We start from the raw sequence: 72089 nt of genomic DNA, 5'->3' as shown, positions 1-72089 counted from the left end.
CAATTAGGATCAAGTGGCTTACTTGTAGAAATGTACAATAGCCTTATCCAACTTGGGGCTGTTCAAATGCGTTGAATGATACACATATCATCTCAGACCATCCTAGCCTATGGTGAAAGAAACAGCTACCGTAAGTACCTAAAATTAGGTTTTATTGCATGAGGTTTGTAAACCATGTAGGAGGCCAAGAATGAAAAAATTATATTGTCGAAGGCTTTCATGGCTGGAATTACTGGGTTGTTGTAGGTTTTTCGGGCTATGTGGCCATGTTCTACAAGCATTCTTTCCTGATGTTTCGCCTGCATCTATGGCAGGCATCCTCAGAGATTGGGAGGTCACAACCTCTGAGGATGCCTGACATGGATGCAGGCAAAACATCAGGAGAGAATTCTTCTAGAACATGGCCATATAGCCTGAAAAACCTACAACAACCCAATAAAAAACCATCATATGATATCATTGTAAACTCACTGCAAACCAATCTTCAAGTCGAGTAGAAGCAGCTGTTTATGAAGATTGCCAAATCCTGTTTTAGGGCTGTTCGACACATGTGCAACCAATCTTCCAAAGCAATTTCAGTCACGTGGTAATCTAAAGCCATTTCTGCAGCAACTTTGGGGTCAGAGACATGTATTGTGGGCATGTTGTGGATGTTTCTTCTCTCTGTTCCTGTTCCCTGTCCCAAATTAGCTGCCATTGCCAGAGAAGTCTCCTTTCTCCCTGAAGGCGTCCTTTAATTTTTTTAAATCAAGGAACCACACATGGTGGCTACAAGAATCTACTGATATAAATTTCCCCTCTTATTGAAACATTTTCTTTTCTTGCAGAGCAAGACCATTTTTTAGAACTTTCTGCTCATGCATGGTTTTATGTCTCTATAAAAGTTTTAAAATCAAAAGTAAAATTCCCCCTTAAAGAATAAAGACAATAGGAAAAGCCTTTTAATTTCAAAATGTTTGTTTATTTTTAATATTTTAAGTGTTAACATTGATGGTGTTTCAGTTGGAAACACAGAAGTGCGAAGCGCTGAACCTGTGAGATCTTAGAATTCTGCAATTCCTACAGGGGAAAAAACATGAAAGGGAGGGATATGTGCAAAGATGTGGAATGCACAGATTTAGATGCCCTGCAGTTGTAGTTATCTAAATGTGCTTTGAGCTTTCCTAAAGTGTTTTCAATGAAGTTTGGTGCAGTAAAGTGTGTGGCTAGGCAGGCATACTCCAGTCTCAAGCAGTATGGCTTTGTGATGGCAGAACTTTAAGAACCTTATGTGATAAGGTCCACTATCTGTATGCTCCACCAATACGGCTTCATTTCATGTTGCTATCTGCACACCAAGAAGTATAGGTCTGTTGGGTTGGGCCCTGACCTTGGCATGTTTACATGGGCCAAATAATGTGGATTCAACTTTAGCTGCTGCAAGGTCCACATGACACACAGCTGGATTAACAACAAAAGCACTGCATTCAGATGTTAATTTGGCTTGAGAGAAACAGGATTTACTCCAAAGCTTCCAGGAAGCTCCAGAGTGCTTTTAGAGTTTTGGAGGTGTGTACAGCTGGAGTGGATTGAATCAGAAAAAGTTGCCAGCAGTAGCTATAAGGACACTACTTTTGGCCAGTAATGTGGTGGAGACCTCAGCCAGCTGACTGGCACTGCATAGCCAAGGGGTTCTGGGGGTGCTCTTGGAACACATCGAGGTATCCTCAGAGCTGTTTTCCCTGGATTAATTTGGGTATTGTAAAAACAGCCTTAGTCAGGGCAGACAAGTTGAAATCCACAGTCATTACTCAGTTTAAATCCCATTAATTTCAATGGGCATGACTAAGATGGAACCAATCTATTGTTTCTACAGCCCACAGCTTACTATTTAGCTGAGATGTGGATGATTCAGCACTTCTAGAACCAGAAGCATAGATTGAGCTAAAGTTGTAGCATTGGTAACAAATTCTTTGAAAGCCTATTTTTAGAGAGTACTAATGGAATGAGATGGTTCCAGCAAAAAGCAACAAAAGAAGAGGGCATGGAGGAGGCTTTATATCCCCTCAGTGAGGCTTTTGACCTGGTAGAGAACTTTCAAATTGGGAACTATATACTAAATTTAGGCTATAATCCCATGCTGCTTTTCTGGAAATATGTCCCACTTTACAGGATGAGATCTAATTCCAAGTAAATATGCATACAGTGTCAATATTTATTAATTTGTTGCATTTATGTGCTTGCCTTTCTACCAAGTGCTTAGAGCAGTAGTTTTTTTGAAATGTTAATGTCAGAGCAACCCTGTAACAAATGATGATCGGAGAAAATACCCAATGAGTCTACCGACTGAACTGGGTTTTCTAATTGCATTTAGTTTTAAAGAAGAGCCAGCACGGTGAGTGATTTAAGCACTGGACTATAACTGTGGAGACCAGAGTTCAAATCCTCAATTGGCCATGGACACTTACGAAGTGATCTTGGGCATTTTGTACTTTCTGAGCCTCATAGGAAGGCTAGGGCAAACCTCCTCTGAACAAATATTGGGTGATCTTCAAGTCATCAAAATGCAGGTATGACCGGAAGGCCCACAACTAACACAACAGCAACATTTTAAAGCTAAGTTTCTTTTAACTGTTATAAGCTACCTTTGGCCTCAACAGATGGGGCTTTTTAAGCATTGTAGGAAGCTTCCCCACAGCACAGTGAAAGATGGGAATGCTGCCCATCCCAGGATGTGGCTGAATTTCGGACAGAGCCCCCGTCACAAGTATTCCTGGTCAGGGATACTCTAGCTTTAATAAATACATGCTTTGGGAAGTTTCCAGTCAAGTTAGTGCCATGCAATTTGCTTGGCATTCTGCAATGGTGCAAAATGAGGCTGTCAGATTCTTTGGCCACATTTTGCACCATCGCAGAACTGGTTATAATGTTTTGAAATCATACTAAGTACAATGACTATATGCCACTGGATATTATGGCCCCTTCCCCTTTCCTAACAGAGAGGGAAGTCCACCTGCTGGAAGTCCTCCCAAAATAGTGGCAGATCCGTCTGTACTTGGCCCACTCCTGGTGCTGAAAATAAGAGTTTTGGAGGAGTTAAGACAACCAACAGAAACAGTTTCCTTGTCACCTTTTGACATTCCCTGCTATTTCTCCAGCATAGCTGGAAATGACAGCAGTCCAAAAACTGACATGAGCATACAACACATCCCCCTGTGTTATATGTACTGGCCAGCACGAGCCAGCTAGACTTAAAACGTGACATTTTGTCTGCTATGGATATCTCATCAGATCGCCTTTTCTCTAAGTATCATCACAACCATCTTGTTAAGGCTAGCCATGATCTCTCATGGCCGGATCCTGATCTTTCACAGTTAACAAAAGATTTGAAGCTGAGTCTCCTTAGTCCTAGTCCAATTCTTGCAACAGATTTTTAAAAACGCTTGTTTCAAATTCCCTCACTTATAAAAGCTGATCACTTTTGACTGCTCATCTTAACAGGCCTGTGGTGAAAATTAATTAGATTATGAATACAGAGCGCATTAAACTCTAGAAGTGCTAACCTTGTTATTGTCAACAGATGAGTAAGATTGGGCTATTCTTCACTGCTCTTACAGAAAAATAATGATAATAATTATTCTAATGATAACTATAATAAAAAGTGATGCAGTTTTCTGCAGAAAGAAGAGGGTGAGACATAAAGAGCAATAATATGTGCTGTTGTTTGTGCATAGGGCACAGGATAATCTTTGCAAAAAGAAACTAATCTGGAGAAAGGAGCTATCTGCAGTAATAGTGCTAAGGTTATTGACAGGTCTGGCTATAAGTGCAGGTTCCATTTAGATACATCAGATGCAGTGTATTCGCAGTAGATCTCACTGATGATTGCCCACCTGCAGAGACAGTGATAAGGCAAACTATGATTGTGGCAAAATGTAAACAGTTTCAAAAGGAAGAAAGACATCCATAAAGGGGCTTATCCAGATGATCAGTAAAAATGTATTGCTATCACATTTTGAGCCTTAGCCAGTCCAAAGCCAACAGCTAAATAGCCTTGTGATGGGGAGATTATGCTTGCAGCCCTAAAACAACAACAACCACCAATTCTGCGGAGATATACACTTTAGCATGAGAGAGGAGGGCTGAACACCTTTGAAGAAAATCAGATTACTTAAAATGGCAAAGTGGCAATGCTGTTACAGGGGAAGGATTTAACCTTGCTTTTGTTTACCCTATGTCCCTGCTCCCCTGGAAGGACTAGATGAGGGTTTTCACACAGCATGGAATATCTCCAAACTTTAAAATTGATTTTGAAATAAGCCGCACAGAGACAAAACATCGTGTAACACAGATGTTAGTCTGTGGTTAGTATTGACATCATGGATAGAGATCTCAACTATGGGAGGAAGGATGGTACAATTTACAAGGGATTGAGGCTGAGGGGCATCCTGTCCAGGCCACAATATTTTCAAGCTATGAATGGATGAATCTATGGAAATGGAGGGTCAACTGTTGCTATTGTTTAAAACAGTGGTTCTTAACCTGCGGGTCCTCAGGTGTTTTCACCTACAACTCCCAGAAATCCCAGCCAGTTTACCAGCTGTTAGGATTTCTGGGAGTCAAAGGCCAAAACATCTGGGGACCCACAGGCTGAGAACCACTGGTTTAAAACCTGTGAGATTTGCTGGAGGAGACCAGAACCAACATTAGAGCCAAACAAAACACTCTGAACAGCAAGTTAATAGCCCTTTGCTAAAACACTAGGCAAGTTTCTGCAATTAAATACCATAAGTAGCTTGAGAGGAAGAGAGATTTGTGCTATCTTATGGAACATGATTTCTCAAGAACTTCCATTTCCAGAGTTATTTATACATCCACAAGAAGAATAGGAAGCTGGTATGAAAGACAAGAATAACACCAGCCAACACACATTTTGGTGACTCCAACTTTAGACCTGTTTCTGGGTATATTTGACATGTTGACTCCACCAGTTTTCCCTTATCAGCTCTAGGTTTTGAGATACAGAACATATAGCATGTACTAGTCTTCATCTGCTCGCTCATAAAAATCATCCCAACCATATCTAAGAAAGAAGAGCTGATGCAGTCTGTCCAATGTACTTTTCTAAATCAGCACCCCAAACAACCCCAGGAGCAGACCTAAAAACCAAAACACTGACTTTTTTTTGGATTAGTTGTGTAATCAGAGACAAGGATTCAAGGACATTGGGAGCCACTACTAATTGAAGGGTTTAGAGTCCAAAATGTATTTAGGAGGTAAATTAGAATATAAAGGTGGAATGAGTTAGGATGTAAATCATCTTTAGTGTTTACTTTCACATTTCGCTTTCAGTGTTAACCACACACACACACACAATGTTCATTTAACAACTTCAGCCAGGACCCTCTATGACAGTTATGAATATATAACCTCAAGTTATGTGGCTGATATGTTGTCATAGTTTCAACAATGCTCCTTCTTTGAGGGCTATGTAAGAACTGTGAAAGTTCCTCAGTCTGTACCTGCCAGGCAGAAGCAGTTGTGATCTTGACGGGGGTCCTATCTCCTGTTATTCAGTAATTAAGTGACTGAAATTCCCATCCTTCCATGTGTGGTTTCCACTATGAGGGAATTACAATAGCAATACTGAATCTGCTTATTACACTAGTGATTGCTCATGGGGGGTGGGTGGCAGTTAGCTCCTTCCCAAGTATCTGAGGAATGTAGCCTGTTGACTAAAAAAGCTGCTTTCCAGTAATTGGGATTGTGGGTGGGTTGGGCAAGGATTCATTGTGGAGCACTGTAACTATTCTTATGTATATGTAAATATCAGAAAGAATATTGGTCCATTTTTCTTTGGGCAGAAACAAGATTGTTCTTTTCCTGCATGGAAGGGGTGTTATGGAATTTCAGCTACTGCAAGACCTGTGGGTTCAGAGGCCTGGCATGTCTCGCTTTCCAGAAGGCCAAATGAGACATAGACAAATGTAAAGCAAAATCAGAGGTGTATTCTTAACGGCCAGACAAGATGCCAGCAGAAACAGCACTCCAAACAACTAACATACCATAATTGTGAATACAGAGCATATTTATTATATTTCGACAGCTATTTAAGACTAGCTCCTGATTGGTCCAGGAAATACCCAGCTACGATTTGCTCAGTGGTTGGTCCACAATTCATATAATTATAATTTGGGGTCCAATTTCTAGATAACAGGGTTGGACTGGATGGCCCTTGTAGTCCATTTCAACTCTATGATTCTATGACCAATCTGCAGTTAAGCCATTTATCAGAAAGGTCCTACTAAAATTATAAATGAGTTACTACATATATGTACTTGTGTATAAGTCAAAATGCTTATTGACAAAATATCGACACCTAAAAATTGACCTGTTGACTTATCCACAGGTCAGTGCTGGAAATGCTGTATCATTCTATACATTTTGGGTAATTGAAGTGAGACAGAGCATTGGCAGTCATTTTTAAATTGCAGTAAGCTCCTATTGAAAATGTTATGAAATTGCAGTATGCTCCTATTAAAAATGGCTGCCACCATTCTGTTTCATGTCAAGCATATAAAATGACAGACACACTTCATTCTTTGGGCTCCTCCATGTTGCTGCTGATCATTACTCAAGTGTGGAAGCAGGGAGGGTCATCTCCCTGCTTCTCCAGTTTGGACAAGGGAATGTAATGGAGTGGGAGCACGTCTCACCTGTACCTCTTGTCACTGAATTTGTGCTGGGTCACCAATAGAGGTAGGTTACTTTCCTTGTTCTTCTGCCACACTTTTTCAGGCTGCACTCTCATCCCCTTCAGTTATAGTTCTTTTCATATCTGTATTTTTAAAGATGTAAACATTTTAAGATAAGCAATGCAATTTATAAACACATTGTAACTCCTCCAATAAACATTTCCTCTTCTGTTTATTCTGCACAGTACTCGAACACAAAGATTTCAATAATATACTATTGTTATTAGCTTATCTCTATATCTGCCATACAGTACTTCAAATTAGTTAAACTTAGGATCACTATTATTATTTTATATGTACAGAAAACTCATATTGCTTATTCCATTCTTTTTGAATAACATCCGATAGTAGCAAATTATAAACATAAAAATTCCAATGAGATAATTAATTTACAGTGGTTCAACATTCACTGAAAGGGAGCCAGTAATGTTCATTTATATAATCAGGGTGAGTCACCTAATTAGTTAATTGAAACAAGCCCTTTCCCCCCAAGCTTTTCTTTAGACCTGCAACTATGCTGGATGGGAAATAAATACAGATTAATACCAATTAATCCATATGGAAAGGCAAAATCTAGATTCAGTAACTGTGTAATCTTAATAGGGTTGTCAATTGGCCACACACACAAACAGGGGCGGCCCGTCCATTACTCGAAGTAAGCGGTGGCGGAATACTTTTTTTGCCAGGGGGCGCTGTTCTGTCCTTAGGCCACGCCTCCTCCTGCAGGCCCCATGCGCCCTCCACAGCCTTCTTCTAATGGAGAAGCGCAGGCCCCGCCCACTAGGCGAGAGGGAAGTCCTCCCTCCCTCCACGTGCTGCCAGGAGGGAGGCAGCCGGCCAGCCAGCCAGCCAGGCTCTTTCTTTCGCTTTCCCTTCCCTTCCCTGCATCTGAGCCTGGACCCGTCTCAGGGCAGCAAGGAGGCCTGGTCAAAAGGTACTGCAAATGTCATCTTCTGTACATGCCTCCCCCAAACCCCTCTAGTATTTGGTCATGGAAGTCCTATATGCCAAGCTTGGTTCAATTCTATTGTTGGTGGAGCTCAGAATGTTCTTGGGTGCTTGGTAAACTGCAATTCCCAAATGTCAGGGTCTATTTTTCCCAACCCCCTCTCCAGTATTTTCTGTTAGTCATGAAAGTCCTGTATGCCAAGTTTGGTTCAGTTCTATTATTGGTGGAGTTCAGAATGCTCTTTGGTGCTTGGTGAAGCATTCTCACCTGATGTTTCACCCACATCTATGGCAGGCATCCTCAAGAGGCTGTGAGGTCTGTTTGTAACTAGGCAAGTGGGGTTTGTATATCTGTGGAATGTCCAGGGTGGGAAAAAGAACTCATGTCTGCTTGAGGTAAGTGTGAATGTTGCAATTGGTCATGTTGATGAGCATTTAATGGCCTTGCAGCTTCGAAGCCGAGCTAGTTGCTGCCCAGGAATCCTTTGTTGGGAGCGGTTAACTGGCCCTGATTGCTTCATGTCAGGAATTCCCCCCCTTTTTTAGTGTTGCTCTTTATTTATTGTTCTGATTTTAGAGGGTTATTTTAGAGGGTACTGGTAGCCAGATTTTGGGCGAGGGGCGAGCGAGGCATTCTCTCCTGACGTTTTGCCTGCATCTATGGCAAGCAGCATCCTCAGAGGTAGTGAAGTCTATATTTATAAGGGTTTATATTTATGTGGAATAATGACCAGGGTGGGACAAAGGACTCTTGTCTGCTGGAGCGAGGTGTGAATGTTTCAACTGACCACCTTGATTAGCATTTGATGGCCTGGCAGTGCCTGGAGCAATCTTTTGTTGAGAGGTGATTAGATGTCCCTGATTGGGTTGTTGTAGGTTTTTTCAGGCCATATGGCCATGGCCTAGAGGCATTTTCTCCTGACTTTTCGCCTGCATCTATGGCGAGCGAGAGGGGCGAGCGAGGCATTCTCTCCTGACGTTTTGCCTGCATCTATGGCAAGCAGCATCCTCAGAGGTAGTGAAGTCTATATTTATAAGGGTTTATATTTATGTGGAATAATGACCAGGGTGGGACAAAGGACTCTTGTCTGCTGGAGCGAGGTGTGAATGTTTCAACTGACCACCTTGATTAGCATTTGATGGCCTGGCAGTGCCTGGAGCAATCTTTTGTTGAGAGGTGATTAGATGTCCCTGATTGGGTTGTTGTAGGTTTTTTCAGGCCATATGGCCATGGCCTAGAGGCATTTTCTCCTGACTTTTCGCCTGCATCTATGGCGAGCGAGAGGGGCGAGCGAGGCATTCTCTCCTGACGTTTTGCCTGCATCTATGGCAAGCAGCATCCTCAGAGGTAGTGAAGTCTATATTTATAAGGGTTTATATTTATGTGGAATAATGACCAGGGTGGGACAAAGGACTCTTGTCTGCTGGAGCGAGGTGTGAATGTTTCAACTGACCACCTTGATTAGCATTTGATGGCCTGGCAGTGCCTGGAGCAATCTTTTGTTGAGAGGTGATTAGATGTCCCTGATTGGGTTGTTGTAGGTTTTTTCAGGCCATATGGCCATGGCCTAGAGGCATTTTCTCCTGACTTTTCGCCTGCATCTATGGCGAGCGAGAGGGGCGAGCGAGGCATTCTCTCCTGACGTTTTGCCTGCATCTATGGCAAGCAGCATCCTCAGAGGTAGTGAAGTCTATATTTATAAGGGTTTATATTTATGTGGAATAATGACCAGGGTGGGACAAAGGACTCTTGTCTGCTGGAGCGAGGTGTGAATGTTTCAACTGACCACCTTGATTAGCATTTGATGGCCTGGCAGTGCCTGGAGCAATCTTTTGTTGAGAGGTGATTAGATGTCCCTGATTGGGTTGTTGTAGGTTTTTTCAGGCCATATGGCCATGGCCTAGAGGCATTTTCTCCTGACTTTTCGCCTGCATCTATGGCGAGCGAGAGGGGCGAGCGAGGCATTCTCTCCTGACGTTTTGCCTGCATCTATGGCAAGCAGCATCCTCAGAGGTAGTGAAGTCTATATTTATAAGGGTTTATATTTATGTGGAATAATGACCAGGGTGGGACAAAGGACTCTTGTCTGCTGGAGCGAGGTGTGAATGTTTCAACTGACCACCTTGATTAGCATTTGATGGCCTGGCAGTGCCTGGAGCAATCTTTTGTTGAGAGGTGATTAGATGTCCCTGATTGGGTTGTTGTAGGTTTTTTCAGGCCATATGGCCATGGCCTAGAGGCATTTTCTCCTGACTTTTCACCTGCATCTATGGCGAGCGAGAGGGGCGAGCGAGGCATTCTCTCCTGACGTTTTGCCTGCATCTATGGCAAGCAGCATCCTCAGAGGTAGTGAAGTCTATATTTATAAGGGTTTATATTTATGTGGAATAATGACCAGGTAGGACAAAGGACTCTTGTCTGCTGGAGCGAGGTGTGAATGTTTCAACTGACCACCTTGATTAGCATTTGATGGCCTGGCAGTGCCTGGAGCAATCTTTTGTTGAGAGGTGATTAGATGTCCCTGATTGGGTTGTTGTAGGTTTTTTCAGGCCATATGGCCATGGCCTAGAGGCATTTTCTCCTGACTTTTCGCCTGCATCTATGGCGAGCGAGAGGGGCGAGCGAGGCATTCTCTCCTGACGTTTTGCCTGCATCTATGGCAAGCAGCATCCTCAGAGGTAGTGAAGTCTATATTTATAAGGGTTTATATTTATGTGGAATAATGACCAGGGTGGGACAAAGGACTCTTGTCTGCTGGAGCGAGGTGTGAATGTTTCAACTGACCACCTTGATTAGCATTTGATGGCCTGGCAGTGCCTGGAGCAATCTTTTGTTGAGAGGTGATTAGATGTCCCTGATTGGGTTGTTGTAGGTTTTTTCAGGCCATATGGCCATGGCCTAGAGGCATTTTCTCCTGACTTTTCACCTGCATCTATGGCGAGCGAGAGGGGCGAGCGAGGCATTCTCTCCTGACGTTTTGCCTGCATCTATGGCAAGCAGCATCCTCAGAGGTAGTGAAGTCTATATTTATAAGGGTTTATATTTATGTGGAATAATGACCAGGTAGGACAAAGGACTCTTGTCTGCTGGAGCGAGGTGTGAATGTTTCAACTGACCACCTTGATTAGCATTTGATGGCCTGGCAGTGCCTGGAGCAATCTTTTGTTGAGAGGTGATTAGATGTCCCTGATTGGGTTGTTGTAGGTTTTTTCAGGCCATATGGCCATGGCCTAGAGGCATTTTCTCCTGACTTTTCGCCTGCATCTATGGCGAGCGAGAGGGGCGAGCGAGGCATTCTCTCCTGACGTTTTGCCTGCATCTATGGCAAGCAGCATCCTCAGAGGTAGTGAATTCTATATTTATAAGGGTTTATATTTATGTGGAATAATGACCAGGGTGGGACAAAGGACTCTTGTCTGCTGGAGCGAGGTGTGAATGTTTCAACTGACCACCTTGATTAGCATTTGATGGCCTGGCAGTGCCTGGAGCAATCTTTTGTTGAGAGGTGATTAGATGTCCCTGATTGGGTTGTTGTAGGTTTTTTCAGGCCATATGGCCATGGCCTAGAGGCATTTTCTCCTGACTTTTCGCCTGCATCTATGGCGAGCGAGAGGGGCGAGTGAGGCATTCTCTCCTGACGTTTTGCCTGCATCTATGGCAAGCAGCATCCTCAGAGGTAGTGAAGTCTATATTTATAAGGGTTTATATTTATGTGGAATAATGACCAGGTAGGACAAAGGACTCTTGTCTGCTGGAGCGAGGTGTGAATGTTTCAACTGACCACCTTGATTAGCATTTGATGGCCTGGCAGTCCCTGGAGCAATCTTTTGTTGAGAGGTGATTAGATGTCCCTGATTGGGTTGTTGTAGGTTTTTTCAGGCCATATGGCCATGGCCTAGAGGCATTTTCTCCTGACTTTTCGCCTGCATCTATGGCGAGTGAGAGGGGCGAGCGAGCGGCGAGCGAGAGGGGCGAGCGAGCGGCGAGCGAGAGGGGCGAGCGAGGCATTCTCTCCTGACGTTTTGCCTGCATCTATGGCAAGCATCCTCTACTAGTGAGGTCTGTTGGAAGTAGGAAAAAGGGTTTATATATTTATGTGGAATAATGACCAGGGTGGGACAAAGGACTCTTGTCTGCTGGAGCGAGGTGTGAATGTTTCAACTGACCACCTTGATTAGAGGGCCCGCCAGAGTGAGTGCCTGCCTTCCCTCCTTAATAATAATTTTAATTTCTCCTCCCTATTCTACTAAATTAATAATTAAATTTAAAAAATATTGAAAAAATATTGAAAAAAAAGGGCGCCATCTTTACAAAATGTTTTGTAAATATTTACGAAACTTCGTAAATACCGAACTTTTTTTTTTGAAAATTTTGTAATTATTTTAAATATCGAAACAAAAAAAAACCCCAATTACAAAACGATTTTAGAAACAAATTTTTGCGTTGTTACCCAGGCCTAATAGATAGATAGATAGATAGATAGATAGATAGATAGATAGATAGATAGTGATTGTTTTTTTTGGGGGGGGGGGCGCCAAAATACTGTTTGCTTACCATTGAAAATTACCTAGGGCCGCCTCTGCACACAAACACCCAGTCAAGTTGCTATGCTTTGGGGCAAGTTGTCAGAAAAGGGCAATGGCATATTCACTTGCTCGTTTTTGCTGTGTGCTTTCAAGTCGTTCTTAATTTATGGGTTCTCTTCCAAAACTTTGCATAATACGATTTTCACATAATCTAGAACCCTGTTTTTCTTACCTGAAATGAATATTCAGGATTCCAGTTGAAGAATACCAAATAATAACAGAGACATGTTCCCTCTAGACCAGAGCTTTCCAACCATTTCATGTTGTGTCACAGGAATGTGTTATTGCCCCAACCTTATTTTCCATCTTCATCACTATACTTCATCTTGTTGATGGGAAGCTTCCCACTGAAGTGGGAAGGTTAAATCCAGTCTGCTGAGGTTAAATAGCTTGGCATCTATTGGACAGAGGGCAAACTATTTAACCTCAGCAGACTGAAAGCCAAAAACAAGGTCACAACAAGGTCACAACAACGTTATAGAACTCCAATATGCTGATGACAATGTCATCTGTGCGCATTCAAAAGAAGACTACAAGGCACTCTAAACACCTTCACAGAAGCATATGAGAAGCTCAGCCTGTCATTGAACATCGAGAAAACCAAAGTGCTCTTCCAGCAGTCACCAGCCAATCCCTCTCCATTGCCAGAAAGAGGAAAGTGTGTCAAGCCAACCCTGACTGGGACCAATGTCCTCTTTGTGGAAGAACATGTGGATCAAGGCTAGGGGTCCACAGGCACCTACAGACCCACCGCCAAGAAAGATATACACTATACTTGGAGGACCATTATCCTCGAGCTATGAGGGATTGCTTAAGTAGGTAAGTAAGTAATACACTTTTAAGGCATGCATCATTTTGCAACATTGTAATTCAGTTTTACTAGCCAACCAGAGGTTAAACCAACTCATACATTGTATATGCATATGTATGTTTCACATAATCTTTACTGTATAAATGTGGTTTGGATTTTTTTTCTTTACACTTATGTAATTCTTGTGAAGTTTCCTCTATAGTCATCTCATTTGGTTCATCATTGTCAACAGACTTTCCCCCTTAATTAGAAACTTACCCATTTTAGTGGTAATTGCTGTAACTCAATCAACAAATCGTGAAAATTATAAAGTTATAACAGTACCTACACTAACACCAGCACACCACTTCTGTAGTGATTAAATGAGAGCGCAATCCCACATACACTTAGGTGCAGCTGCTCCAATTCAAGATATTGCTCAGATTGAGAGGTTTCTCCTGGTGGTGGGTAGAGGAGGCATGGCTGCACTCAGCAGGTCTTTGTGACTGGAGTGGGGTGGGGGGCACCTTCAGCAGCTAGCCAATGGAACCACCCTACTTTTATTGCTCTGGCAAGCTGGGCGCTGTCTTAATGAGAACAACTACGACTAGTCCCTTGGATTGGCTTGGCAGCTAATCCATGTGGTTGCCAAGTCTATTTAAGGGAGGATACCTGGCTGTTCTCATTAGGATGCCACCTGGTTCAATAGGCAGTGGGCTGGTGAACCCTTTCTTATGCAACACACAGTTTAGAAAGCTCTATTCCAGCTCTCCAGCATGATTCTGTGGTCAACATCTGGCAGAATTTCCAGCGGAGGTTGACCATAGAATTGTGTTGAAGGTCTTGAGAAAACATTTCTCTCAGCATTTTCTATGTCCTTCAGAACATATTCTGCCATATTCAAAGCTCTTTGTGTAGAAATGAAACTACATTCAACAAGCTCACATAGTAAGTCGGCTTACTGTATGTGGTGGTTCTCAACCCTTGATCCTTCAGGTGTTTTGGACTTCAGCGCCCACAATTCCTAACAGCTGGTATGCTGGCCTGGCTTTCTGGAAGTTGAAGTCCAAAACAACTGGATGACCAAAAGCTGAGCATCACTGGTATACCTTATATATCTCCATGTTATTAGCAATGTAATATCTTCCCAATCTAAGGATCCTCCTTTGGTGCAATGGGTTAAAGCCTTGTTCTGGCAGGACTGCAGACTGACAGGTTGGAGGTTCGAATCTAGGAAGAGCGCTGATGAACTCCCTCTGTCAGCTCTAGCTGCTCATGTGGGGACATGAGAGAAGCCTCCCACAAGGATAGTAAAACATCAAAACATCTGGGCATCCCCTGGACAACGTCCTTGCAGGCAGCCAATTCTCTCACACCAAAAGTGATTTACAGTTTCTCAAGTCGCTCCTGGAACACATACAAAAAAAAAAAAAAAATCTCTAACAAAAAGGTGTTTTTCCCCCCATTCATGTGAATAAAGTCTGTGTTTCATGTTAGAATAGTGCCAAATTATTGAATGCCTTTATTTTCGACTACAATTTCTATATTATACAATTCTTAATTTTATTGTATTGTTCATTTGTTATTTGTTGTTTTATTTATATTCCACTTTTCACCCAGAACTGGGTTCCAAGGTCACTTTCAATGCAATTAAAAATAATAACTCATTATAAAACTTTAAAAAAAATACCTTATAATAAGACGGACATTAACTAAAATAGTTTTAATCTAGGACTACATGCAAACTGGAAGCCAGTGTCCATTTAAACACTTTACAAAGTGAATTCCTATAGCCTAACAACTGATAATGAGTGCTATTATTTTGTATGAATTAATCTTGAAAGCAGTTGATCTGAATGGATTGCGACAAAAATCTGTTCCCAGAGTTAATATCTGGTGGAAAAAAATGAAGAAGAAAACAATCAGTTATACTCCTTGGGCTAAATGGGGCAATTATGGATCCAAAGGTGATATTGCACAAGTGGAAGGCAAACAATCTAACCTACACATGGGGCTGAGTACACAAAGGAGTAGGTTTCTGCTGTTACAACCACAAATCCTTTCCCAAATTCATACATGAAGTGAGCAACTCTATAGGGATAACACCACAATGATATGCATAATCCAGAATTCAGATTCCAAATGGCATTCGATTTGAGCAGCAATGACTTTGTTATGTGTGTGTGCATGCCCGCTTGCCCTTACATGCATTCACACCTGACCCGATAATTTTAAGGTGAACCCACCTTTCGACCACAGCCCCCTTTCACTCCCAGAATCACAAAGAACAAAATATTGAAGGGCAGAGGTTATAACAAGATGGCTAATCTTCATTATAACCTTACCCTCAATCTCTCAATTGTGTTCATCTGTACACATCCCTCACCAGAGTCCTTTATTGGCAGCATGACAATAGAAATAATTCCCTTTTCTCCAGTTAATTAATGTTCTACAAGGGATAAGCCATCTTAAGAGAGGATGCTCTGTATGCACCCCATGGTTAGCTCTTCTTTTCCAGGTGCCCAAGGGCACTTGGGAATTTCCCCAGACATATTGTCTTGCATTATCATACAGAAAAATGTTTATTACCTGCAATTTTTGAGGCATTTGAAGGTTTTTCAAAAACACATTAAGTAACCAGTTAAAAAGATGGATGACTGCATGATTTGCACATTTAATTTTTAAAGCCATTAGTATTTCCCAGGTATCTTGCAGTGTATTATGAAAAAGTTGCTTATGTGTGAAGGATCATGTCTAGGCTGACATCACACCACTAGCATTTATTCTGCTGTATTCTGGAAGATGTTTTCTTAAAGAAACAACATTATATATTCAACAGAATTTTGGAATGGCATCCCATGGAAATCCTATTGTTAGGAAACCTACATCCAAAATTGCAGGAGACAGTAGGGGAGAGTTTACCCAAGATTCGACATTGGTTTTACAAATTCACTGCATTCAAGAATGAACTGATGGCTGGAAAGTGGCCAACCTAATGTCATTACTTAAGATAGGATCTGGGAACACTTCAGGAAATTACAGACCATTTAGTTTTGATTCCATTGTAGCAGGGGGGAGAGGTCTTAAAAAGCATTTTAGGAGATTAAATGGAGACATTTAAAAAGGCACAGCTTGATGAAGGATAGCCAATGGAGTCTCAGAAATGAAGGGACATGCTTCACTAACTTCTGGATTCCTTTAAGGGTAAGAATAACAAGGGAAATGAAGTAGATGCCATAGACTTTTAAACGCAACTTTAAAGAGAGCATTACAGGGGCTTACAATATTTGTGCTTTTAAAGACTACTGGTGTTGGGAAGAGACACATAAGGAATTGTATTAAAAAGGAATAATCTGGTACAAAAAGTATGTTCATATGTTCTTAAATAAGAGAATAATCTTATAATACTGAGAAGTAGCATTTGTTTTAAACAGTAGTTGCTGATTTAATAAATTAACTCTGAGGAATTTGAATTGCATAGTGGTTTATAATAGATCCTTTCCATATCCAGTTTTTCAAAGATTTTAGTACAATATACTACCTAACAGACAACATCTTAAGGAGCTGGACATGTGAGTATACTGAAATACCTTGGGTTCTCTGTATCTATGGATTCTGCATCCATGGACTCAACCATCCATGGCTTTTATTTTGCACACTATTTTACTATGTCATTTTATATAATTTTATATAATTGTATTTGAGCATCCATGGATTTGGTGGATTTTGAGGAATCAAACCCCAGAAAAAAACCTAGTATATTTTACCTTCTTTGGGCACATTTACACAGACAATTTAGGGGCCAATTTACCTGCCCCTGTTGTGTCAAAATGACATGTCAGGAGCTTTAGAGAGGGAAGGGGGGAAATCCCATTTTGACATGACAGGAGCTTTCTCCAAGGGGCCTGAAAACCCAGGCAGGCCACTTTGGTAAGTTTAAAGGGGAGACAGGAGGCTGGGGCCTCACAAGTTCAAGTCCAGCAAGCACTCTGACCATTGAACCACACTATTTTCTTATATTCACCCCCCCCCCCCCCGCCGCCAAACTACAACCTGGAAAGATTAACCAGACAGGAAACAGTCTGCCTCATGTAACAGAATTTTCAACTAAAAGGTGTCTTAGGCAAGACCTGAATGTGAATCAAAGAAATGGGGGGTTATGCTTAAAATACAGAATAAACTCTGAGTTTACTGTACATATGATAGCTTTTAAAAACAAAGTGTATGATTGTATATGATTGTACTCTTGGTGAAAGGAAATCTGAGCTTGTACCTCTTTCACTGTTCACCTAATGAAAATTACTGTGCATTATGTAGGAGATATAATTTGTGCAGCAATGAATTCCGATTCTTAAATATCCTTTAACATGTACTATATAGGCACTTAAAACATGGCTTGAGATGGAGGCAGGAGAGGAATAGAAGGAATTTCATGGTATCACAGCAATGCTAAAAATTATGGTTAAATCACTAAAAGACAACAATACTTGTTATAAATAAATATATCTGAAAATATATTATAGTAATTGATTTTAAGATCATAAAAGTAACTTTTAGTTATTTGCCTTTTCTGATGTTCATGGAAGCATTGCCGGCAAGGTCTTTGCATAGAGTTCTAATGCAATAAATGTTCTTTTGTTCCCTCTAAAAATGAAATACCATAATACAAAAAATATGATGGTAAAAATTAAACATAGATTATGCAAAAAAGTTATGTCAGTATAAGAAGTTTTATAGGAGATCCTGAATTGATGTGCCATGCAAGATAGAGCTTATTTCCTTAAATAAATATTACATTTATGCTGCCACACTTTTATGGTTGATATGAAATTTTGCAAATATTTTTAATGTAGTTAAAACTTTTATTCTCTGCTTCAAAATATAAATCCCATTAAAAAAATAAAAGACAGAAAAATCATGGAGTTTCAGAGTAAACAGAGTTTCAGAATAAACATTTGTTTATTTATTTACTGTATTTGTATATCACCTTTCTCAGCCCACACGCGACTCAAGGCAGTTTACAGGGCAATATTCAATGCCTACAATACCATAAATACAATTAAAAACATTAACATATAATAAAAACCATAACAACATCAATAAAAGCATAAGTCATTAGTGTCTCCTTGTTTAAAAAACAGCAGTTGTTTTTTGGCAGCTGACATGCCTTCAATGCTGATTGAGATTATTGTCATGGTTGGTCCTGAAAAGGTCCATTGGTTGGTTTGCTTGTTTGATTGTATGATGCAAGTCACTTCTGGTTGCTTCTGGTGTGAGAAAATCAGCCATCTATGAATATGTTGCACGGGGCTTGCAATCCTGTGGGGAGGCTTCTCTCATGTCCCCCATTCACATAGAAGATGGCTTTGAAAGGCGGTAGATTACAGGAGTTGTCTTCATAGACCTGTCAGCAGCGTATGACACTGTGAAACATCACCTTTTCCTGAGAAAAACTTATAATATCACAAAGGACTACCACCTCACCCTCCTCATAGGAAATCTGCTACAAAACAGGAGCTTTTTTTGTTGAGTTCCAGGGCCAGAGAAGCAGATGGCGGAAACAGAAGAACGGCCTGCCTCAGGGGAGCGTGCTTGCTCCATCAATGTTCAACATTTACACAAATGACCAGCCACTACCAAAAGAGACAGAGAGTTTCATCTATGCTGATGATCATGTCATCACTGCTCAAGCCGGGATCTTTGAGATGATTGAACAGAAGCTCTCTGAAGCTCTAGGTATTCTTACCGCCTATTACAGGGAAAACCAGCTGATTGCTAATCCACCTAAAACACAGACGTATGCTTTTCATTCTTAAGAACAGACAAGCATCTTGAGCTCTGAGGATTGCCTGGGAAGGAATCCCACTGGAGCACTGCAGCACACCAAAATACCTGGGAGTTACCCTAGACTGTTCTCTGATCTACAAGAAGCACTGCCTGAATATCAAGCAAAAAGTGGGCACTAAAACAAGATCATACAAAAGCTAACTGGCACAACCTGAGGATCACAACCAGATACAGTGAAGACATCTGCCCTTGCGCTTTGCTACTCTGCTGCTGAGTATGCATGCACAGGAACAAATCTCACTACGCTAAAACAGTGGATGTGGCTCTTAATGAGACATGCTGCATTATCACAGGGTGTCTACGCTCTACACCACTGGAGAAATTACACTGTTTAGCCAGCATTGCACCACCTGACATCCGCCGGGAAGTAGCAACCAACAGTGAAAGGATCAAGGCAGTGACAATTCTGGCCCATCCCTTGTTTGGATATCAGCCAGCACACCAATGACTTAAATCAAGAAATATTTTTCTAAGATCTACAGAGACACTTGCTGGAACACCTCAGCAAACAAGAGTCCAAAAGTGGCAGGCTAAAACCCAGAACCTTAATCCATGGCTGATACCAAATGAGAGACTCCCTCCTGGGCACACAGAAGACTGGGCAACTTGGAGAGTGCTGAACAGACTGCACTCTGGCACCACGAGATGCAGAGCCAACCTTAAGAAATGGGGCTACAAAGTGGAGTCCACGACATGTGAGTATGGAGAAGAGCAAACCACAGACCACTTATTATAATGCAGTTTGAGCCCTGCCACATGCACAATGGAGGACCTTTCTATAGCAACAGCAGAGGCACTCCAAGTGACCAACTACTGGTCAAAGGACATTTAATATAATGCTAAGTTTTTAAACTTTGTGGTTTTTAAAAATACAATACCCTTGGCTTGCTCCTGAAACGATAAATAAATCAAATAAAGTACACATAGATTATATCAAAAAGCTATGTGTTTAAATGAAGTTTTATGGATGTTCCCTTTCTGTAAAGTTCCAGGAGATGTAATGTTGTTCCTTAAACAATGAACATATCGATTCTACTATACCTAGGCTGAATTTTAAGCACTCTGCACACATGGTACCATTTGTTTAGGATAGATGTTTGAAGGTACCTGGTATTCTATACAGTGAAAGCTATTCATTGGACTCAGTACCGTAATTTTTCCTCCTTCCCTGAAAGGTAGCTGAAGGAATTGCTCATTTTATAATACTAAGGGGGGGGGGGGGGTGTCTGAAAAGTGTAAAGATCATGAAATTGCTCACTTTCATCAGGAAGCCACACATTGAGCAAATACATTTTCTTTCAGCTTTCAAAAACTGCTGCTGGCAACTGTGCTGACTCTAATACCAGAAAAGTAGCAAATGTGAGCCAGAAAGAAGCAATACTCGTGTTAGCTTCAGCAGTCCTTCTGTCATTTGGTAGGCGATCGATTGAGCTGGGTGCAAAACCTTAAAACATCAACACTCTAGGTAATTGAGGTACCTAATACACTGATTGCAAAACACAGAACTGCCCAGTCACCTGCTTGCCCTGGAATGGAGCATGAGATTGGTCTGTGAATTGCTTTGTGCTAGGCAACCTCAACTAATTTTGGCCACAGATAAAAATGGTGAAATCAGAGTGGGAGAAAGTGCTGCCCCTGTTTTTTTCCATTCTTTTCTAGCTTGGCTGTGCACAAGTCCCATGCTAGCTACATGGATGGTATATTAGTATGTGTAGATGAGCGCTGCTGGAGGACTTTTATTCAATAGGGAACTTTCTGCACAAAACACAAAAATCATACTCACTTCATTTGCACTGCAATGCTGACACATGATTTTCTTGACAATTCTCTGGCAATGGGATTTAATGAATTAAAAAACCTTGACTTTTGCTCCTACAGTTTTACAGAAAATCTGGACTTTCTGGCACAAAGCACTGCTTCACTGTGGCATTTGGGGGAAATTTACTAGTGGGCCGAACTGGTTGGTGGGTGGTGAGCATTCACATCAGGGACTGATTTTCCAGATTTTTTTTAAAGGTGCATTTGTGCAGATACCTGTATGTAAGCATGCCTCGGTTAACAGAAAATATTATATGCCATACATGATTTTGGGGGGGGGGGGGGGGAGTGAAATGGCTACTGAAAATAATGCCAAGGATTGGAAATATACTACTACTAATAATAATACGTTATCATAATTATATATTTTATATTACATGTAATATTACTAATAATATTACAATATATTACTAATAAAATTACTAATAATAACAATAATTAATAAATTATTAATATTACTAATAATATTACAGTATAATAGTACAATATAGTTATATATATTACAATATTGTACTATGGTAAAATATAATATATTGTATTTACATATTACTTGTAAGCAGCTGAGTCCCATTCAGAGTGAGAAGGACAGCATATGAATGCCGTAAATAAATAAACAAACAAACAAACAAGGGCTGCCCCCTAACAGCAAGGTGAGTTTGCAGGGGAAAATGTGTGTTGGGTTATGTTGATCCCACCATGACATGTATGATGTGTATGGCATTAGCAGGGTCAATGTGGATTGTGAAAATAATAACAAAAATAATTTTATTTCTTACCCGCCTTTCCCTGAGGTCCCAAACCATATTTTTCAGTACAGATGAGCCCAGAGTCTTTTTGGGTGTGCCCACATGAAGGATACCCTGTCCCAGGTAAGTCACACTTCATTTACTCACTTTTTACCAGAGAATTTCTTGGTCCTTGGCCTTTCTTATCTTTTTTTTAACTAGTGGGATTTTCTCCCTTTTGGTTGAAGGAAAGAAACAGTTGATCTTTCCTAAGCTGTGGTTTGGCTTAGCACTATTAGCCAGTCTGTTGAGGAGGAGGAGCTTTAATGAGTCCTATGATGTATGGGTGAATAGGCTTACATATTTGTTTCTCTATTCAATTCAATTCCTGATAAGAATCAGGAAGGTCTAGGATTATGATTTTGAGACACTAGTTAGCTTTGCTGCTTCAAGATGTTTGCTACGGGATTTAGCCTAAGCCTTGTCTACACAGATTTTTTTAAAATCATATCTCATATGCACTCTGTCCTGACACATGCCATCTATGAGAATTTGTTTGAAACATGTTTCTTTAGGCTTTAATCCTTTATAAAAAAAAGCCTTTTACAGAATGTCTAGACTTTTAGATGTGTGATCAGTACTTCAGGCAAAGGTTGGGCCCATCTTCCGCAATAAAAAGAGGGCTGTCCAGATGATGTTCTGGCCAACCAGTAATCAATTTGCCACAAACTGAGAAAACCCTGGATTGTGGCGAATTAATTAGATAATGGATCTAATCTGTGTCTTCTTGGAATGCGTAGGATAAACCCACTACTTCCGGTGTCTGGTCTGCAGTCCAGACACCATTTCCACAGTTTTCGGGACTAAATTAGTCTGGAAAACTTTTTTTTTAAAATAATCTTTATTCACATTTTCAATAATAACACCAGACATTAACGATGTACAAAAAAAAGGTTATTTGGGGAGAAGTATGTAAACATTACCAACATTACAGTCCAAGCGTATCTGGGGGGGGGGGGCTGGGGCAGGGCTGAGGGGGGGGGGAGAGGGGAGGAGGGGGTAGGTAGGTGGGGACAGGGCAGGAGTGACAGGAAGAGGGGGGGGGCGGGAGGGGGGGCTGTTAAAAATGGATGTCCTGACTTCCTAAATAGTCTGCGGAGTTATGCGTGGAATTAATATTTCCATTCGTTCTCTTATCTTTGTTGATTCCCCTGTCTACCTCACCGGCAGTTTAATGTGATATTCTTCTTACCCTTTAGATATGTCCTCATTGGTTTCCAATCTATTTCTCTCTTTTGGCTGTTATCATTCATCAGATTTGCTAGCGAATCCATTTCCATTAGGTCTTTCATTTTTAAAAGCCAGTCTTCCACAGTTGGTAGGTCTTTGTTTTTCCATTTGCGTGCTAGGACGATTCTCGCTGCCGCCGCTGTGTGATATAATATCTTCTCTTTGTTAGAGTTTATACTGAAATCTAAGAGGTGTAGAAGGTAATATTCGGGTTTTAATTCAAATTTTATCTGTATTATTTGTTGAGTTTGTCTGTGAATCTCCGACCAGAAGCTTTTAACTTTCTTACATTGCCACCAAGTGTGGAAAAAGGATCCTAGATGCTTGCCGCATTTCCAACAATTGCTGCTCGCACCTTTGTAGTATTTCGCTATTTTTTGGGGAGTGAGGTGCCACCGAAAAAACATCTTGCGCCAGTTCTCTGTTATAGATGCTGATTTAGCAAATCTAATTTTCTCCTTCCAGATACGCTCCCATTCTCGAAGCAAGATGGTGTGTCCTAAATCTGATGCCCATGCAATCATATTTTCTTTGACCAACTCCGTTTCCGTGTCCCATTCGAGCAGTTTTCTATAAATCACTTTGATCAATTTCTTCTCTTTTGTCATTATTGAGTCCCAGAAGTTGTCCGATGGGGCGAAGCCTTTTTTCTTGTCTTCTTTGAGAGCTTCCGCGACTTGGATATAATGAAACCATGATAGGTTTTCATCGATCTTCCTTAGAGATTCCATTGATTTTAATTCCCATTGATTACCTGTCTTTTCTAATAATGTTTTATAGGTGTGCCATTTATTACTGGGAAATTCTCTTTTGTGATACGCTTCAATAGGAGACAGCCACAGAGGGGTTTTTTGGTAGAAATATGTTTTGTATTTTTCCCAGACCTTGAGGAGGGCCGCTCTTATAAAATGGTTGGAAAAGTTTTTTTCGATCTTAGCTTTGGCGTGCCATAAATAGGCGTGCCAGCCTCTTCTGATGTCATAACCTTCAAGGTTTAGTAATCTTCTCTTAGATAGTGTGGACCATTCTTTTACCCACGTTAGCACACAGGCCTGGTAGTATATTTGTAGGTTTGGCAGGCCCCACCCCCCTCTTTCCTTTGCATCGACCATTGTTTTATATTTGATCCTCGCCTTCTTGCCATTCCAAACAAATCTCGTGATGTCTTTCTTCCATTGTATGAAACAGTGATTGGTCCTGAGAATCGGAATCATTTTGAATAGAAAAATCATTCTAGGGTGGATGCTCATCTTCACGACAGCAAGTCTGGAAAACTTTGATAATCCCACCCCTCCCCCACAGCCCCCGACCCCCTTTTAAAAGTAAAATAAACTTACCTGGTCTCCATTACAGTCTTGCCAGAGCTCTCCTGGCACATTACAATGACACGCCAGGAGAACTGGGGGAGGAGCAATTTTCCTTCCCTTCCATCCCCCGCTCTCCTGATGTGTCATTTCTACTCACTGGAGGCCAGGTAAGTTTATTTTACTTTTTAAAGGGGTTTTGGGGGCTGTGGGGGAGGGGGGAGGCACACACTTTCTGGGGTGGGTGTAGACAGGCCCCCAGGAACATCCATTTTTTTAAAATGCAGATGCTCCTGGCATAAAGAGTAGTCTGGAAGCGCCCATTGCTTCAGTGTTTTGAGTTCAAAAGGAGAAATGTCTGGCTGGTTATGAAGCTCTCACCATAATATATGTGATATGCGTAGCATTAGAGGGGTCACCACAGGACCAATGCTAACAGGCAAAATATAATGCCAAATAGTATTATTTTCATCAGTATAATCAGGCCCAACATGTATATGATGCTGCTGGGTAAGATCATGCTGGTGATATTCAGCTCTGTCTCCCTTCTTTCTCATACTCCAGAGTCTGCTGCTTTGGATCTGGCAAATGTGAACAATTAGATGTGTATAATTAAAGCTACTTCTGTCTCATACTATGGTGGGTGCTGCTGACCAGCTTACAACCTTTTGCATTCTTGTTTACTTTACACAACAGATAATTCCACTGAACGTTTCCGCAAGTAGGACTGCAGCCCATTTCAAAACTATAAAGAAAGTGCTAGTCTTCTCATCAGAGCCATAGTCCAATTTTATCTACCTTCACTCCCAGGTAAACCCTACCATTCTGCCCCCATGCTATCTAACTGCTTGGAAGGTGAACAGGTTGTGCAGGGAACAGATGGAGGACACTTAGACAAACAGTCAACAATATTTAATAACTGAAAAAGGCTTCAACCCCTTTGCCCTTGCTCAATATCACCTTTCTCCTCTCGGGTCTAACTGGCACAGTCTTCCAAAGAGAATTAAAATCCTTGAGAGGGGGACTGTGAAGTAGTTAACTTTGCTGCTGTTTCTTCTCTCATTGGTGTCTGTGTCTTTGGAGTAGTGTTTGGCTTGAACTTTACTTTAACTCTGTTTATGAGTTGAAATGACTCCAACCTGTACTCCATTTGTGACACCGTCTGTGATGTGATGTATCATAGACCTGCCGGGCCTTCCTCTCTCCTCACCTTCCACTTGCAAAAATGGCTGGTTCTTCAGGGAACAAGAAGGGTTTTGCCTGAGGCTCTGCCCTTGGGAGGATTCTTAAAGAGGCAGGGAGGGAGTGGCTTAAAGGGAAAGAGGCTATCTAAGACTGGCCCGCCCCCTCCCGCAAACACACAAAACTGTACATGAAATGCTAATCCCCTCTAACTAAAAAGGGCTCAAATAGGGGTAAACAGTGAGAGTCTTTATGGAGGCATGATACCTACTATGCACAGTACAGTTCCAGAAAGCACACACTGAATTGCAGTCTTCGTGAAAAATTCATTCACTCACTGATAAAACCTAAAATAGATCCAGGAAGATTCTGGCTCTGTCTATGACAAGGGTGTCAAACCCATTTTCATTGAGGGCCACATTAGCCTTATGGTTGCCTTCAAAGAGACTTTTGAGCCCACAGATGAAGAATCAATGGATACGAGGGACAACTATATATTTTTTACATAGTAGATCGTTCAATTTTTACCCAATTTGGATACCCAGATGTTATTGAGCAACAACTTCCACCACTTTTAATTAGATGTCATGCAGACTGGGAATTGCAACCCAACAGCACTTGTGGCTCTGAGTTTGGAGAAAAGTTAAAAAGACATTTTATAGTTAGACATCATAGTCATAAGCCTTGTATCTAAATTCAAACCTGACTATCCTGCCTAAGCAGAACACACTGCAGCCTTCCAGATGTTATTGTATCACAGCTCCCATCAGTTCTAGCCATGATGTCTAAAGAGATGTAGTCCAGCATCTGGAGGGCCACCTAAAATGACAAGGCAGGCTGGATTTGGTCTGCAGGCCTTGAGTTTGACACATGTGCTCTATTACTAGTACAGAATGCGTGCTACCTATGATGGTTAACGAAAGGGTTTGCTAACAGTAGGTAGCATGCATTCTCATAGACTGTAGAACTTTCTTTATAGCACAGACATGAGCTGCAGTCCTGTACACACTCATTTAGGAGAAAATCCAGTTAAATTGAAATGAAGTTTCTGTTGTGTAAAGTGAACAGGTGTGCAAAAGATTGTGCTGTTAGATGATCATCGTGTGGCTTGTAAACTTGAAGTTAAACTACTGCCATGTAATCTGTATAAATCTCACAATTTCTGTCTAGAATGTTACAACTAGTGGAAAACACAAGAGCTTACATTTCATAGAATGGTGAGTCACCAGTAACTACTTAAACCAGTTTCTTGGAGTGTGTACTCACTGCCATCAGTCTTTCAGAAACAATTCAGAAAGACTTTAAAAGGACCAAGGGCCAAACTCTGTGTAACATGGGAAATCCGGCATTGAATCACTCAGCTCTTTTACTGATGCCATTTTCTCCAATTGACATCATCCTAGAGGCTCTTATCCTGCTGGTAGAAAAAAAGACAGATATTATATCTGTAATTTTTCCTCCCTCAGCTGGGAAAGAGTGCAATTTAATCAGGGAAATGGTATAGGAAAAAGGAGGGGAGGAGAGAAACTTCTGCAGTGTTACTTTTCCATCAAATTAGTACTTTCTTATAGCTGTTCTCAAGTAAGGAAATAGATGCTGTGAGTTCTGATCAAAAATTTCTCACATCTTCTGTAGTTTTATTCTAAATAACATGGACCCAACATGGCTTGTAGGCTACCATTTGATTTATTTCCTACCATAGTCTCTCTAACATTAATTAAGAAAACAATAAGGCGGATGTGAAAGCAAGATATTTTGAAACATTCTGCAAACTTTGCCCATTCTGACATTTGTCAGTGACTGCAATTCAAAGTGAAACGTTTATGGAAAACCTGGATTTGGGAGTAAGTGGCCAGCCCTTCAACCAGCATTGCTTTAGTGTGTCATTGTGGGAAGGATTAGAGGTAGACGGAACTGGTGGATGGGAGATGAGCATTTCCATCAGGATGTGGCTTTTACTCAGGTAAACCTTTTGATTTTGAAAGAAGTTTTTTGTGTACAGATGCTCACATACCAGTATATCAGTATTGGTGCACCTCTGCTTAAAAGAAATAGTTTTTTTTAATCAATGTAGACAAGCCCTTAGCTATGAAGTTCATCTAGATATTTCTTACTGTATTTCTTCAATTCTAAGACTCACTTTTTTTCTAGATCAATGGTTCCCAACCTTTTTCTTTTTTTTTACCAGGGACCACTTTGATTTTTTTGTTGTTACAGGGATCACAAGGTTCAATAATCGTCGTCATCATCATCATCATCATCATCATCGAAGGCAAAGAGCTTCTGCAAGTGAAACAAATGGTAGAAGAAGAGAAACATGCACTGGCAGATTATGTAAAAGCAGTAAAAAACAAACACTGAGGGAAGTCAATAGTAGTAAACTGCTTAAAGTGCAAAAAAAACAAAGAGTGAATATCGTAAAAACACAATACAGAGCAGGAGAGAAAACTGGCAAAAGAAGGCTCTCCATGGAAGTTCCTGGGAAACATTGAGAGCCAAATTGACAATGAATTTGCTTTAGAAAAGTTTGTTTTATTTAAGTCTGGGTGATCTATCTATCTATCTATCTATCTATCTATCTATCTATCTATCTATCGCGTCAGGACCAACCAGACAGTTGTATTACATTTTTAACAAAACAAACAAACAAGCAGACAAAACACAAAGTTTGCAAGCTTGGTAGTTGATTAAATGTCCTTTGACCAGTAGCTGGCCACTTGGAGTGCCTCTGGTGTTGCTGCAAGGAGGTCCTCAGGTTGCATTGCAGCAGGTGGTCAGTGGTCAGTGGTTTGCTCTTCTCCACACTCGCATATCGTGGATTCCACTTTGTAGCCCCATTTCTTAAGATTGGCTCTGCTTCTCGTGGTGCCAGAGCGCAGTCTGCCTTCCAAGTAGCCCAGTTTTCTGTGTGCCAAGGGGGGAGTCTCTCATTTGGTATCAGCCATTGATTGAGGTTCTGGGTTTGAGCCTGCCACTTTTGGACTCTCGCTTGCTGGGGTGTTCCAGCGAGTGTCTCTGTAGACCTTAGAAAACTATTTCTTGATTTAAGTTGTTGACGTGCTGGCTGTTGCAACCCAGAGCAGGAAACTGGACCCTAAGACAACAATCCACCACACTTGACTTCAGGAAAAAAAATCCTTTTAATTGATGAAAGATGAGTACAAAAGTAGAGGAAAAATGCAAGGTAAAAAGCCACTGTAAAAATCAGCAACAAGAAATGTCTATGAACAAAACCAAAAACCCACAGTAACACTGCTAAATCCTGGAACCTGTTAGCAATCCACTAACCGTACTTGAAGCACTAGAAAAATTCCTTGGAATAAAGCCACTGGAAGCAGGAGAACTGCAAGAGTCTGCACATGAATCTGAAACGATGCCTGGACTAAATGGGCATCCAGGCCAAGCGTTTTAAAAGCATAGAAATCTATTTCGTGATGTGCCTGGAGGCCGTGTTTCCATTTCTCTTAATCTAGCTGACCTCTGTAAACTCTGCGCTTCGCCTCTGCTTTGCCAAATCTGCACCCGTCTATCCTCGTTAGAGGGACAGGTGTCAGATTATCTGGAGAGCTAAAAGGGAGTTAAAGTTCAACGCTTGGCTCTGAATCATTCTCATGGGAATTTGGACTTTCACTTTTCAAAGCAGCAGGATTTTCACTACACAAACCGTCATCTTCTACATTGACCTCAGAATCATTGACATCAGGAAATACAATCAGAGAGTCAGGTACAGGTTCACACACAGGCTGAACCCCAACACTGGCTGATACCCAAACAAGGGATGAGCAGGAGATGTCACTGCCTTGGTCCTTTCACTATTGGCTGCTACTTCCCAGCGGATGTCAGGTGGTACAATGCCGGCTAGACAGTGTAATTTCTCCAGTGGTGTAGGGCGCAGACACCCCGTGATAATGCGGCATGTCTCATTAAGAGCCACACCCACTGTTTTAGAGCGGTGAGATGTGGATGATGATGATGATGATTGATGATAAGCCAGAACTGAAAAGTTGACAACAGATCCCAAGTGTAGACTCTGCAAGGAAGCAGAGGAAACAATAGATTATATCCTCAGCTGCTGCAATAAGATCACGCAGACAGACTACAAGCAGAGGCATAACACTGTTGCTCAGATGATTCATTGCACAATACTCCTGACCTCACGATCGCATTAACAAACAAAGTATGGATTGTCAATGTTGCAATCCCAGGTGACAGCAGCATTGAAGAGAAACAAGTAGAAAGGCTGACACGGTATAAGGATTTAAAAATCGAACTGCAAAGACTCTGGCACAAGCCAGTCAAGGTGGTTCCAGTGGTGATCAGCACACTGGGTGCAGTGCCTAAAGATCTTGGCCTACATTTAAACACAATTGGTGCTGACCAAATTACCATCTGCCAGCTGCAGAAGGCCACCTTACTGGGATCTGCATGCATTACTTGCTGATACATCACACAGCGCACAGCCCTAGACGCTTGGGAAGTTTCCGACATGTGATCCAATACAACAACCAGCAGAGTGATCTTGTCTGCTGTGGACTCATCTTGTTGTGTTGCAAATAATAATAATAATAATAATAATAATAATAATAATAATAATAATTTATATTCCGCCACCATCTCCCATAAAGGGACTTGGGGTGGCTTACAAAACAGCACATATCATGCCATAACACATAAATATATCAATATTCAATATCACTTGTGCTCTTTTTCCAACTGCAGCACTTTTTGCGTATGTCTTGCGGACCATATTTTAGGTATATTTCATGGGTTGGGAACCACTGTTCTATAGCAGATAAACAATTTCTAAAAATGGAGTGTGTCTTATAAAAATAACATAAAATAGATTAATCTAACGAGGAGAGAGGAACAGAACATAAGATACAAAGAAGCTAGGGTCCAAAATTTAATCTAGTTATCCCGGTGGGGAGAGTAGGGGATACAGACTAATGGCCTGGGTGGAAATAGAATGGAAGTCACTTTTTAATATCATATGTATTGTCTGGATGTGTGTGGAATGTTCGTGTAAGGATGAAAATGGACAGTTGTATCAGGACGTCACTAAGTCGTCAAACAGATATATTAGCATACATGTTTAGGAAATCCAGGTAACACAGCTGGACCTTACACCCCCCCCATCCTTTTACCCCCCCCCCATAACCCCCCTTCTGTATTGATTGTATGTTGAATGTTAAATGTTTTGTCTGTTTTATACTTGAAAATTCAATAAAGATAATAAAAAATGGAGTGTGTCTTAGAATTGCAGATATTTTTAATGTATTTTGTTGATGATGGTGGTACAGAAATTAGGATGCATCTTACAATCAATGGCGCCTTACTGTTGAAAAAATACAGTATTTCTTGATGCCAGACTTGCTATGCAGATAAGACGATTCATGGGGCAACATGGGGACCATAAATGGCACCTTGAACACTATGGGAGAAATATGGGATAGTAATGGAATAAATAAAAAAAATAAATATCTGGAAAGAAAGGTGTGTTGCTTCTTAAGTTCAAATATCTGAGGGCGGGCTATATGTATGGTATGGTTAAAGAAATGCATTTTGCAATTTCTTTTTTAAAAGTTTTTTTAAATTATACACACACACACATATACATGGAAACATACAATCTTCAAAATTCAACAATCAAATTACAAGTATTTTCCCCCAATCCTACCACCTCCCCATTTCCTCCCGAGAATGTCAACCCTTGACTTCTCTTTTCATAATACAAAGGTACAGGAATAGTATTGAATATTTATACCTCAGTATGTTAGAACATTTTGCAATTTCTTTAAAGTACAGAAAGAAGTGGCCAAACTTAATGGTATGATACAACTTAGAACAAAGGATGAGACTACTGCACATGTTTTTCAAGAGATTATGGGAAATGTGTTGTAGCCTCACACTTTGCCCACACTGTTGTTGCTTAAGCCCACTGTTTTACTTATTTTCTAGTAGAGTGCCTGCTCCAAACCCAAGGGGGATAGGTTATACTTTTTCATCTGAGCTGACATGTCTTTCAAGATGTTGTCTGAAGCTGGAGAATGCTTTCCTCTTACCAATCTACAACTAATACATAACTATGAAGAGTCACTGAATTTTAACACAAGTGTTCACCACGTCTCTCTCCTAGTAGTTCTTGGCTTCTGCCCCTGAGGTGCGGAAGATCTACAGCGATCTTCTGTAAATAAAAGAAGATCTAAAGGAAATGAAGATCTTCTCCTACAGGCACTTTAGATGTTAAGTGAGCTGGAACAGTGTTCAGACTCCTTTACCAAACTACCCCATCATCTAAAAGTATTTACATAAGACTCTCTGTATTATATTCTAACCTCTGCAATGCTGGTATTAACTACTGACATCTGCCAAGTCTGTCTAGCGAGTGCTTAACAGTGTCAATTCATGCAGAAGCAAAATGCATTTCTGAGTGCTGTGGAGTCCTTGTTATTGCTGAGGAGAAGTATCAGCGCTCATATGACACCTAGCCGAAATTAGTACCCACATTCAAAGAAAAGCTTTTGTTATTTTTCCCCCCTGAGTATTATGTGGACTTTATTGAGATGACTGCATCTGACACCTGCTGTAATATAAATGCAGCTATAATTAGCCAACTGATGCTCACTGCAGTTTAGGTCGAATCCCTTCTGTGGGAATTATGCTTTAAAATATTCAGAACTCCAAGTGGCTCTCATTACATTTAATTTTTACTTAGAATTAGGTGGTCCAGGAAAAAAAATTAGGATTGTAATAGCCCCCCGCTGAATGCCACACAGCAAAGTGAAAACCCATAGATTCTCTCCCCCACCCTGCAAATAAAAAAAAAATGAGAACAGCAGACTACACTACAGCCTTCAATTGAAGTCTGGCTTTGCTTAATTGTACTTTTTGCACTCATCAGTCTCTGCTCTTCAGAGCAAGCTAGAAAAATTGCCTGAATAGCCAGAGAAAAGTTTCCCACAGTCACTGGCCACAGAAAAACACCATTGTCCTTCCTCACAGTTTGATGGACAACATTTCTATAAATGGGTAGTCAGTCTGTCAATGGCACCCTTGCTGAAAAGGCAAAAGAAGAGAACAGATTCTGCCAATATCTGACAAAGCATGTTAACACATAATCAGGCATTCACTAGTCAGGCAGCTGCCCCTGGGACCTTCATAACACAGGTGCCTTTAAGCCATTTCCTATTCACAGATAAAGGAAACAAGTAGGCGATACCTGGGAAAGGAGCAGTCTATTATGGCCTGTCAGATGTCCATCTTTTGGGCTGCATGCATAAAAACAGAAAGGGTATAAAGGAAACCTCAGAACAAATGGTGACGCTATAAAAACAGCATAGCATTCACAAATCCGGTCATAACTTCATCTTAATCTTTCTGCCATTCTGGGCTCTCATCAGAGGGGTAGTTCACACAAGAGTGTTTTAGCACATTGAAGTCAGATCTCATGATTGATAAACTATGCAGATAGTTCAATGTATGTCCAGATTGTATCTCACCTTGTCTTGGCTCACCCATCCCCCCCCCAACCCCCCCCCCCCCAAATAGACAGGGTAAGCCACGAGATAGACACATTCAGAAGCTTTATGTATGAGGTGAAATGAAAATGTCAACTTTAATTAATTTGCTAACATGGCATGTAAATTGTTTTGGCTATGCAGATATTGGACTTATTCATTCCCTTTTAAATTTAGTTGGGATTCATGGATTTAATCAGGATTTTAATTGGATTAATGGCAAAACTTAAACCACTTGGTCCAAATCTCTGGATATTTCTGTGGACAATGGGCACACAATTAATGAGGGGCATTTCAACAATAGTTTGTAATATGGAAAGGAATTAGTTGTCCAAAGAAAAGGGTTTTGTGGTATAACCACATAACATGAACTCCAGTAATAGTTTGGATCTTGACCAATAGTTGACCAATAATTTCATGCCTAGGCCGAATTCATCAAGCAGAAGCCCTCTGTTCCAACTCCCTACCTCTTATAAACAGTCTCCTATATCATATTGTAAATTGCTTTTGAAATTTTCTGGAGTTTCAACATTACTTGAATGTGGTCCAGGCTATCTAAAAGACTGTATTTCCTTATACAAGTTGGCCTTAATGTTAACATCTTTGGAGGCTTTGTTTGGGGCCATTTCTACACAGCACTACAAGGCAGTTTGATAATGCAGTTTAACTGCATATAATGCAGTCCAATGAAGTTAAAATGCATTATGAATCTGCATTGTATGGCAGTGTAGATTAGGCTTCAGGTCTATCACAGGCGGGCACAGTTGATGAGGACTCTAGAGGAGCTTTCTCAATGGCTACTCCTAAGATGTGGAACTCACTTCTATAGAAACTCCAGGTAGCCCTCTCTCTGCTTTCTCTCCACCAGAAAATCAAAACCTTTCTATTCAGGCAAATATTTCATGTTTCTAAATTAAATAGCAGACATGTATTTGAAAGTAGTATGCTATGTTTGTTTTACCTCACATGTTCTTAACTATATTTGAAATGTATTTTAAAATATTTTTAACTTACTTTTACAAGAGCTGTTCAACTTTTCTAATGTAAGATTTTAGCTAATCTTTAAGTCCTATGGCAGAAGAAAGGCAGAGTATGGATTGAATGAATGAGCAGAAGGATTCTGATGTTTTTATTGTATTGTATTGTATTGTACTATTTAATATGTAATGACTTGTACTTGGTGTTCTTTATATGATTGTATTTTATATATGCTGTAAACCGACCTGAGTCCCCCGTCGAGGTGAGAAGGCGGTATAGAAAACTTCAAAATAAATAAATAAATAAATAAATAAAGGTGGAGTTGCTCATTAAGTATTTAGCCCTATAGTATGCATATTAATAAACAAATATAAGTAATATGGCAATGAGCCTATCCTAAATATGTTTAACTGTTACATTGCTCAGCTCCAGGACTGTAACATAGGAGGGTATCGTATTTTGGGACCAAGGGAAGTTGTCTCCCTGAAAGAATATCATGGCACAGGAAAACCCTGCCAGGTTCCATCCATCTGAAGAGCAGCTGCAGAATGTTTACTTTTTCATCTACCTGCTGAGAAAAAAAACAACCCTGTTGAAATGGCAAATATAAGTTGTCTTCAGATAGGAGAAATGGTTGCAAACCTTTATCTTGAAGCAGAGGAAAAAAGTTATTGGCTAGGCTGTCTCTGCAAGGTAAGATTAAACTGGTCTTACTTAGGTTGTAAATTTTAGTTTACAACTCACAATTTCTTCTGATGCTGTCCAACCGATTTCTCCAGTCCACTCCTTACTCCTCTACCCTCTTTTGAGCTTCTTTGTCTTTCAGTCAGTAAGATTTAGGAAAGGACTTGTCTTCCATGTATTTTTAACTGTTGCGAGCCACTTTGTGAAGCAAAATGTTTATCAGCAAAGGAAGATTAAAATGACACAGTGAAACTTAAATAAGGCTTTTGGGGAAAAGAAAAGCTGTTGAGGAGTGAAGGTACCTAAGGAACTACAGCCTGCAGCTGAATTTGTTTCTTTCTTCTGAACCCATAAGGACTGAATTGGGAGCTACCTGGCCAGAGGAACAAGCTGTCTTCTGCCCCCCTGCTTGACCACACTTAGAATGAATATATTCCAGTAGATCTGCCTCAACACAATGCTAAAAAACCCCTCACTTAACTGATATAAATAACAACAGCCGGAATCCCAGGAGTTTTGATAATGATAATATGTGCTATTCAGCATCAGACAGAGTAGAATGAACCATATTGCTTGCCAGGCATAAAATTGCATCTACAGTGTAGAATTAATGCAGTTTGACACCACCTATGGAATTATGGGAGTTCTAGTTTTACAAAATCTGCAATATGCTTGTCCATCAGCAAACTACAGATCCCACTGGCCATGGCAGTTAAAGTGGTTCAATTCTACAGGACATGGCTTGTCTACATTGGTCAATTATTCGAAGTCCAGAACAGAAATGGAGTATGCTGATGCACATCAAGGTCTTTCTTTCTGACTTTCCCCTAACTTTGCTTAGGTCACTTTAAAGGCTCAAGCATACTTTCGCAGTGTGCATTGTCTAGCCATGGTGTTTTGAAGTCGGCTTGGAGCTGCAGATGGGCCCCAGTCACTAGAGTTTGTTGGCACATACAAGGAATCAGTTTGTGTGTGTGTGTGTGTGTGTCAACTGTAAAATAAGATGCATGAAACTGATTGGTTGGGCAATGCCCGGGGAGCAGGCTGAGCCTGGGACTTTTAGATACTGTTTCATTTTTTTTGTTCAGGCTTGACCTATGCAGGTGCAGAGAGAGACAGTTTTGAAGAGAGAAGCCAAGAGAGAAAAACTAATATGCTTCTTGGCTGCTGAAAGAAGGTCTCTCACATTGACACAGAAAGGACCATTTTAAATCTCTCATAAAAGGACATTATGTGAATTGATCCCACTGATCCCATTGTACATATGTTGTTCTGAACTAAGAATAAATTACTTGTTCTTTATTGTTCATCTGCGTAGCATATTTTCTTTCTCTAGCAAGGCAGTGTGTGGGCTGATAAAAAAGTGGTTTATTTTACATTCTGCCATAGGTTATGGGCCCAGTCTCATGCCACAGTGCCACATCTGCTTGTGCCAGTGCCACTGCTAGAGTTATTTTAAAAGGACTGTAGTTAAATATTTCTTGATCAGATGTGAACTACACATGGTTTATTTTACATTATGCCACAGAGTTGGCTATTATAATATATCAAATACAAACTGTCATCATATGGGGTCAAATGTAGTCAGTTGTTCAACAGGGAAGATATAGGGCATTCAGTTCAGGGTAGACTATAAGAAACTGTAGCTCTCAAGGATTTGCTTTACTAGATCTTTCAATGTCAGATTTAAAACATTTTAAGTAACATCCTCTCCCCCTTTGCTAAATAAAATAAAGCAACTGCGGGGGGAAGGGGATGGGTGGAGACGGGACCAAGTGGGTCACTGTTTTCACACTTTGTGCTGTTAATATTGGGAAGTAATTTATGTTATTGCAGACAGTAATCAAAGTACCTGTTCAAAATACCAAATTTACTTTTGTATCATCTCCTGATCTCTATCAATGTATTTCTTCATTTATGTAGATAAAGTTTAAAACACATTTCAAGATATATTTCCCTTCTATAAAAACATTTAAAAGTGTATTTTAATGGCATTGATCCAGTTGTTTGTCTGTTTGAAATACAAATAAGAATAAATCACCCTGGCTTTTTGAACATTGGAGGAATTTAAAATAAATCATTTCTTCTGGCTGTTTCTTGCACCTGACTTTCTGGGCTGGATTTTATTTCTTTCCGTCGTATTTTTTTCAATGGCTGCTTCAGTCAGGATAAAAAGCTGAGTCATCTAGTAAAGTGTTGCACATGCTACAGATAAATCTGTACATGCTGCAGAAAAACAACAGCTACTGACAAAAATGTTCTAGTGTCCCTATTTTAAGAACAAACAGGACTAAACCACTTTGGGGTGTCTGAAGTGATCATCAGAAATCAGCCCAAGACATGACTACCATTGAACAGTGACTATCTGCATGGCCTTCCAGATGTTGTTCAACTCAATTCCCAATAGCCACAGCAGCATGTTCACTGGTGATGGCAGTCCTAGTCCAATGTTTGGAAAGCATTAGAATGGATACAGGTTGGGTCCTCCTTATCAAGAATTCCAAAATTTGAAGTAATCTATAACTCTCTATATAGGTGACACTTTTGCTTCCTTTCTCTCTTTTATATATATGTGTGTGTGTATGTTATACAATTTACGAAGACAATAATTTCTCCGTATATGACTTATTTCAAGACTTCTGAAGCTTTTTGCACTCGTGACCTCTTTCCACCTGAGAAATTTTTACATGATCCTGAATAATAAAGGTAAAGGTTTCCTCTGACATTAAGTCTTGTTCAAAGACACCTCCAAGGTCATGTGGCTAGCATGACTGCATGGAGTGACATTACCTTCCCATAAAAGCGGTACCTATTCATCTACTCACATTTGTATGTTTTTGAACTGCTAGGTTGGTAGAAGCTGGGCCTAACAGCAGGAGCTCACTCCGCTCCCCGGATTCAAACTGTCAACCTTTTAGTTAACAAGTTCAGCAGCTCAGCAGTTTAACCCACTGCGCCACCAGGGGGTCCTGAATACATAGTTATAAAAGACAGGTATAAAAACTAAACATTTACTGATAAAACGCTTGCTAAATACGGTGATTTTTCTTTTTGTGGAGTCCAGTGGATGCATTTCTGCAGAGTCACTGCAAACACTGCAGATTTCTGTAAATGGGCAGCCTTCAGAAAACTTTTACTGTTACCAGATTTTTCATGGCCCCAACACTGAGCTAAGGAGACCTCATTTGGGTTCTGGACACAGTTCAAGAAGCAGTGTGGCTTATATTACTGTAAACCTCAATTCAAACTAATTTCACCCACCCTCCTAGCAAAAAACAATGATCAATTAATAAAATTGAAAGATTAAAATGGACTTTTCCACCTCAAAGATACATAATTAAAATACTACTGTTACTGTATTGCATTGTATTATCTTAGACAGATTGTTCATTATATCTTGCTAACTCAGTGTTTTATGACTAATGGAACGGCCCTGGATAATGATTTGGATTGTGTGATTTTAATTATGTTTTAATATTTGATGTTTTAACTGTTTGGATTTTAATATATTCACTTGTTTTATTGATATGTATCTATGTGGCATTGAATTGTTGTCTTTGTAAGGCCGCTCTGAGTCCCCCTTCAGGGTGAGAAGGGCAGGGTACAAATGTAGTAAATAAATATGATAAAAAGTACCTTGGTATGTTTCACATTTTCATCACAAATTGTTAGTGTGCCTGTACATTCTCTTTCCAGCCTGGTTGGAGTCAGGTACCATCCGTACATCATTTCATAGATATTCTATTTCAAGTCAAAACTTGGAATATTTTTACATTCTTTTGACCATATTGCCATCCCACCTCTCCAGCCCAATTTTTTTGCCCATTGAGTCAAACATTTTTCTTTCGTTCTCCCTTTTAATTCTATTTTCACAAACTTTTCAATATACACAGTTTGACACCACTTTAGTGGCATGGCTGGAATCCTGGGAAGAACCAGCACTCTTTGACAGAGAAGGCTCAAGACTGCACCGGGGATTGTGGGCACCGGGGATTGTGGCGCAGCTGGCTGAGTGTCAGCTGCATGAAGATCACTCTGACCAAAAGGTCATGAGTTCAAAGCCAGCCCAGGTTGGAGTGGGTTTCCAACCAATTGTGTAGCCTGTTGTCGACTTTTGCAACCTGAAAGACAGTTGCACCTGTCAAGTAGGAAAATTAGGTACCACCTTAAAGTGTGGGGAGGCTAAATTAACTAATTTATGAGGCCATACAAAAAAGACTCCAGCAAAGCACTCCAGCAAAGAAGCATGCGGGGAATGCGGAAGTGCTTCATCAGCGTCGCAGATGGACAATGAAAGCGACAGCTCCCCTGGCAGCCAGAAAAAGTTAAATAGCCTCTGTCTATGTCTGTATATGTTGTATGTCAAAATTGGCATTGAATGTTTGCCATATGTGTACACTGTAATCCGCCGAGTCCCCTGCGGGGTGAGAAGGGCAGAATATAAATGCTGTAAATAAATAATAAATAAAGTACAACTCTCATGATTCCACGTAGAACAAAAGCTGCTTGCAGCCACTTTAACTGCCATGTCTTAATGCTATGGGGTCCTGGGAGTTCTAGTATTACATGCTCTTTGGCTTTCTTTCGCAAAGAGTGTTGGTGCTTCACCAAACTGCAACTCCCATGATTCCATAGCATTAAGCCATGGCAGTTAAAGTGGAGTCAAAATGCAATAATTCTGCAATGTAGATGCATCTATACAAAGGTGGAAGGGTAATTATCTTATAAAACTGCAAATAACATAATTCCACAGCATTGAGCCATGGCAGCTAAAGTGGAGCCAAAATGCAGTAATTCTGCAATGTAGATGCACCTATAAAAAGGTGGAAGAGCAGGTTAGTTAGCTTATAAAACTGCAATTCCCATTTTTTTTCTCGTGTCAGGGCAGCCAGTCAATTATATTACATTTCTAACAGAACAAAGCAAACAAACAGAGAAAATACAAAATGTGTGAGTTTGGTAGTTGATTAAATGTCCTTTGACCAGTATCTGGCCACTTGGAGTGCTTCTGGTGTTGCTGCAAGAAGGTCCTCCATTGTGCATGTGGCAGGGCTCAGGTTGCATTGCAGCAGGTGGTCAGTGGTTTGCTCCTCTCCGCACTCGCATGTCGAGGATTCCAGTTTGTAGCCCCATTTCTGAAGGTTGGCTCTGCATCTTGTGGTGCCAGAACATCTGTTCAGCACCTTCCAAGTTGCCCAGTTCTCTGTGTGTCCAGGGGGGAGTCTCTCATTTGGTATCAGCCATTGGTTGAGGTTCTTGGTTTAAGCCTGCCACTTTTAGACTCTCACTTGCTGAGGCGTTCCAGCAAGTGTCTCTGTAGATCTTAGAAAACTATGTCTGGATTTAAGTCGTTGACATGCTGGCTGATACCCAAACAGGGGATGAGCTGGAGATGTCTCTGCCTTGGTCCTTTCACTATTGGCTGCCACTTCCCGGCGGATGTCAGGTGGTGCGATACCGGCTAGACAATGTAATTTCTCCAGTGGTGTAGGGTGCAGACACCCCATGATAATGCGGCATGTCTCATTAAGAGCCACATCCACTGTTTTAGTGTGGTGAGATGTGTTCCACACTGGGCATGCATACTCAGCAGCGGAGTAGCACAGCGCAAGGGCAGATGTCTTCACTGTATCTGGTTGTGATCCCCAGGTTGTGCCAGTGCCCACTTTTTGCTTGATGTTCAGGCAGTGCTTCTTGTAGGTAAGAGCACGGTCCAGAGTGACTCCCAGGTATTTGGGTGCGCTGCAATGCTCCAGTGGGATTCCTTCCCAGGTGATCTTCAGAGCTCAGGATGCTTCTCTGTTCTTGAGATAAAAGGCACATGTCTGTGTTTTAGATGGCAATTCCCATGACTCCATAGCATTGAGCCTTTGCAGTTAAAGAGGAGTAAAATGCAATCATTCTGCAGTGTAGATGCACCCATAAAAAGTGAAAGAGAAGGCTGATTAGCTTATAAAACTGCAACTCCCATGATTCCATAGCACTGAGCCATGGCAGTTAAAAGTGGCATCCAAGTACAAGCCTGCTGCAGCGTAGAGCACCCAACTTCCCTTGCGCATGCGCGTTCCAGGAGCCAGGGCCTTTAGAACCTTCCTAAATCCTCAAGCCATTCCACGCTGGCCGTCAATCTTGAGCCTGGAGGGGGCGGAGCAAAGGGCGGGCTCTTGGAACGGAGGGAGCGCTGTCGTCATCGACGCGCGACCACGTCCAAGGGGGCGAGGTATGGCGAGGGTTGCCTTGGCGCTGAGCGGCTGTCATGGCGTCCACCGGGGAAGGGAGCTGCTCTGGTGAAGCCGAGGCCTCCGCCCGGGCGGGGAACTCCTCCGAAGAGGCGCTCCGAGAGATCCTGAGGGACTCCCTGCGTGTGCTGCTTCGGCTGGCAGAGGAGGTGAGTGGGCCGAGGGGAGCCGTGAGAGAACAGGCGGCGGAAAGGGGAACCGGGCTGGAAGTTGAGGTGGGGAAGGGGAGAAGCGGGCTTTGGTTGGCGAGGGAGTTTAACAGGCCCCATTCTAAAGGTGCCCCAGACCCTCTTTGCTTGATTTGCAAAATTCTGGCTAGTATTTCGAGTGCTTTTTTCCCACAATTTCACTGGATATCCCAGGCAGGGGCCAACTTGGGCCCTCCGGGTGTTTTGGACTTCAACTCCCACAATTCCTAACAGCCAGTAGGCTGTTAGGAATTGTGGGAGTTGAAGTCCAAAACACCCGGAGGGCCCAAGTTGGCCCCTGCCTGGGATATACACTGCCATATAATGCAGTTTGCGCATTACATTAAAGGACATCAACATTATAGAATGATTGCAGTGTGACACTACTTAAACCAATCATGGCTCAATGCTATGGAATCATGAGAGAAGTAGTTTCAAAGGTCTTCAGCCATCTCTGCCAAAGAGTGCTGTGACCTCATGAAATTACAACTCCCATCAAGCCAGGGCGGTTAAAGCGATGTCAAATGCATTAATTCTATAATGTAGATGGCCCCAAGGGCCTCCTGATGGTGCAGCAGTTTAACCACCAAGCTGCTGAACTCGCTGACCGAAAGCTTGCTGGTTTGAATATGGGGAGTGGGGTGAGCTCCTGTTGTTAGGCCCAGCTTCTGCCAACCTAGCAGTTCGAAAACATGCAAATGTGAGTAGATGAATAGGTACTGCTTTGGTGGGAAGGTAATGGCCTTCCTTGCAGTCATGCCGGCCACATGTCTTAGGAGGCATCTACAGACAGCATTTCTAAGCTCTTCGGATTAGAAATGGAGATGAGCACCACACCCCAGTCAGACACGACTAGACTTAATGTCAAGGGAAAATCTTTATCTTTACCTTTTTTGGATGGCCCCATTTGTACAGTTTCAAGCCAGTATTGAAGACACTGGTTTCAGCTGTGCTGATGCTTACATAGAAAATTTTGGAACCAATTTGAGGCCTGGATAGTGATTGCACAAACCACTGGTGCACATTAAGGGCTTTCTTTCACACACTTTTGCAGTAGCTTGTGGTCTGAGACTAGCCTCAAACTACATTAAATTGCCAGCATAGTTTGTTTTTCAAGGGTGGCTGTTGCCATGTGCATTCAAGCAATTTCTGGCCAAATGAGACTGTTAGGCAGTGATTCTCGACCTGTGGGTCCCCAGGTGTTTTGGCCTACAACTCCCAGAAATCCCAGCCAGTTTACCAGCTGTTATGATTTCTGGGAGTTGAAGGCCAAAACATCTGGGGACCCACAGTTTGAGATCCACTGCCCTATCACACAGTTTTCTTGACACAATTTGTTCAGGAGAGGTTTGTCCTTGTCTTCCTCTGAGTCAGAGAGTGTACGACTTGCCCATGGTTGTCCAGTGGGTTCATGACTATGTAAATTCAGAATTATCTTAATTCTAAGTTGCATCCTTCCTATCTTGCTCCATTCAATGGAGTTTTGAGCTCTAGTTTTGTGTATACATAAGAAATTACATCTGTCTCCCTGGACATACTTCATCATTTTGCAGAAGTGACCAGTCTTGCACCCTAACTGTGCTAGAAAGAAAACTCTGAAGTTTCACAAGGCATCTGATAGGAATAAGGAATGTGGATCATTGGAAGTAGAAATTGTACAAAAATGGGAAATACAAACCTTGTGATAAAAGCTTGAGTATCCCATTGTCTGAAATGCTTAGGACCAGAGGTGTTCTGTATTTCAGATTTTATCTGGAGTTTTCAATACTACCATATTCATAATGAGATATCTTGGAGATGAGATCCAAGTCTTAACACAAAATTCATTGTTGTTTTGTATATATCTTACACAAATAGTCTGAAAGTAATTTTATGTACCATATAAAAATGTTCTTGAAGCAAACGTTGGTGTATATTAAACCATCAAAGTCAGGGTGTCACTATATCAGCCATCCATGTGGACAGTTTGGGATTTTGGAATACTTCAGGTAGGGGATGCTCATCCTGTAAATGGTGTGAGGAAACTAATGTCAATAGGAATTTTCAGTGCAATAATTACATAACGTTTTACTCAGGAAATTACCATCTAAGAAATCAGATGGAATGCATAATAAATTGTAATATAGTAAAAGCAATCAGGAAATATAATTTAAAGTTAGACCAAGTAATTTCATGGAATAACTATGAAAATAATTTTAATCCAAGTTTATGCTCCCAATTCTGTTGGTAGAAAATAAAAAATCAATGCAATCTATGCAGGCTTTCAGGAATAAATCAATCAGACATATTGATCATGGGTGATTGAATCTCAGTGGGAAGAAAAAGAGGAGAACCAAGCATTTTTGGCCTAGAATAAAAAATGAAGCAGGAGAGGGACTGATGAAATTTTGTGAAGGCATCGGGCTTTTGTTGTTACAAAGACATTATTTAGGCATTTGAAAAGATTTATACATGTACATTATTGTATGACTAATACTGAATTAAAAATGTATAATTGGAAGGAGAAAATGGAGAGGCTCAATTCTTTCTCCAAAAACAATACTAGGAACAGATTGTGACACAGGCCATGAACTGCTAATATCAAAAATTAGAGAAAACGTAATAAAATGCATTAAATCAATTGTAATCTATATATATAAATCTGTTAGGTTGGTTCAACGGGACAGCAAAACTCCACAACCCCCCAACGGAACTTAACCAAAATTCCCATGCCCATAACACAACCCACAAGGTACAAACATATCTACTCAAAATGAAAAACAACACAACAACACACTCACAAAACGGCAAAACAACAAAACTCAAAAAAACCCCAACGAAACTTAACCAAAATTCCCATGCCCATAACACAACCCACAAGGTACAAACGTATCTACTCAAAATGAAAAACAACACAACAACACACTCACAAAACGGCAAAACAACAAAACTCAAAAAACCCCAACGAAACTTAACCAAAATTCCCATGCCCATAACACAACCCACAAGATACAAACATATCTACTCAAAATGAAAAACAACACAACAACACACTCACAAAATGGCAAAACAACTGAGCATTCGCAATGGCGCCCAGCCGCAAGTTTCCTGGCGCGCGCACACAGCCTTCCGGCCAATGTTCCCTCTGCGGAAGCCATGCCCACTCCAAGCCCCGCCGCGCTGCTTCCCGCACACACACACCCCCTGCCGCATGCACACACACACGCAACCCCATGCTCCATCACTCCCTCCGCCGCCGCACACACACACGCAACCCCACGCTCCATCACTCCCCCCGCCACCGCACACACAAACAACCCCACGCTCCATCACTCCCCCGCCACCGCACACACACACGCAACCCCACACTCCATCACTCCCCCTGCCACCACACACACAAACAACCCCACGCTCCATCACTCCCCCCGCCGCCGCGCACACACACGCAACCCCAGGCTCCATCATTCCCCCCGCCGCCGCACACACACACGTAACCCCACGCTCCATCACTCCCCCCGCCGCCGCACACACACACGCAACCCCACGCTCCATCACTCCCTCTGCCGCCACACACACGCAACCTCACTCCCCCCGCCGCCGCACACACACACGCAACCCCACGCTCCATCACTCCCCCGCCGCCGCACACACACACGCAACCCCACTCCCCCCACCGCCGCACACACAGACACGCAACCCCACTCCCCCCACCGCCGCACACGCACACGCAACCCCAGGCTCCATCATTTCCCCCGCCGCCGCACACACACACGCAACCCCACGCTACATCACTCCCTCCGCCGCCACACACACCCAACCCCACTCCCCCCGCCGCTGCACACACACACACAACCCCATGGTCCATCACTCCCCCTACCGCCGCACACAAACACGCAACCCCACGCTCCCATCACTCCCCCTGCCGCCACACACACACACGCAACCCCACTTCCCCTGCCGCCGCACACACACACGCAACCCCAGGCTCCATCATTCCCCCCGCCGCTGCACACACATAATAGTCCAGATATCTACCTCAACTTTGTTAAGTTTTACTATAGGCCACAGCAACGCGTGGCAGGGCACAGCTAGTGATAAAATAAAATATAAATTCCATGAATTTAAACACATGCCAGTAATAGAATTTTATTATTCAATTTAATGAGTAATTTACGAGAAGAACTCTGGATAGAAACCAGAGACATTATGAGTGGGGAAAAGCAAGAAACTTTTCTTGAGAAACTGTAAGTCACTTCTGGTGTGAGAGACATTTCTCAGGGGATGCCTGTGGGAGGCTTCTCTCATGTCCCTGCATGAGAATCTGGAGCTGACAGATGGGAGCTCACCCTGTCTCGCGGATTCAAACCGCCAACCTTCAGATCAACAGTTCAGCTGGCACAAGGGTTTAACTCACTGGGCCACTGCGGCTCCTCATTGTTACAATAACTTGTACAAACAAAAGAATGAGAGATTCTTCTCAAAATCCAAGAGGTCAAAAACAAACTTAAGAGTACAGATTCTGAATTATCAACTGGGGAATACATAAAATGATCAGAACAAAATAAAAAGATAAAAATGATTAATCAAAGAACTATACAGAAGAATGAAAGAATGGCAGATTACTTCAAATGAAAACTTGTTGATAAAGAAAAGGATAGAAGAAAGGGTTGATGAAGAAATTAAAACTGCTGTCAAAGCACTTGGGCTTAGTGATACACCTGGAAAAGGTGGCAAAAGCTGACAGAATCAACCCACATTGTAACAAATCTGGAAAACACAATGAGGACCCACAGATTAGAAACATTTTTGTATATGTTCCAGGCCCCAAGAAATGGAACATAAGGATTGTAATAGTCATGAGACCATTAAACTAATCTTCCATGCAAGCAAAGTGAAGCTTCAGATTTTGCAACAAATACTTTTACTGTATATGAAATGGAAATGTCAAATGTCCAAGTTAGAATCAGAAAATGAAAAAGCTCTAAAGATCATGTTTCAAATATACATTGTCTAATTGAGAATACTAAAGATTTCAGAAGAAAATGTGTCTGTACTTTCAATATTAGAGAAAAATTATGGATTGCTTTAAAATAAATGCAGTTGACACCATATTATTTTTAGAAAGGACCTTTTGGACTTGGGCAAATGAAAGTAAGTGCAAACACAGGGCCACAGTCAAATATTGAGAAAACAAAACAAAAATGACTATAGGTGACTATATTAAAGTGGGCAATGAAGCCACTGAAATTCACAAAGATTTTCTATGCTTAGGCATCAGTCTCAATTGAACATGTAAGCAATGAATTGGAAGAGATTAAAATTTGGAGGCAACTGTGAAAGCGCTAGAAAGGATATTTAATTGTAAAGAACTCTCATTGAATACCAACCTCAGGATCATCCATGCTATAGTATTTCTGATTTCTGTGTATGCAAGAGAACAATGGAGATAGCTGGCAGAAAGGCAATCAACTCGTTTGAATTGTGGTGCTGGGGGAATGTGTTCTATAAATGGCATAGACTGCCAGAAGGACAGAGTAATGTATCCAAGATCAAACTGAGCCAAAGCTGTCATTATAAGCCAGTGGTTCTCTACCTTCCTAATGCCATGATCCCTTGATACAGTTCCTCATGTTGTGGTGACCTCCAACCATAAAATTATTTTCATTGCTACTCACAACTGTAATTTTACTACTGTTATGAATTGTAATGTAAATATCTGATATGTAGGATGTATTTTCATTCACTGGACCAAATTTGGCACAAATACCTAATACAACCAAATCTAAATACTGGTGGGGTTGGGGGGGGGGGTTGATTTTGTCATTTGGGAGTTGTAGTTGCTGGCATTTATAGTCAACCTACAATCAAAGAGTGTTCTGAACTCCATCAACAATGGAATTGAACCAAGCTTGGCACACAGACTTCCCATGACCAACAGAAAATATTGGAAGGATTTGGTGAGCAATGGCCTCAAGTTTGGGAGTTGTAGTTCACCTACCTCCAGAGAGCACTGTGGACTCAAAGATCTGGACCGAACTTGGAACTATGCCCAAATGTGAAGACTGTTGGAGTTTGAGAAAAATAGACTTTGACATTTGGGAGTTGTAGTTGCTGGGATTTATAGTTCACCTACAATCAAAGAGCGCTCTGAACTTCATCAACAATGGAATTGAACCAAGCTTGGCACACAGACTTCCCATGACCAACAGAAAATATTGGAAGGGTTTGGTGAGCAATGGCCTCAAGTTTGGGAGTTGTAGTTCACCTACCTTCAGAGAGCACTGTGGACTCAAAGATCTGGACCAAACTTGGCACAAATACTAAATATGCCCAAATGTGAGCACTGGTAGAGTTTGGGGAAAAGAGACCTTGACATTTGGGAGTCGTAGTTGCTGGGATTTATAGTTCACCTACACTCAAAGAGCATTCTGAACCCCACCAACGATAGAGTTGGGTCAGACTTCCCCACACAGAACCCTCATGACCAACGGAATATACTGTGTTTTGTGATGGTCTTTGGCGACCCCTCTGACACCCCCTTGCGACCCCCCCAGGGGTCCCAATCCCCAGGTTGAGAAACACTGTTATAAGCCCAAATGTCTAAACTGAAACAATGTACTTAACATGAGACAACATGACCCATTGGAGAAGATAATAATACGTGGTAAATTTGAAGGCAATAGGGAAAGAGGAAGACCACATTGCAGATTGAATGATACAGCTCTGAATCAGAGAAGAGTTGTATATGACCAGGGTTTTTTTTACCACAGCAACTTTTTGCTACCATTTTTCTATCATTTTAACAAATAATTAACAGCATACAATGTAAGCTTACAGGTTTTTGAAGCCATAAAAATATGAGTCTATCATTTCTTGCCATCACTTAAATTTTTTTAAATCCTTTCTGAACTGTGTAGTACCAGAAAGTGTGTGACTGGCAGGTGCTCATAGCTCATTGGAGACGAATAAGGGATGGGTTTCAAATCAAGTCTATTGTATATTTTAAGGAAGAGGGAAAATTATGTGTAAACATTTACACAATGTAATTATTATCTCTTCATGAATTGCTTCAAGTTTTTATATTCATGTGTACACATACACACCCACACATGTACGTTTTAAATTTTATAGCCTTTACGTGGAAAGGATAAGAATCTCTTGTTTTAACGCTTGGATTTTGATAGCCCTTAAGAAACTTACGCTGTTTAGCCAGACAAAGTGTAGTAAACACAGTCCCATCCACAAAAATCTTCTCTTGCATCCTTGAATCTTTACATGTATTTCAATTGCAGGTAAGCACATATTGATCCAGGAGATGACTGTTTGCTTTTAACTACACCGCCAGTAAGATGTCTGCTGGAGTGTAGTGTGATATCTAGTGGCCAAAGTTTAAAAGGAAATTGAAAAGTTGGAGAAGATGAGGAGAAGGCCTAAGAAGCCTTTGGATTTGTTACAGTGGCAGATAATTAAAAGATTCAATAGCTATAGTTTCAAGTAGTTTGATCAAGGAACTTCAGCAAGAAAACAGAATTGGTCATTGTTCGTAAATGATATTATGATATAACATTAGAAAAGTACATCTAGGACACATGTGTCAAACTCAAGGTCCACAGGCTGGATCTATTTAGTGGATGATAGAGAAGATTGATACTAAGAAATATGCATTGTCTACCAGCTCCAGTTTCATGTTCAGAAGCACTGCTATGGAAAAAAGGCCTACCCTGGAGGTTGTGCAGCAGATATAGCCCCCTTTGAGATGCCCAGAGTATCTCACAGAAAATTATTTCCATTCTAAAGTGAAGTTTGATAGGCGTTTAGAGGAAAATAATAATTTCAGAATCCTATGGAAAATACAATTATTTGAAACAAGTTATGTTACTTGTTCACATTTCCTAGTTAAAATGTTCTTTCTCTACAACCAGAAGTGCCTTGGGGAAGAGACATCAATGTGTCAAATTGTGGATAATTGTTCTGCATTCTTATTAGGGTATACATTAGAAACTTGTGCGGTCATACTGTCTGGGAATGTTGAGAACTATAATTCAACATATCTGAAGGATATTTGATTGAAAAAGACCAGTGTATGGATACCAATAAAGATGCCTGTATAGAACCTTTTAAGTACTAAGGCAATACAGGCAAAGTGACAAACAAGATAGGTTCTGAAGGTTTGTTCTTAAGTTGAATTTGTATGGAAGTTGGAACAGGTACATTAGGCATTAGGTACATTAGGTACATTAGTTTAAAAATGATTACAAAATTAGGGGCACTGGCATTGCTTGTCTAAAGTGTTTCTAAAGTATAATCAGTAAAATTTGCATTACTATAACGAGAGTAATGAAATTTTGTTACCTTTTTGTTACACTAATTGTGCAAGTGGGGAAACTTCAGGGGCTCTTTTCTCACTCATTTTTACAGCTATTAGGGTGATACTTGCTACAATGGAAGAACACATTTACCACTGTTAGCTCATCAAGTTTCAGAACTTTTCACTTATCCACAGATTTTGGGGAATTTTCAAAGTTTTTATAAACAACATTTTTTCAAAAAACCCACTAGAGCTATCTCTTTGAATTTTCTATACAATGACATAAGATAACAGGGAATCATTCCCCCAACTTTCAGAAATATTCATACATCTACTAGTTTTAGGTAAGTTTTTAAAAGTTTTTTTTTAAAAAAGCCACAACAGCTATCTCATCTAATGTCTCTCATATTAATAAATAGAACTTCCATTTTTGGATTGCTGCCCAGCCCAGCGATTTACTTACTAGAAGTATCAGTCAGTCATCCTCTTTGCAGATTCAACAATTTATTGGAACTGTAGCTTGCAGCTGCTAAGGAGGAAAAATAGCGCTCCCCTATTCTGATTGGGGCTTTCTGATGTTGAGCTATAGTCTGGGAAATGTAGTTTAGGGCAGGAGCTTTTGAATTCTCTGGCATAGGGCTCCTCACCTTCCCAAACAACATTTCCCAAAATTCTATGCTTTCTTTCCCAGCGAATTCCACTCTCTTCCTGCCTCTTCCCTCTCCTAATGGCAAGAAGCCATTAATTTAAAGAGGAAAGGCGGCCCTTTTGGCTTTGCTTTGCTTCCTTGTGCTGAAAATAAAACTGACTTTGGGAGGCTCCCGAGATTTACAAAATGCAAACAAAAAAAAAATATATTGGATAAGTTTTTGGCGCGGGCCATGCCCGCACATCAGATATTACATTGTAAGTACTAATTTAATGTATTTAACGAATTTGATACAACTTACGAGAACTAACGAAAATATTGCACACCCCTACTGTCTATCTATCTAGCCAGCTAGCTGGCTTTGGATAGCATAGGGAAGTGTTAACACCCATGTGGTGTTCGTTTTGCTATCTGTCTCCCTGTTCAGAAGATTTCACCTCACTTTATGTCCCTGAGATAATTGGATTTTGAAAAATTTGGCTACTTATGTAAAGCAGAATTGGTAATAAAGCTTCAGTGAAGACAACCTTTCCCCACGATAACTCTTTTATGAGTGAATTTCCCTTCCCAGGGATTGAGTTCTCAAATGTCCTTCAGATTGGTAAATTGGATGTTTGTAACTCGGAGACCACCTGTATGCTGCTGGGAAGTAATAGCCACAGGTGGTTACCTGAAGTTTGTAAATTGTTTGTTTGTTTTTTTTGGACTAATTCCCATTATTTCTTAGCCAATGAAATATTTGTGAGGGTTATGGCTCTGTTCTTCAAGGTCTGGCTTGTACATTTATTGGGTTCAGTTTAGACACTGTGAGAAGCAGGCTACTGGCTTTAATGGGCTGTTTGTTTATTTACTTTAATATGGATTTATTTACTTGATTTTTATCCCAATATAGGGACTCAAGGCAGCTTTAGTGTATAGTGTGGAGTAATGTTGTCCTTCAGTTTTCCTGAAAGGAGATTCTCATTTAGAGCTTAAGCTCTTTATGTGGTTGTCAAGGCATTCACATTGGAGCTCTGTTGTGACTTGGTTTATTTGACTTTTGAAGATTAATCTTGGAGAAGACGTGGTGAAAATTAACGTGGATTGGAGCAAACTTCAAGAAGCATCACCAGTTCAGCCTGTTTTGCTTATTACTGTTCTGCAGCAGCATATTTCAGCATTACAGGTAAAGGTTTCTTCTTGGGTACTATTTAAAACCTAGTTGCTCAAATTAATCACAAAAAGCAAAAAAAAAAAAAAAATCACTTCTAGGCTGTTGAACAGGAAAACCATTCTGCTTTGCTCCCCAAAGAGCTTTTTAAAAACCCCACCCTGCTACCTAGAAGAGTTGTGAGAATAGCATTACAAGTTACTCTAGGTTAAGTAGATTGCACTAGGCAGTCCCGTTGATTTCTGCTCTTCCATTGTAAATGCAGTGCATTTCCATCTGTGGCAGGTTATAATTAAGCAATAACACGGCAGGTGTGTGTCATGCTATGATAATGATTCCATGCGTTGGGTGAGTTCTGCGGTTTGTAGAGTGCTTTCAGTGGATCAAGAAGTGGCATTATCCCAGCAGGATATATCCTGGTGTGTGTGTCTGCAATTAACCATATTTCCCGCACAGATTTTGTTTAAGTAACTTCTTAGACATTTAATGTTTCATCTTGCGAAGTAACCAATTGCAGCATTATATCACTTTTGCTTGACATTTTTTAACCTTTATTAATGTTAACTTCTGCTACTTGTGTCATTTCTTGGTGTCAGATCAGCACAAAAAATGAGAAGATATCTGTAATTAAATTGCTTTCCTATTTAATTAGGGCATAATCTGTCAGCAGCATTGACTATGCAATCCTCATTGGAGAAAAAAAAGGAAGCTAGAAAGAAAGGTGGATGGATGAATGTTCTTGGTTCACGACCCTTATATTCTTGTGAAACTTGTATAATAAGAATTTGCAATTGATTAAATTGCCATTGTAATACATACAATTAAATATAAAATATATGTAAAAATAAGAACATTTAGGATAATCACAGAAAAGGCTCCTATACCATTGCTCACAATGTGGAAAACAACTTTGGAGTTGGAAGAGATTATCTTGTAATTTCTTTTTCAAATACCTAGTAGCTCCAATAGAAATAAAGGAATAGCCCATATTATATACATTTTCATTGTGATTCTTTATCATTACTTGCTTTGCAAGTACTGTTTTTCCCAAGTCATTATTTGGCTTGTCATTTACTGCAGATACTTTCAAAAATGTATTTCAGCGGTGTCCTTGTATGTTTTCCTATATTTATTGGTTTGTGAAGGATTTAACTATTAAAAATAGAGTAATTCACAAATTTTTTTTAAAAAAAATAGAATTAAGGAAGATTTATTTTACTGCTCTGAGTAATTGGCTGTTAGGAGGAGTGCATGATCTGGAGTTCAGTTCTTGTATATTCTCTCATGCATTTTTGGTGACTGCTGTTTCAAGTGGAGATGTTTTCAGTGATGTGGTGAAAAAGGAAGAGCTTTAATAAAACAAAAGTCTTGGTTTTCTTGTTGAGGAGCAAAAATCCTTTAGGTTTAATGTTCTAATTATGTATTAAAATGACATGTAAATTAAGTGGCGTTGCTGCTCAAGTCTTCTGGTTTCATTTGGTACAAAACATCTCAGTAGCAGTCAGATTTGTTTAGATAATTTGGACCCACTAAAAAAGGTACAGATTAGTAAAATGTATAGATTAGTAAAAGGCACTGATGAAAGGTAGAATGATACTTGGACATGCTGTATTTTAACTCTAATTTCATTTAGTGGCATATGCTAACGGTGATAGCATATAATCTTTGCAATGATTTTAAAGGTATTAGCTTGAGTCTTCTTTTTTCTTTCTCTTTTGCTTAGCCATTTATAGAGAAACTCCAGTCTTTGATTAAAGCAGAAAATGCCACAGCCACTAATGATTACAATAAGACAGAATGCACAAAGTGTGATATTAATTCAAAGGCAATAGATAAAGATTTGCAGCTAGAAGAGACTCACACAACCTGCGATTCTGCAAACCTGAAGAAAACTAATTTTGATTTTGACCCAGAAGTGGTCCAGATAAAAGCTGGGAAAGCTGAAGTAAGTGACTTTTGGGACACTACCATTCTTCTAGCCTACACTATTCTTTGATTTTGAATAGCAATAATGAAAACTAAATACAAGTTGTTCTGTTACCTACAGATTGAAAGACGAATATCAGCCTTCATTGAAAGGAAGCAAGCTGAGATCAATGAAAACAACGTCAGAGAATTTTGCAATGTTATTGATTGTAATCAAGGTAGCTTATCCAGTTGAGCTTTAATTCTCTTAAGTCTTTTATGCACGATTAATGCTCCTTCTTAGTTTTGCACAGCTCTTTTTTATAAGTTGTTGGAAAGCAAACAGCCAGATTGCCTTTAAACAATGTAAAAGATACTAGTTAAGCAAAATGAAGAATCTTCCATTTCTAAAATAATGACTTTTAGAATGCTGTTATCTAAATCACTGGTAAAAGTCCAGATGACCACAAAAAAGCTTTCCCCATATATGTTCTTTTTCTGTAATAGTCCTGTGAACTCTAGTGAAATAGTACATGGTAACTGACACAATACCATAAAAACAATTATTATAGGTATAGCCGTTTCCACAGATTTATTTTTTAGTAATTTATTTCTTGCATGTTCTATTTAATGTAAGTTACAGTAACTTCAAAGTAGTTGAATACTGATGCTTCAGTAATGTTATCTGGGTCTCCGTGATTACTTCGGAATTCTAAAACCTGAGGAGCAAACATATTTTTAAGTTAGTAAAAATTAATATTCAGTTTCATATTTTAGTTTATGCAAACTAAATATTGTAGAACTGTTAATCCAAGATGCAGGTGTACTAATTAATGGACACTGATTTCATATTAATTTATATACATGATCAAGAACAGCTATAGAGTGACTATCCCTACTTATGCTTTCTTTTTTCTCTTTTTCTTTTTAAAAAGACAGTCTTGAGGACACTCAGTGTAACTAAGGGGAGGTACTAAACAGGCCAAATTGCATAGTGAAGAATTGTATGAAAATGTTAATTTTGTAAAAGGGATTGAATGCGTAGTTGAGGAGACATACAAATAAGTGGCGTATAAGCAATAAACTGTAGGAGCAATAAGTACGTATGTTCTGAAATAAGTAGACCAGGAAACTATGATGACAAAATATAAATCTGCAAACAGTACACATATTATACAATAATTGTTCTCAAAATTTACTCTTTCTTGCATATTTCTAGCTGCATATTCTCAAGGTAACTTCACCCATCTGTTACTGCTTTGGGATATTGAAGTTTTTAGTAGTTTCCCAAATATACCATTCTATCCTACAATGTATTTATAATGTACATAGGAGCAAGACAAGTTTATTAAAGCATAGAATGAAGATGTTACTGAGATAGCAAGGGAGAAAGCCTGATCCAGTTTTTCATCCTCTGAGGTCTCTTAAAATTCCAGCCAGCCTTCATCAACAGATTACTCTCCAGGTCATTTAGATTGCGATTCACATCAGGCCCATGCATAATAGATAATGGTCAGAGATGATGGAAGTTCTCCAGATTGAATGAAATGTGCCAGATTGAGAGATTCCACGAGGGGAACCTTTGGTTTTATGGGTCTAATCCAATTTGTGATTTTTTTCTTTGCCCAGAAAGCTTCATGTACCCTTGTTTCCATCTCCATCATGATTGGAGAAAAAATGTTCCATAATGTCTGATAAGATTTTGCATTAAATGAGCTCTGGTTTTTTAGTCTTGGAAGATTGTACATGGAACAGATTACATGGGGAGATACTCCTTGATGTTTTCCTTTTAGTTGGTGGTGGAGATTTCAGCAAATTGCACTTTTTTATTTTATTGTTTTGTATTTTAATGATTTTCTACATTATGATATATAATGCTGTTCACTGTAACACATGATTCATTATAAAAAGATGTGGTAAAAAACTCAAATGAACAAGTGGCTCTTTAGCAAAGATTTGTTAAAAGGATTATCTTTATAGTCTTTTACCAAAATCCTTATGTTGAAACAGTTCAGTTTGGATAATACCTTGGTAAAATCTCCCTGTCTACATCTATTTAAATGCTTGAGTATGGTCAGTGGCCTTCTTTGTGAGACTTTTGAATGAATTTAAGGCATCTTAAATGTCTGTACTAAGAATCGTTTTGTTAAAACCTTAGAAAACAGCTGTGCTAGAACTGATGCAGTGTTCACGCCATATCCAGGATTCAAAAGTCACGTGAAGGGTAAGTGCTACAATTTGTGATATCTATCATTATAGTTAATTAGTAGTATAATTGTCTCATTTCATTTATATAGTTTCATTTATACTTTTCTGGTATTAGTAACCTAATAACTGAACATAGTACTGACCAAGAAATACATTTAATTTAATTAACATTATCCAGTGCTTACAAATATTGTAATTAAATAACCCAGTTCCACATAAAATATTGAGGAAATACCTTTATGTTATCTTAGCCAGAATAGTCAGGTGGAGAATGAAGTGAAAACTGCCTTATACAAGCCATTAACTCTGTGAATCTGGTACTCCTGTTGGGTAGTGTTCTTACGCATGAATAACAGGTTGATCTGATCTATTAAACTGAGCATTGCAGATTCTTTTAGAATCTACACACTGAAGCTTAATTTGCAACACTGAAGATTATGATCTGCTCTGCAGTTTATAGTGGGTAGAGTATTAGACTATGAGATGTAAAAGTACACCTGACAAGGACAACGGACAGAAACATGGATAGTGTTTATTCTGACCAGGATGAAGAGTGCAAGGAACAGAATAAGGAAAAAATAAGTGTGAAGGCTACAGAACTGAATAAGGCAAAACAGTGTAGCTGATAGTAAAGTATAATATGGTATATTGCAGTTTGATATTAAAAGTAAAGTATAGACTGAGATTATTTAGCATGATATGTTCTTTTAACTGGCAATGTGTATCTAATCATTGTAGTTTCCTACCTTGATTACATTTATTATGCTTATTATTATTACTGCAGTCAGCCCTCTACATTTGCTGGGATTATGGGCACAGGAGCCCCACGAAAGTGACAGTCAGAGAATAAAGAAATGGTTCTTTTTTAACCTGAGAGAGAGAGAAGAGCAAGGTGTTTTCTATAGGACTCCCTAGTCTTCCAGCATAACTGTAGAAATTCACTGTTATTATTAACTGCACTATAAAATGAAACCACATTATAAAATGTAATGTTCTTTTAAATGTATAGATGCTATATTTATAGTTTTAAATCCCTAGTTTCTCGAGTTGTAAATACCTATGGCCCTCAGACTAGAAGTGAAAGTGGTTATGGGTCCCGCCATAAAAACTCCGTATTCCGAGATTGTGGGAATCAAGCTGTAGAAGAGAGACTACAGAACATTGAGGCTCATCTGAGGCTGCAAACAGGTTTGTACTGACAGTTTCCGTCTGAACTCTATACTGTGGTTCTTTTACATTACTAGAAAGCAGTAAAAACAATGCATTCAACATATTTCTACCAGCTTTTATGCCCGTCTCCAGAAATGAAGAATGGTGAAAATTGATTTTTAATCCTGATGGGCTTAATTCACATGTTGATTAAGTTCTGTGCACTACATTTTTCTTTGTCAGTTTTTCACTCTGTCAGGTTTACCACGGATACCTCTAGAAATCACTTGTGCAAAAGTTCTCTCCCTTTCTTAAACCTAACTTACTGCTTTTGCACACTTCTCTGCAGCTGGTATCTAGGAGCCATGGTACGTGTCAAATAGCGGTCACATGAAGATTTCTTTGGACTTCTCTGTACGAATGTCATGTTGCTGTTTTGCTTGGATTATGGAGTGGGTACATTTGGGGGAAAAATTATGGGAATCCCCTAACCTGGCCAAGCTACCTCAACAAAATTGGAAAACGTAGTCCTAAAAAATTAACATTCCTAAAATCTGGTTTTGCTATGATCTCAGGAAGACTGGCTTCTTCCAGCTTGTTCCTTGGAAAGGTCCATGGTAAAAGGACAGTGAACCCCTTGTTACCTTACTTGTCTGACACATTCATTGTTTTGTTTACTTCTTTCCAGAAAGGTTGCTTAAACAGGGAACCCTTTTCCATTGACCTACTGTGTGGTGTAAGAAAGTTACTGCATTCTTTCTTCCCTACTCTAGTGGTGGGAAGTATATTTAACATGTGAAGATATGACATGAAAAGTACTTTATTTCGTGATTCTTGAGAATGCATAGTCTCAAATTAAATCAATGTATTTTCTTCACTCAGTCAGGCTTCAATCTTCCTGCAGCAGAAGGTCACAATATGTACATATAATTTTGAGAAAGAGAAAGACCGAGGAAGAAGTGCAGCCAAGGTGTCTATACAGAATTTCTGTACAGTGTAGCCTTCACATTACTAATCCAGTAGTTCTCAACTTGTGGGTCCTCAGGTGTTTTGGCCTAGAACTCCCAGAAATCCCAGCCAGTTTACCAGCTATTAAGATTTTTGGGAGTTGAAGGCCAAAATATCTGGGGACCCAGAGGTTGAGAACCACTGCAGTAGTCAATCTATGGTTTCCAAATTAATCTCATAAGGTTTTCTTAGACTAGGAATTCTCAGTGTTGGTGTTACCAGTTCCTTCCTCTGTAATCAGTGTAGATTACCCATTCATTTAATTCTGCTTTGGAAAACAATGTTTTCAGAAAATAAACAAGAACTTACATGGAGAGTCTGAAGTTTGATCTTCTGACTTGGATTTTCATCAAATCAAAATACTAAGATGTCAACAGAACAGAGCAGCTAAGCACTAGACACACCTGCATGTACCAGCTCTTAGCTGCTGCTGAATGTATTTTTTCCTCTTCCCTCCCTATCCCTTTTCTCTTGTGCGTTGTGTCTCTCAGTCTTTGACCCTTCATACTTTATTTCCCAGAATTTCTGACCATTTCCTTTCTAATAGCTATTTTTATTTTTTTTAAACAGTTAAACAATAAAATAATGACATATATAGAAAGACAAATTCCACAAAACAAAAGGACCATATCCCTCTTACATTTTTTCTCGCTGCTGTAGTTCAATATAATAGTATTGTATTGCCAGCAAATAGTATCTGCTGGCATTGAATGTTTGCCATATGTATTGAAAACTGCACCGAATCCCTTTGAACAGATAGGGTGATCTACAAATAAAGTTTTATTATTGTTGGTGGTAGTAGTTTTCCATGTTTTCTCTCTAGGTAACTTCACCAACAAGTAAAACTCTGGTTTTATTGTAATTTTGTCTTTGACAGTTCTTTCCAACATCATATGTATTTGAATCTAGTATTTCTGGGCCTTTTAACAAGACCAACACAATTTCTGATTATTTGCTAAACTGTCTAGGACTTCAAGGACAAAAACTGAGAATCACTGTCTTAGACTGTAGCCTTGACTACTGAATTAACGGTTTGTTGGCCAGTCTAGCAGTTTTTTTGGCTAAAATATGGGATGCAAATGTCTCAAATAAGTAAACAAATACTTTTCTACATTATATTTGTAGTTCTTGGTCCACACCTGGACTAGAAGACTGAATTAAAAGAATCTTAATACATTTCCTTTTTTAAAGAAAAAAAATCCCTTAATCCTCTTTATTTTTCTAATGGATCTGCTGGGGTTTTTTGTTTGTTTGTTTGTTTTCGTAATTGTTGTAATACAGGCAGACCAGTACCTAAAGACATTTATCAAAGGATTAAAAAGCTGGAAGATAAAATCCTTGAACTGGAAGGGATGTCTCCTGAGTACTTCCAGGCTATGGTGAGTCTCTTGTTCTTAATAAGAATTTTCTGAATCTGTGCATATGGATGCATACATATGTCTGGTAAAAAAAAAAATTGCAACTGTTGCGGCCAGCAGTTTTTCAAGATTCTCCCCAGCCCTTGATAGTCTCCATCAAGGAAAGCTGGTCTATCAGCATATTGCAAAGTTCTATATGCAGGTGGCTTATGGGGCACTGTTTCAGGAAGATCATTAGCATTTTAAGATGTTCTGTATCAAGTTTTTTTGTTTTACATTACTATAAATATTTTTCTCTTGTATGCACCAGAAAGATTGAAATGCCTTTCGTCAATTGTATGATGTCATATATGCAGGGTTTTAAATTCTCTAGAAATTTTGAAGGCATGGGGAAAACCTTCTTTTCCAAGAAGGTTTTGTTCCCCCAAAGGGCATCAAGGAGGTTGGTGAGGCAGGAGTGAAGGAAGAAGCTCTGCTTTTGCCCAAAGTGGGCAGCGAGGGAGGGAGGGATGCCTGGCTTGGTGTCTGGGCAAGGAAGAAGCCCATTGGCACATAGCTGGCTCTGAGAGATAGGCAGAAACTACACTCACATTAAGGCTTTAATGTGGGAAGCAAGCAGGATTCTGGGAAATGTAGTTTAGGGCGAGGCCTTTTAAATTTTCTGATGCTGCTGAGCTGGAGGCAATGCAGCACCTGTGTTTTTAAAGTAACTTATCCAACTAGGAGAGGGAAATCCCAAGTCCTGCTGATATGGAGGCAATGCAGCACCCTTGTGCTGGGAAATGTAGTTTGGGGCAGGGCCTTTTGAATTCTCTGCCACATGGGTCCTCGCCTTCCCAAACTTGACTTCCCAGAATTTTGCTTACCACCTTGTGCCGCCTCCGCCTCCTCCATGCTCGTTTTCTAAAGGGATTTTGAGATAAAAAGGGACTGTTGGGAGTTTATTCAATCCTGTGAGGTAGACAAAGTAACTGCTAAGTTTTCCTAGTAGGGTTCCTGTTGTTGTCATTTTTGTTATTTCAATGGCTGGATGGCCATGGGGGTGGTTTTCCTGCCTGGCAATGCCCTATTTCAATTGGTTTGACTCCCCCCAATATACAAGTACTTAAAAAAAAGTAACATTATAGTTACGACAGATCCCTAATGATATTTTAGAAACACTTTTTTCATTAATCGCACAGGCCTAGTTATTACTATTCATTACAAGTTCAATAGTTAAGAACAAAATGTATTGTACACATATTTTGATAAAATTCTACAATTTTGTTTGGTATAAACTTATTTTGGTATATTAATAGCATAGTTTTTAATGTTTTGTATTCCAGCTGGAGCTATAAGATTCTGAACTGTAAGGAATCACTTTTTTGTGCCACTTTATTAGCAGTGGAGAAAAAAAAAACCCAACAAAAACAGCAGGAACCATCAACATTAGTAAAAGAGAGAAAATTAGTTTGTCTCCTTTAATCTTCCATAGTATCAGCCAGAATTAAAGACCGGAGATAAGAATAAAATACAGGGAGAAAGGCAGGGTATAAATAAAGATAAGAATAAAAATAAGAATAATAAAAATAGTACCAGGAATGACAATGGTGAGTGTATATTGTCTTACATAATTATCATCTTATATTGTTTTTTGAAATACTTTTAGGAGAAACAAATATATGACTACCTTATCTCAAACATTTTATTCACCATTATAAACAACAAAGAAGAGATAAACAACAAAAGCCCTTTCCAAAATCCAATTCTTAAAAAAATCAATTATTCAAAATAAACAAAACACCTGTCAATCAAATTATTGTTTCTGAATTTTTCAGCTTTATATCTTTGTCTTCACTTTTATGTATATGTGTGTGAATTCTTGCACTGTTTCCAAAAGGTTCCATATACACTGTTCTAACTGTTAAAACATACCAGGGTTACCAGTTATGGATGGCACATATGTACACATTTCCTATTCAGCAAAAGATGTTGTGTATGGGATTTTTCCTCAATACTTGCAATGCCCTATTTCAATTAGAGTGGAAGAACTCAGGCACTGCTCATTTCCCTTTTATGAAAAAAGTGTCTCTGAGATGGACAGACTTTCATTTGTTGCTTCTTTCACGGATTATGATGAAATAATTTATTGTAGCAAAAGGGTATAGGTTCGAAAAGTTTGACTCTTACATGTCAGATTGCCATTTCCATGAGCTCTAACACTGTAGCCTGTAGTATGGTATGCTGGGAACTGTAGTCTTATCAATATATGGAAAGTTGTATTTTCATTATTCCTACCATAGAATTACTTTTTTCTTTATTCTAAGTATAGTAATAGTAGTAACCCTATTTTATTTGGATTTTTAAACAGAATTTGTCTGGCAAAAGAAGGAAAATCCAGCAGAACCAAGTAAGTGCACTTGAGTGGTGGGGTAACAGACCATATCTTGAACCTTCTATGGCAGAGATCCTTCTTTTCTCCTTGTGGATATTTCTGTCCACAATGGTTAATCCTGTCAAAATACTTATTTTATACATTGAGAACATTAGATGGCTTAATTCATGTTTGTGCAGCACTGTGATCTCAAATCAAAAATAATAGTCTTGTTTGAATGAAAAATAATACATTTCCCTAGAAGGCCAACAGTGGTGGGACTGACTTCCCCTTACACTATCAAGCCAGACTACATGGAAAGTAGATTTTCATATAAATGTATCTGTACATATTCTAACCTATAGAGGAGTGATAATGGGCACTATTCAACAAAATCCGTAACTCTATCCTAAAATAAGATATCAAGTAGTGAAATATATTCACTGAAATATTTGTCTTTCAAAGTATTTTAAGTTTTTAATACTGCTTCTCCATCCACATCAACATTTATTACCAATAAATTAAACTGCTATTATTTTCCCCTCTCCAAAAACTCTTTTTCCAGCATTTAAATATTTAAGAGCTTTCATTTAAATGGCTCGATTGCTGTCACGGAGCCAGTTCAGATGTAACAATCTGTTTAAAAAGCATGGGTTTTTAACGGAGAAATTAACATCCTCGCCACTTCAGTGTCTTATTTCCTTTCCTCACATTCCAATTTCACTACATGTATTATGGGATCCAGGTTCACTATAGGACTTCTAGCTATAATATTAGTCATGTGCATTTAGGCCAAAAGGCCTACTTTTTACGGGTCCGTTTTCTTCTGACCTCTCATTTTGTTTACCAGAAAGTTACCCAAAAAGGGAAGGATGTTTTCCGTTTCATGTGGAGAGATTTGGCCCGTTGTCTACAATGGGAAATTTTAAAGGCTCAATCCTCAGCCATTTTAAGGCCTATCTGCATGAAACCTACCTCAGTTGTAGACCTTATTTACAACTGCAGGCCTGCCAAGTTACAAAACAATTCACCAATCGACTGATTTTTAAGAATTATTTAAAGATTTAAACATAACTTTTTTAAAAGAATATAAACCGCAAGAGAGGGTTCTGGGAATTATAGTTGCTGGTTGTGTCCATTCTCAGCCAATCAGAGCATGGACACCACCAGGCTTTTTATTGACTGAAAGACACACAGAGAGAAAAACTTCTACCCTCATTGTGGAATTTGAGGAATTTTCAATGGCCACCCTATGCTAATGCCACTGGGAAAGCGAGTTCTAAGGACCCTTTCTGGAGGAGGAGGTAACTTTCCAAGAAAAAATGGAGGAGACTTCTTCTGCCGAGGAGAAGAAAAGATGCCATAGATCCCCCTGCCTCAGGTATTTTGTGGACTTAACTCTTAGTGTATCTTTGTATTCGTTTCACTGGTATTCTTGTCTCTCTCTTCCCCCTTCTGTTTTCAGAAATTACATGAAAATGGCCCTTCGAAAACTACAGATCTTTTTGTTAACAGTGATTCGGGCCCAACTCTATATAATATGAAACTAGAGTTCATATCATGGCCTGGAAGATAAGATTAAATCATAGTTTCCTGTTTTTAGTGTTCATGAAAACTAGTTTAAAATAACTACTTAAGAAGCAAAATAACCACTTAGCAAGTTGGCAACCAAACCTACCCATTGTCCTATTTTATTAAAAGCTGGTGCTTTGCTTAATGTTTGAGTAGTACATCAGATATGTTAAACTTTCATTTTTTTTAATGACAGGACTATTCTTTGGCCGAACTTGATGAGAAGATCAATGCACTTAAGCAAACATTGCTGAGAAAAACAAATGATGGGAGGCCCAAGGTGGTTGACCAGCTTCTTTGAGTACAGCAATGTGACTTCAGCGAGCCTTCATGTTTACTTAACTCCTTTAGACTGTCTTGAGTAGTGTTTATCTAGGCACTATGGTAAGGAAACTCGACAATACCTGTGACTTCGTCTGATCATTAGCGGAAACAAAAAAGAAGTGAACTTTGCTTCTTCAAATGGAGAAGGTTTTCGGACAGCATTACAAATATTGCTTCCCTTCTGTTGGAAGAACATACTGTGCAGCCATTAATAAAACAAACACCCTTTTGGTTGGCTGCATGAAAATAACTGTACATTTTGTATGTGATGGCCATGCATCAGAAAATTATCCCATGGGATACTGTTTTAACTAGACATTGTTATGTGAAATGTGGTTTTTTAATATAGCTTTGTGAAGTAACCTAAGTATATATGTAAAAAAAATAAAGATGCTTTGTAATAACTATGAAGTGCTAGTACTACTTTTAATGAGATGAATAGCTTCCTTGTAGAGGATGACAGGCTGTCTGTCTTTGGGTGACAGAATGCTTCATGAAATAGTATTGAGTGCCCATGGGGGCAAATTCCACGTTACTCTTTCAAGAAAGAAATCAGCATGAGTTGAAATCAGCATCAGCATGATCTCACATGCAATGAGATCAATAGTCCTAAAAGCTCAATGTTATTTGATCTGACAGTAGTTTTATGAAATATGAATCCCAAAGTCTTCCCAATATTGTCATGAGATGCTTTCGTTCAAGATGCCAAAACTGAATCTGTGTGAAACTCCACAAAGACAAATTATAGAATCATAAGAGCTGGAAGAGACCTCGTGGGCCATCCAGTCCAGCCACCTGCCAAGGCTCATTCAGTGACTCTAGGTAAGGCCATTAATATATCAGTGCAGGTCTTCATGGAAAGAGGTATATATGGATAGTCATTACAAACTTCAAAGCTTAGCTTTTTGGTCATGACCAAATGAAACAGTGGTGTTCTTCCTCTAAAGCAGTGGTTGTTCTGTCGCCGCTGGGCTTGAAACGAAGTGCTTTTAAAACAGGACGTGCAACTTTAGCCCAACGGGAAGCCAGGGGCCCTGAAGAGAAGCCCTTAGAGAATTTCCCCCCATTAAACAGTCTTTAGAAGGCTTGAGCTTAAATACAGCAAAGTATTTTATTGATGAACAATTAAACAGAAACTTCTTTTGTCTTCAAAGATTAAACAAAATGCTTCCAGGTTTCAAACAATTGGTGGCTTCTAACAGTTTCTTTGCTTTACTTCCAAGGAAAATCCCTTTCTAGCTCCTCCCAGGCTAACTGTGAACCTAGACCTGACTGATGTGGATCCACTACCGGGATGAACTGCATCTCAAAACCGAGTGGACGTACCAGTAGGCCTGTAGTCACTTAGCTGGAGTTCTTGGTGTTTAAAGCTGTTATTCCCTCCAAAATTCCTCAGGGCTGTAAGGCTGTTTCCCTGGAACCTTTGGGAATCTTTAGATCAGGCATGGGGAACCTTCGGCCCTCCAGGTGTGGTGGACTTCAACTCCCACAATTCCTTGAGGCCAAGGTAAGCCTTTGGGACGAATGCCGAGCCTCAAGGAATTGTGAGAGTTGAAGTCCACCACACCTGGAGGGCCGAAGGTTCCTGACCCCTGCTTTAGATGCTCTTAAGACTGTTCTTCCCCTGGGAAGTCTTAAGGGTTGAAGCCTTTGTACAGGAGAAAGTGTACACATCCTGTACATTGACTTCCTAGCTGAGACTAACTGAAAAATGCCCCCTTCCCTTCCCAATTGCCCTTAGCAAGGGGCAGGACCAAACTCAACGATGATGGACAGTTGGCTTGCCCTATAACTGCAACCAAAAGAAGCCACCTATCTGCAGAGTCTCTGAAACTTAGGACTGCAAACAAACATTCAATGCAAAGCAAACAAAATTGGAGCTCTTGGTACAGCTGTACCAGAACAGTGGTTCCCAACATTTTTTTTTTACCAGGGACCACTTTGATCAGGAATCACTCTCCAACATTAGTACCAAAAGGGTTACTAATCAGTTTTTGGTCAACTTTAGATTTAGTTTGGTTATTTAGGGTGCTAATTCAGAAAATTGCATTGGATAGACCACATCAACTCAAGTTTCTAATACAGAACATATGCTATCCAGTAGTCGTCGTCTGCTCTTTCACAAAAAGCCATATTTAATAAGCCTCAGTGAGACCAGTCACTTTTGTTTTCAATAGTGTAGTAACAGTGAGGCCGTGTACCATATTTTAGTTCCTGTGGACCACTGGTGGTCCATGGACCACAGGTTTGGAACCACTACTCTAAAGAATGTTCTAATGTTCTAATTGGTATTGTTTTGGGGTGTTAACACTGAGTATGCTGTAGAAAAAAATGCATGCAGACAATAAATTACAATTTCAATGAAATAGTTTTGCTGTTATTGAAGTCTGCTTTAAATTGTGTCTGCTTTCATTTTTTGTTTTGTTTTGCATGATTTATTAGAGGACGTTTGTCGTTACTTTCCTCCAAGTTGAAAGAGTGACTTTTTCAGGATCTGGGGAATGGTTTTTTATTGAGAAAATGAATTAAAAACACAGGTTCTGCATCTGCGGATTCAACAAACCATGGATTGAACATATTTTTAAAACTGCAGTTTGGGAGTCTTTCATATTCCTCTTGCCCTATTCCTATTTCTATACAACAAATCTGCAGTTCTTTTGTAGTTCTAAAGACTCAGTTCCAATGTGGATTGCAGACTCCAATGTAGATTGCACACTCCTAACAAAATACAGCAATGAACTAGAATTTTTTTTCCTGAAACTGCAGAGAAATAAGTGAGTTTTGGTATATCACATGAAAGTTTAAAAGTAGCGTCTTCACTGCTAAAGGGGTCCTGTGTCACATGTCAGGATCAACACAGATACGAGTACAATTTTTTCGAACAGTGCAAACAGGTCTTATGACAGACTACCCACTCCATACCAGTATAACTATACCAACTGAGAGGGATTCCCATAGCATTCTCATCCGACCCAGACAATTATCTAAGGAGGTTAAGATTAGTCTGGTTTTCAAAGGGATATACTGTATATTCAGCAACTTTCCACCTCTGAAAATATTTTGTTCAAATGAAGGGTTTTTGCAGCTAGCATCCTAATTAAATTGGTACACATCTCCTGCACTTCATTTTAAGGCTGTTATGAATGACAGAGATGGAAGCTTTTCCTGTTAATTTCTATAAACAAGAAGTCTTCCCTACTCCACCCAACATCTCCAATAACTATAATGGAATCCTCTGTTTGAATCTGTACAAGTGACTCAGTGCTCAGGAGGGGGGTGACAAGAGGATGGGAGAAAAGAGGATAATTACTAATTCCTGCTTCAAGTATATACTTTGATACCTCAGAATGGAAAGCGTAGTTCTGATCCCTGTAACAGGATAGCAAGAACACTGCAGAATTTCAGAACAAAACGTTTCAGAGACAAGTCAGCACTTTTCCTTCTTACGTGTACAACTTAAAGGGGCATTCAGTTCCTTGTTCCTGCCTGTTAAGTCATTATTTGGACAGTTTTTACAAATTATGTTCCCAACAGAATCATTACTTTTCCTAAACTAGTGCTCTCCAGATGTGTTACACTACAACCCTTATAGACCTTCCCAACCTGGCATCCCCAGATAGATTGAACTACAGTGCCCATCATATCCATCTACTGAGTTGACTGGGAACAACCCATCTGCAAAGTGCCAAGTTCGCTAGTACAAGAATCTTCAAACTGTGGCTTTCCAGCTTTTTGGGGCTCCAACTCCCAGAAACCCTAGCCATCTTCAGTAGTCATGAATTCTGGGAGTTGGAGGCCTAAACAGCTGGAAGGCAGCAGTTTGAGGATGCCTGGGCACACAACACTACCAACAACAACAATGACTTGGGAGAGGGCCTTCTTGATGGCAGTTCTCAAGATCTAAAACTCCCGACTAAGGGAAGTCTGATTGGTTTCCTCCTTGCTGTCTGAATAAAAAAAGGTAAGGACTTTTAAAAATTTGATCAGGATGGCAGGGCTTATTAATAGGCGGGAACTGTACTTTTCTAAGGATTTTCAATGATGCTTTCCATTTCTTTAAATAGAATACTCAATTCTATTTTAATAATTGATCTTGTTCTGTCTTATGATTATGTGCTTTCATTTGTTACTATGATTTTCCTGGAGAAAGGTGGGATATAAATCCAATTACTACCCCCTTAAAAAAACCATCCCTGAACATAAACATAAATAGGCAGATACTATATCAAAATCCATTTTCTGCTATCTAAAATCTCCCTGAGAGCTAAGCTCAGGGAAGCGATGCAAGACAGTGCTTGGTTTTATTTTTACTGTCTTACGCTGAAATGTCTGTTTTTGTGCAAGTTCTTCCCCGAAAGGAGTGGTTCATCTCTAGGAGGCTAATTTCGTATAGCCAAGTGCAGGATTGTAATAAATAAACCAAAAAGTGAAGTGCCTTTCTGAACAGCCCTCACATCAGCAGGAAATATGAGTGGTTTGGGAAATTTGAACCATTTACTACTCTGTCTAACATTGTTTAGAACAGTAATAGATTTTTTTCCCTTTAATAAACCATAAGTGATCTCTTTGTTTAGTTTTAATTAAGGAATTACACCACCACTGAGGAGTTTTCACTCCTAACTGCTAAGCAAATAATCTGAAATACAAACGAAGCAGGTAGGCAGACTGAAAAGGTGAATTTTGAAGCAGAATTTCCCCCGCAATCTCTATGCAGAAGACTGTAATTTCCCACTTGGCTGTCTAAACAGATAGACTTATATGCAAGTGCATTTTTCCCTAGTACGGGGAAAGCCCTTTCTCAAGCTGGACAATTTTTGTTACCCCACCTTCCCTGCCAAACTATATCTCTGTGCCTGATATAACACATCTGACACTTGTCTTTGAGCTGCGTAAGGGGGTTCAGCATCCACATTTTTTAATATCCATGTGGGGTCCTGGAACCAATCTTCCACAAAGATGGAGGGCTCACTATAAATGTAGGAAGAAAGGTTGGTGTGAGAGAAAGACATTTGAGTGATTGGTATAATGATGATGATGATGATGATGATGTCCGACGTGTGATCCACAATCACACATCTTGTCTGCTGTGGACTCATCTTGTTGTGTTTCTAATAATAATAATACTACTAATAATAATCATTTATTTATATTTCGCCCTGGAATATATGGATCCGATTTATCCCGAGAGGAGTGAGTGTGGTGTTTCAAATGTTACACAGTACAATCCTATAATGAACGGGACCTACCATAATAATAATAATAATAATAATAATAATAATAATAATAATTTCAATTTGTAATAGCATTTCATAACTGTGTGGTTTCCTGGCATTATATATATCTGCCGCTTCTGTAAATTTTCATTTGTATTTTGATTCTGTAGCCCACTTGTCGATGGATGTCCAAAATCAGCAGCATCCACCGCGGTCCTTTTTATCCTGGGCGTCAACCAAGCCAGTATAGACTTCGTTTTGGTTTGTTTCTCCATAGTGCTAATGGGTTAGGTGCTCTTTGTTCCACTCCTCAGCTGAGACCTCTCTGACTTGGTTGAACGTGCTGGTAGTTACACTACCTCCAGCACAGCTCTCAGCATCCTTGGAGTAGTTCAGCCCACCGCCACGACAAGGTGGCACCCATTGGACATCACGATTGTGGAAAAGAAAAAAGTCTGGATTATTGATGTTGCCATACCAGGTGACAGCCACATTGAGGAAAAACAACAGGAACAACTCAGCTGTTACCAGGACCTCAAAATCGAACTGCAAAGGCTCTGGCATAAACCAGTACAGGTAGTCTACACTGTTGTAACGAGCCAGAATTTGGAAACAATAAACATCGACAAAATAATGATCTGTCAACTGCAAAAGGCCACCTTACTTGGATCTGCGCGCATCATTCGAAAATATATCACACAGTCCTAGACGCTTGGGAAGTGTTCGATTTGTAATTTTTGATACGAAATCCAGCATATAGATCTCGTTTGCTGTGACATACTGTGCTTCTGTGTCAGTAAAATAATTTTATATAATACTTTACTTGTATTCTGTTCTATCTCCCCAAAGGGAATAAGGGTGGATTCCAACAAACACAAAGGCAAACAGCTGAGGAGTGGAACTAAAACAGCCATAAACACAAATACAATAACGACCCACCTGAATCCTAAAATAAACCAACATCTAACTATGATTAGGATTCGGGTGGGTCATTGTATTTGTGTTTATGGCTGATAAGTAATTCTTTTGGTACTAATGTTCTAGAGTGGTCCCTGGCCAAAGTGGTCCCTGGTCAACTGGTCCCTGGTCAAGTGGTTCCTGGTCAAAGTGGTCTCTGGTCAAAAAAAGGTTGGAAACCAGTGCTGTAGAGTTAATGTATTCTGGCATCGGTTTAACCACCACGGTTCAATGTAATGGAATCATGGGAGTTGCACTTTTACAAAGTATTTACTATTTAGCCTTCTCAGCCAATGAGTACTGGTGCCTCCTTAAATTACAACTTCCATGATTCCATAGCACTGAGCTGTGGCAGTTAAAGTGGTGTTAAACTGTATTAATTTTTCAGTGTAGATGCACCCATAAAAGGTGGAAATCCCATGTTTAGTGTAGGCAGTAGAAGGACATAAATTAAGATCTCCATATTTGATTGCAGCATTGGGATAGTATAAAAAACTAAAGTACAAAAGCATTCTTTTGTAATGCTATGGGGCTTCGCAAACTTAAGGTCTTTTAATCTGTCCATGGGATCTGACCCATTCCAACAATAGTTTTGCAACATTTCTTGCAGTAAAAGGGTCATCTTTAACTCCCTCTTAGCTTAAGAACTGAGCAAGATATTTAAATTTCTTCATCTCACTTTTGTTTTTAGAGCCATCAGAGGTGTCTGCTCAAGAACAGTGCGTGTTGGTATGGCATAAAATAATTAGCAATAGAAAAGAGCATGAGTTAGGTAATCACCTTTACAAATCTTAAAATAAAACAGTGCTTTTGTCATGGAAAAAACACTTGGAGCCACAATGAAAAGAACAGGCATTGTTTAAAACCTATTATTTAGAAATCATCTAATTTTTAAAGGTTAATTAGTGTAATTTACCAATCTCAGGACATTGAAAAGGTCTGTATGTGAACAACAAACATCAGCATTCAGTCCGTCTCACTCCCCCACACACTGATTTATCCACATCTGTTTTGTTTTTCATGACTGTCTAATTGAAGCAGAGATTTCGGTCCAATACAGATGGTCTACTGTTGATAACTATTTGCTTGCCGCTTATACGATTATTGTGCTGATTTTTAATTCAATGCCAAACAGAGGGAAGCATAACAATAGCATAAACGTTTCATTTGGTTGGGAGATGAAAATAGATTTGTGAAGAAACCACACAATGAAGATGAGTAAATTATTTATCAATATATTTGTTCTGCTAATTGCTCTTCTTCTTCGTGGCCTATTTACCCATTTCCACAATAAGTTTGGTGATCAAGGATTCTTAAACTAGCAGCCAAGCAAAATCATCTGCTAAGAAACCCGTCTTTGCCATAAATGAGAATAATTGAGATATCTCTGTGGAGATACATAAATAACAATGGATGAAATCTTGGATCCAAAGAGAAAAGGCATTTTAGGGATTTTTCAATGATTCCACTGTCCAAATGATTGCTTTGGGTGCGTGAGGCCTCACCCATTCCTGTTCTTTGTGATACTCTCACTTAGTGGTTTAAAAGGTTACAATGGAAATTGTGATTTGGTTCCTCTGTTCAAGGCCAGCTGAGCATCTCATTCTTCCCAGCTGACAATATCTCTCCACCATAGGATTTCCAGGTCTCAAGATGTGCCTTTAAATCTCAGAATTTGAGAGCCATCCTCCAGTTCTCTGGGAGTAATCTTAGGTCAAGAGCATTGTCTTGAAAATAAAGGATGTGTGTGTGTGTGTGACTAGGTAGTCGCTGCTACTGAAAGCTGCTTCAGAGCAGATACTTTAAATTCTCTAGCAGGACTCTTTGGCCAACTCTTTTCCCATTGTCAAAGGGTGCATCTATACTATAGAATTAATACAGTTTGACACTACTTTAACTGTCATGTCTCAATGCTATAGAATTGTAGTGCACTTAGTAAGGCACCATCATTTTTTTGGTAGTGATGGCTAAAGAGCTTGTAAAACTAAAATTCCCATGCTTCTACAGCATTGAAACCTGGCAGTTAAAGTGCTGTCAAGCTGCATTAATTCTACAGTGTAGATGCACTCAAAGTTACTCAAATCACAGCTAGCACCAGGGCAGTGAGCATAGAGAAATACTCAGCTGTCTTAGTATTCACTTCTTCTGGAGAGATGAATATTATACTTTAGGATTGCTGTTATGTAAAATAGGAAAGGATAGCAAAAGCTTTTCCAATTTAATATCTCCCTTCCTGATCCTAAATACCTGAAGCTACAATATAATTTCTTTTCTTTCTGTTTTTTTGTTTTTGTTTTTTGGGACCGAGATGCACATAAATTTGAGTCTTCTTGTGGAAATAAAAGTGGGGTGTAAACAAACATAATAATAGGTGGGTTGTTTTAGATTTTTCAGGCTATTCAATGTATTCGACAATACATTGAACATAATAATAGATTGCACCACTGTTAAGCCATGAAGCTATGAGCTGTACGAGACTTTCAGTGTGTTGAAATGTGTACAAACAGTATGGAACATTTGTTTTAATTAAACATTTGTTTTAAAACAGTTTTTCCATCCACCAGGGCCCTTGAAAACGAATCAGTAAAATATACTTAAGGCATCTTATTTTAAAATTGATTTAAAAACTATTTTAAAATTAAAACACTTTTAAAAAATAACTTTTAGGTGGTCCTTTACCAGATCTCTTAAACTGGCTCATTTACAGAATCAGCTAAATACTGGTACACTTGTTATATACCTGCTATTTCACCATGACCTGTGAAATTCTGTTTGAACAAAATCTAATTTTGGATTTGATTTTATTGACAAAGCAGGCAACCAATGTGTGCAGATCATGAAACAAGCCACCTATGTGGATAGACTAAACGTAGTCATGAAACCAGTAAGGGAATTCATGAAATAAAGGTTTTCATGAATCTGCTGGATGCTTTTTTTTAAATCATTTCACGACTTCAGCAAAACCCTTGCCAATTTCATTTGATCAGTAAGGGGTTTCAAGATGGTTGGTATTTTTTAACCCATCACCTTTGCATAAATTATACAAACATTTCCTAAATTCAGCTATTATATAGTTTCACGGCACTATTAAAGAAATATTTCCAAATAAACATTATTACAGGACA

General features: G+C 39.8%; 1 protein-coding gene across 2 annotated transcripts; it reads left to right on the top strand.

Annotated features, from left to right (window-relative positions):
* The first annotated feature begins 40576 nt into the window (after nucleotides 1–40576).
* Nucleotides 40577–63198, top strand: MBIP (MAP3K12 binding inhibitory protein 1). 2 transcript variants are annotated; one of them, XM_060759074.2, is made up of 9 exons: nucleotides 40578–40792; nucleotides 50813–50932; nucleotides 52641–52862; nucleotides 52965–53061; nucleotides 54981–55046; nucleotides 56069–56218; nucleotides 58469–58566; nucleotides 60896–60934; nucleotides 62667–63198. In XM_060759074.2, exons 1-9 carry the CDS (start codon nucleotides 40661–40663, stop codon nucleotides 62769–62771), a joined length of 1029 nt encoding a protein of 342 aa, XP_060615057.2. In that variant the 5' UTR covers nucleotides 40578–40660; the 3' UTR covers nucleotides 62772–63198. The 2 variants fall into 2 exon arrangements, with proteins under 2 accessions (XP_060615061.2, XP_060615057.2); XM_060759078.2 differs by lacking the exon at nucleotides 50813–50932 and having other exon boundaries at nucleotides 40577–40792.
* The last annotated feature ends 8891 nt before the right edge of the window (nucleotides 63199–72089 follow it).

The sequence above is a fragment of the Anolis sagrei genome, chromosome 1 (assembly GCF_037176765.1).
Source record: "Anolis sagrei isolate rAnoSag1 chromosome 1, rAnoSag1.mat, whole genome shotgun sequence".
NCBI classification, from domain to species: Eukaryota; Metazoa; Chordata; class Lepidosauria; order Squamata; family Dactyloidae; genus Anolis; species Anolis sagrei.
This window is presented reverse-complemented; position numbering and strand designations above follow the sequence as displayed.

Excerpts from the sequence above, each read along its gene's own strand:
- MBIP (XM_060759074.2), top strand. The coding sequence starts at position 40,661 with ATGGCGTCCACCGGGGAAGGGAGCTGCTCTGGTGAAGCCGAGGCCTCC. Across the intron at positions 52,863-52,964 it reads TAAAAGCTGGGAAAGCTGAA|ATTGAAAGACGAATATCAGC; the intron begins GTAAGTGACTTT and ends TGTTACCTACAG. Across the intron at positions 53,062-54,980 it reads TGTTATTGATTGTAATCAAG|AAAACAGCTGTGCTAGAACT; the intron begins GTAGCTTATCCA and ends TTAAAACCTTAG.